This window comes from Aethalodelphis obliquidens, unplaced genomic scaffold (assembly GCF_003676395.1).
Source record: "Aethalodelphis obliquidens isolate GAN/ISIS:26980383/991018 unplaced genomic scaffold, ASM367639v1 scaffold30, whole genome shotgun sequence".
Classification (NCBI taxonomy): Eukaryota; Metazoa; Chordata; class Mammalia; order Artiodactyla; family Delphinidae; genus Aethalodelphis; species Aethalodelphis obliquidens.
The window spans coordinates 14,960,330-15,031,678 of NW_020837974.1; the positions used below are offsets into that span (position 1 = coordinate 14,960,330).

At 39.7% G+C, this 71,349-nt stretch overlaps 4 protein-coding genes across 20 annotated transcripts in view; 2 read left to right on the plus strand and 2 right to left on the minus strand.

The window, feature by feature from the left end:
• The window catches only part of ZNF713 (zinc finger protein 713), a 31,331-nt gene extending 30,625 nt beyond the window's left edge, over nt 1-706 (minus strand). Inside the window, exon 1 of one of the 2 annotated variants that reach the window (XM_027126270.1) lies at nt 251-706. In XM_027126270.1, the coding sequence (XP_026982071.1) occupies nt 251-656 (406 nt within the window). In that variant the 5' untranslated portion in view covers nt 657-706. The remainder of the gene's footprint in view (nt 1-250) is intronic. The other variant, XM_027126271.1, reaches the window with a different exon arrangement.
• Nucleotides 707-2,844: 2,138 nt separating this feature from the next.
• SEPTIN14 (septin 14) lies at nt 2,845-49,550 on the plus strand. Of its 2 annotated transcripts, none has more exons than XM_027126272.1 (11): nt 2,845-3,111; nt 6,250-6,318; nt 15,262-15,382; nt 15,758-15,953; nt 20,742-20,928; nt 24,409-24,570; nt 30,697-30,793; nt 32,076-32,244; nt 34,865-34,997; nt 40,836-41,004; nt 48,289-49,550. In XM_027126272.1, exons 1-11 carry the CDS (start codon nt 3,109-3,111, stop codon nt 48,315-48,317), a joined length of 1,335 nt encoding a protein of 444 aa, XP_026982073.1. In that variant the 5' UTR covers nt 2,845-3,108; the 3' UTR covers nt 48,318-49,550. The 2 variants fall into 2 exon arrangements, with proteins under 2 accessions (XP_026982073.1, XP_026982074.1); XM_027126273.1 differs by lacking the exon at nt 48,289-49,550 and adding an exon at nt 5,260-5,354 and having other exon boundaries at nt 40,836-41,906.
• Nucleotides 49,551-57,666: 8,116 nt separating this feature from the next.
• AHSP (alpha hemoglobin stabilizing protein) lies at nt 57,667-64,738 on the minus strand. 4 transcript variants are annotated; one of them, XM_027126293.1, is made up of 3 exons: nt 64,618-64,738; nt 58,286-58,363; nt 57,667-58,038 (listed from the first exon to the last, which is right to left on the minus strand). In XM_027126293.1, the coding sequence occupies exons 2-3, from the start codon at nt 58,357-58,359 to the stop codon at nt 57,834-57,836; spliced, it is 279 nt and encodes a 92-aa protein (XP_026982094.1). In that variant the 5' UTR covers nt 58,360-58,363; nt 64,618-64,738; the 3' UTR covers nt 57,667-57,833. The 4 variants fall into 4 exon arrangements, with proteins under 4 accessions (XP_026982094.1, XP_026982092.1, XP_026982093.1 ...); XM_027126291.1 differs by lacking the exon at nt 64,618-64,738 and adding an exon at nt 58,568-58,633; XM_027126292.1 differs by lacking the exon at nt 64,618-64,738 and adding an exon at nt 58,572-58,628.
• A 10-nt stretch (nt 64,739-64,748) lies between these two features.
• Nucleotides 64,749-71,349, plus strand: part of RUSF1 (RUS family member 1) — a 15,465-nt gene continuing 8,864 nt past the window's right edge. For 9 of the 12 annotated variants that reach the window (XR_003437053.1, XR_003437051.1, XR_003437052.1 and 6 more), the window contains exons 1-4: nt 64,749-65,181; nt 65,392-65,506; nt 69,665-69,710; nt 71,343-71,349. The exon at nt 71,343-71,349 is cut by the window's right edge and continues 26 nt beyond it. Coding sequence is in view for 9 of the 12 variants with exons in the window: in XM_027126285.1 (XP_026982086.1) it covers nt 64,882-65,181; nt 65,392-65,506; nt 69,665-69,710; nt 71,343-71,349 (468 nt within the window). In the remaining 3 variants the exon portion in view is untranslated. The remainder of the gene's footprint in view (nt 65,182-65,391; nt 65,507-69,664; nt 69,711-71,342) is intronic. The other 3 variants (XM_027126279.1, XM_027126276.1, XM_027126278.1) reach the window with 3 other exon arrangements.

Below are 71,349 nucleotides of genomic sequence, written 5' to 3' on the forward strand. Positions count from 1 at the left end.
GGAAAACTTTCCAAAAATGATACCCACCCACGCCTATTCCAAAATAAATTGCATAAGATATTAGAGGAAAATAGGTTTGTAATCTTGGAACGCGGAGGCCTTCCTATCAAAGGGGCACAGGGTATCCAAGAAGTCTAAGGGCGCCGCTGGGGGGCTCCGAGTCGACCGGAGGGGCGGCGTCCGCGACCCGTGACCCCGGGGCTGCCGCCCGCCCTGCCCCCTCGCCTGCCGCCCGCGGGGCCGCACTCACCCGCCTCCACAGACAAAGGGCGCCCAGGCCGGCTCCGCCCCCTGACGACGACACCGCCGCCGCCGCTGCCCGTCCGGACCCAGGCGGGAGAGGGTGATGAGGGCCCTGATGCCTGAGCCAATGACGCCCAGTGACGGGCCCCTGGGGTTGGACCAGCGGCCGGCGCCAGCCGGGCTCTGACGAAAGCCTCCAAGCAATGGCGGGCGCGCCGCGCTGGCTTCGGCTCTGCGATACGCATGCGCCGGCGGCCCCCAGGGCCGACCGCTTCCCATATGCAGGGCTCGGAACTCCCACCCGCTTCCCCGGGCCTGCCTCTCACCAGGGCCGCGCTGACCCCGGGGGCCCGGACCTCCCGCTCCCGGCACTCGCAGAACTGCGCCTTCCGAGAGGGCCGAGGACCCCTCATAGCCCCTGCCAATCAGAAGCTCCCGCGTGAGTCGCTGCTCGGTCCCCTAGGTGACCACACAAGCCGTCGCTCTCCTCAGTCCTGAAATACCGGCTCCCTCCCGAATTTTATATTGACGAAACTAAAAATACAATAATAATGATTGAATATATCAGGTCTACTGATGAGACTAATGGAATTCTTTTTTGTTTGTTTGTTTGTTTGTTTTTGTGTTTTTTGCGGTACGCGGGCCTCTCACTGATGTGGCCTCTCCCGTTGCGGAGCACAGGCTCCGGACGCGCAGGCTCAGCGGCCACGGCTCACGGGCCCAGCCGCTCCGCTGCATGTGGGATCTTCCCGGACCGGGGCACGAACCTGTATCCCCTGCATCGGCAGGCGGACTCTCAACCACTGTGCCACCAGGGAAGCCCGAGACTAATGGAATTCTTTTAAGGGGGTAACATTTTGCTTAATTGGGCTTCACCAAAATCGGTTGCAAATGTTCATCTGTTAATGCTAGCATTCAATGGGGGAAAGGAGAGACTTCAACAAATAGTGTTGGAACAACTGGATATGCACGTGCAAAAGAATAAAATTGGACCCTAGCCTTACACACCACATACAAAAAGTAATTCAGGGGCTTCCCTGGTGGCGCAGTGGTTGAGAGTCCGCCTGCCGATGCAGGGGACACGGGTTCTGCCCGGTCCGGGAAGATCCCACATGCTGCGGAGCGGCTGGGCCCGTGAGCCATGGCCGCTGAGCCTGCACGACCGGAGCCTGTGCTCCGCAACGGGAGAGGCCACAACAGTGAGAGGCCCGCGTACAGCAAAAAAAAAAAAAAAAAAAAAAAAAAGTAATTCAAAATGGATCAAAAAACCTAAACGTGAGAAGTAAAATTATAAAACTCTTAGAAGAAAACATAGGAGAGAAGCTTCATGATGTTGTTCTTGGCAACTATTTCTTGTATATGACATCAAAAGCACAGGCAACAAAAGAAAAAAATGGATAAATTGGACTTCAATATTTAACACTTTTGTACATCAAAGAACAGTAGTAATTGACTGAAATGACAATCCACAAAATGGGAGAAAATATTTGCAAATCATGTATCTGATAAGGGATTAATATCCAGAATGTATAAAAAACTACTCTAAGTCAACAACAAATAAACAGGTAACCAGATTTTAAAATGAGCAAAGGACTTGAATAGGCAATTCTTCAAACAAGGCATGCAAATGACCAAAAAGCACATGAAAAGATGTTCAGCATCACTAATCATTAGGGAAATACAAGTCAAAACCATGGGATACCAAGTCACACCCACTAGGACAGCTACTACAAAAAACAGTTAAGTACAAGTGTTGGCAATGATGTGGAGTAATTGGAACTCTTGTGCGTTACTGGTGGGAATGTAAAATGGTACAGCTGCTGTGGAAAAGAGTTTGGCAATTTTTCAAAAAATTAAACATAGAATTACAATATGATCCAGCAATTCCATTTCTGGGTAGATAACACCAAAGGACTTGAAAGCAGGATCTCAAAGAGATATTTGCATCCCCATGTGTGTTACAGCATTATTCACAATAGCCAAAAAGTGGAAGAAACCCAGTGTTTGTTGACAGATGAATGAATAAGCAAAATGTAGTATATGTATACATACTATAGAGTATCATTCAGCCTTAAAAAGGAAGGAAATTCTGAAACATGCTACAACATGAATGAACGTTGAAGACATTATGCGAAGTGTAATATAATTCAGTCACAAAAGGTCAAATGCTACTCAGCCATTAAAAAGAATGAAATAATGCCATTTACAGCAACATGGATGGACCTAGAGATTTTCATACTGAGTGAAGTAAATCATACAGAGAAAGAGAAATATCGTATGATATCCCTTATATGTGGAATCTAAAAAGAAATGACACAAATGAACATATTTACAAAACAGAAACAGACTCACAGACTTAGAGAACGAACTTATGGTTACCAGAGGGGACGGATGGGGGGAAGGGATAGTCAGGGAGTTTGGGATCAACATGTACACACTGCTATATTTAAGATGGATAACCAACGAGGACCTACTGTACAGCACAGGGAACACTGCTCAATGTTATGTGGCGGCCTGGATGGGAGGGGGGTTGGGGGGAGAATGGATACATACATATGTATGGTTGAGTCCCTTTGCTGTGCACCTGAAACTATTACAACATTGTTAACCAGCTATACTCCAACATAAAATAAAAAGTTAAAAAATAAAGGTCAAATACTGTATGATTCCACTTATATGAGGTACCTAGAATAGTTAAATTTGGACATTGACAGACATTACAATTGTTGCCAGGGGCTGAAGGTGGAATGGAGATGTCTAGTTACTGTTTAATGAGTACAAAATGTCAATTTGAGAAGATGAAAAGACTTCTGGAGATGATGGCTGCACAACAAAGTGAATATACTGAATGCCACTGAACTTCAAATGGTAAGTTTTATGTTATGTATTTTTTAATACCATAAAAAGAGAAAAAAGACAGCTGGATCCTTATATCTGTTTCTACATTTAATCTTTTGAAATATGTTGTTTTGGTTGATGTTTCTGAAGAAAATCTGGCTTCATATAGATACATAGTTGGAAAAAAGAATCCTTTAATAAGTCTTCTCTTGTAATTGTGAATATTCTTCTTTGATACCCCACCAAAACTTGATGAGATTAGTTGCAATGTAGAATCTGAAACCATATTCATATACTTTTGGTTTTTACACCACAATCTGTTAGTCTGTCTCACTCTCCAAATGGATCTTGAACTCATGTATGACTTTGTAATGTCACACACTGGCCATTTGGAAAATATCTGTTTACTGAGTTACCTAACTCAGTGGGTCCTAAATGGGTATGATTTTACCCTCTAGGAAATATTTGGCAATGTCTAGAAATATTTGGCAATATGTGGCAATGGTTGTCACACGCTGGGGTTGCTACTGACATCTACTGGGTAGAAGCCAGAGATACTGCTAAACATTTTAACAATGCATAACAAAGGATTATATAGCTCCAAATGTCAATAGTGCTGAGGTTGGAAAACCCTAGTTTATTTAATGCTGACGTATTTCATTATGCAATATAAAAATTTGTGTTTGTTAATATCATCACTAATCTTTTTGGGAAAGTTTGTAAGTATTAGGAAGTTGTCAAGATAGTGGATACAAGTTCTCCAAAAACTTTAAAGTTCAATTTTTATCATTTACAACATATATTTTCAGTTATTTTCCTTCATGCTGTAAAGCACACTTCATTCATTTTCAAGAAACTGTCTTAGAAATAACCAAGTCTAAAAAACTAGTATTTGTCAGTTGTTTTTGCAGTTGAAATTGGTGTTCCATAAAATGAGTTACTATCTCTCACAATCACATAACTTATTTTCGCACTTGTATACGGTATAAATGCTTTATGGTACTCACTACCTTGATTAAAGTAGCAGCAGTTTTAGCCACCATTGCTTTTGACCCATCAGTGCAAATGTCAACACAGTGGAAAAAGCAAATTACCTTAGTATTATTAGAAAAAAAAGTTGACCGTACGGGCCCCCTGAAAGAGAGTCAGGGATCCCCAGGGGCCCAGGGACCATACTTTGTAAACTTCTTCTCTAGATTTATGTGAAAGAAGTAAACCCCTATTTGTTTAAGCCACCATTAATTAGGTTTTAAAAAATAAGATAACTTGTATCTTTAGTTTTCAAACCATCTTCTGCAGACTTGCCAAAAAGTCAACAGTTACGCAGAGATACTTATTTTTTTTAATTCCTCTCTTTTTTTCAAGAGTTACTGAGATATAATTGACAAATAAAAGTTGTATATATTTAAGGTGCATAATGTGATGTTTTGATATACATATACACTGTGAAATGATTACCACAATCAAGCTAACATATCCATCACCTCACATAGTTACCACTGTGTGCATGTGTGTTTGTGTGTTGGGGGGAGGAGAATGCTTAAGATCTACTCTTAGCAAATTTCAAGTATAAAATACAGTATTGTTACTTATAGTCACCATGTTGTACATTAGATCTCTAGAATTTTTTCATCTGCATAACTGAAACACAAGACTCTTAAATTTATAGTAATTTACTTCAAATTCTGAAGTAGGATAAGTATAAGAAGTTAAGAAATAACCCTTTTTCAGTGGTTTCAGTGTTTACTGTTGGATTGCAATTAAAGCTCGGAAATCACTGCAATACCCACCATTATTGTTCTACTAAATAGTATAGAACCTTCATATATACTAGACTAGAGTAAACCATACCATAGAACAAAACACTACCTGTAGTAGAAAACACTATTTACCATTAGGGAAAAAATGAGGTAAATCTATATACTAAAGTGGAATAATCCTCAAGATAGATCAAGTGAAAAGACCATGGTACAGAGCCGTTCTTTAATTCTGTTTGCTTTTCTCTTTGCTATGCTTATATATAATATTTCCCTTTAAAACATGCCTCATAGTCTCAGTATCTTTGTGTTATACTCAAAAGTAGGATAGCATGTCCTTCTCAGGCAGTGTTGCTTAGAAATCAGCACAGCTTGCTCTCTTGTACCTCTCCTCCCTTGTTCCAAACTGTTGCAAACACAGTGAATATTTGGTCCAGAACTGGGGACAGTAGAAAGAACACCAGCGTTGGAATCAGTTCAGACCTGTGTCTGCCACATAGCTGAAATCTCGAGCAAGTAAGTTACTTAATTTTTTCGATTCTGAATTTTCTCTTTTAGCATATGGCAATGAAAATATATGTATCTCATATCTATTATGAGAACTAAAGGAGATAGAGCACATCAGCACTCAGCACAATGCTTCATAAATGACAACTATCATTAATTTAGTTCCTTGTCTAAGGGAGTCGTTTAGAGTTTTAGAAGCTCTGCTTTCTCAATTCTCCTTCAATAAGTACACTCTAACACCTCAGCCTCCCCTGATAAGCTACTCTGGAAAGTTAAGTAATTATAAGTGTCTTCCTGGTTCTTTTAGCACTTTTTAAGAAGGAAGGGGGGTGATATAGGAGTACAGGATTAAGAGCCACAAACAACTACCTATAAAATAAATAAGCAGCAGAGATATATTGTACAGCACAGGGAAATATAGACATTATTTTGTAATAACTTTAAATGGAGTATAATTTATAAAAATATTGAATCACTGAAAGCAATATACTATTAGCTGTACACCTAAAATTAATATACTATTGTAAATCAACTATACTTCACTAAAGAAAAAGTGAAAAAGAAAAGCAAAATTCCCTGTTTCCGTTTCTCAAGCCCAGAGAGTTCTTTAAAGAAGAACAATACTCTTTGTCCTTTTGATTTCAAAAGGGAGTTTACCTTTCTTTAGATGCTTTTTATATGTTTATGATTAAATGTATTACTGTACATTATAAGTTGAGTATTATTTATTATATAGAAGCCTGTCTAGCAAAGCAGCCACAATTGAAGACAGGTTAACAGTGTGGACTGAAAGCCAAAACCAGGGATAATGTCTATACTAGGCTCCCTTATTGATCTAAATTATATTGTAGGAATGTAGCCTTTTAAAGTAATCTTTTAAAGGTTTTTGTTTCTTTATTTTCAGCTCCTTCAGTCTGACATGGCAGAAAAACCAATGCGTATGTCCACACAAATACCCGATGATGAAGATATAGTTGAGTATATCTTTCAAAGAGAATTCTCCTTTTTGTCCTTAACAAAATTGTGTAGCTTCAAAATATTGACTCAGTAAACTGATATAGACCTAGATGGTAAAGGCTTATGTTTGTTATGTTTGGACATGAATTAACTTTTATACTGATTGGAGTTAAATATCAATGATCGTTTAAATAGCTGATGCATGTTTCTTGCATCTGCAGACATTTTTAGTAGTACAAAAGACTATTCCTATTTAACACCAAAGAATAACAAATGAAAATTCCAGAACCTCCCAGTAGGTGAGGAGAATAATGCTACTTTGATGTATATGTTTGTGGACCTTTAGATACTGATAATAAAAAACTTTTAAATGAAGTTATTTTAGGAAGTGGCTGGGTGGCTGCTTTTTTATTACTTTACTGAGTGGGAGATTGAACCAAGTTCCATGTTAAGACGCGTCTCTGTACTAGGGAAAACATAGTAATTCACATAAAATTTTACCCTAAAAGAGAGAGTAGCATATCTGAATGGGTGAAAACTGAGTTTTAGAACTATTTTTGACCAAAATAGATACATGAACAGATACATGAATATTGAGCTATGTTAAGTAGTGTTTGTTTATGACTTAATAACTAATGGCTCTCTTTTTGGTGTTTTCCTCCAATCATGCATGGTTTTCTGTATCTTTGTTTGAACCATCAAACGATCATATTTTTTCTCTTCTCTTTCTCAGTTACTTTTCTGAAGTGAATGGTTTATTCCACCTTTATTTTTCTATCAGCCACACTTTAAAAATCACATTTGATCCAACTTTCATCTTCGTTGCTTTTCTGAAACTATTACTGACCCTTTCAAGTCGGGTCCCCACAAGGGTCTTCCTGCCTGGGGTCACTCGTGCCAGTGGAGTGAGACTGGGTGCGGCTCAGAAGCAAAGGAAAGTTTAGTCTTTGATTAAAGAATGGAGAGGTGTGAGCTCAAGCTCTAAAGTACACACTCTGCGGACAGGCTGTGGGCAGGCTGCTTCGTAGGGTTCCAGTCTGCGGAGGGAGGGGCGGAATTCTCGTGGGTGCTCACGGCACCCCACCTCTATCTTGAGTTGAAGTGTTGGTCGCAGGGCTTCTCCACACGATATGCCAAGTTGGGGTGTTGGGCCCATCGGTTCTGTGCTGGGAACTTTAATCCGAGGTGTTAGGTGCAGGCCTCTGCACACGGCCCCCTGTAGGCAAGTGAAACTAGACTTAGCGCGAAAGAAAAGTTGACAACTTATCTTATTGTTACCGACCCTTTTGAGTCGGGGTCCAACAAGAGTCCTCCTGCCTGGTGTTATTGGAGCCAATAGAATGAGAGCCAGTTTGGTTCAGAAGCAAAGGAAAGGTTTATTCTTTGATCAAAGAATGGAGAGGTGTGAGCTCTCGCTCTAGAGTCCTCGCTCTCCTGAACAAGCTGTTTACGGGCTCGCTTTATAGGGTTCTTGTCAGCGGAGTGGGGCGGCGTTCTTGGAGGGCGACTGCAGTGCCGGGTGCAGCAGCATCTCTGCACACGGTTCACTGTCATCATCTTAATTGAGGCGTCATGCACAGCGCTTCTCCATATGGAGCGCCAAGTGGGGGTGTCGAGTGCAGCGGTTCTTTTTGTTGTTGTTAATTAATTAATTTATTTTTGGCTGCGTTGGGTCTTGATTGCTGCGCACAGGCTTTCTCTAAGTTGCATCGAGCGGGGGCTACTCTTGGCACATCGGCCCAGTAGTTGTGGCTTGTGGGCTCTAGAGCGCAGGCTCAGTAGTTATGGCACATGGCCTTAGTTGCTCCATGGCATGTGGGATCTTCCCAGACCAGGGCTTGAACCCATGTCCCCTGAATTGGTAAGTGGATTCTTAACCACTGTGCCACCAGGGAAGTCCTGAGTGCAGTGGTTCTGAGCTGGGAACTCTAATCCCACACGTTAGGTGTAGGGGCTCTGCGCTTGGCCCCCTTAAGGCAAGTGAGATTAGACTAAGCACAAAAGAAGAGGTTAGGCCTTATCCGATCACCTAGATTCCATCATATTTTTCCCAGGGACCCCAGTGGGCTTTGCTGGTGACAAAACTACTGTCAGAGTCCTATCTCAGTGACTAAACCACTGACTTATGCCCATCCCATATTACCTTTGGGCCCTCTGATGCATTAAATCACGGTGAATGCTCCTCTGTTTACATGACATTAAAATCATAAAATTTTAGAATAGGTGGATCCCAAAGGCCAATTAGTCGAACTTTAATCTGATATATAAATGCTTGCTACAAACCATTTAGCAAGTAGTCTTCCAAACTTTTTTTGAACCCTTTACAACTGGCAACTTAATTTATTCTCCTTTTTGAAATTAAAAATAACATTATTAAAAGAAAATTTCAAACAATAAGAAAGAGATAACAGGCCTTTCAACCTAGCTCTTTACAGGAAATAACTAATCTAATCTTTGAACAACTTTTCATATCAGCCCATACTGATCAACCTAATTCTTTTTAATAGCTCTGTTCTTTTTTTTTTTACATCTTTATTGGAGTATAATTGCTTTACAATGTTGTGTTAGTTTCTGCTGTATGACAAAGTGAATCAGTTATACATGTACATATATCCCCATATCCCCTCCTGCTTGCACCTTCCTCTCACACCCCTCTAGGTGGTCACAAAGCACCAAGCTGATCTCCCTGTGCTATGTGGCTGCTTCCCACTAGCTATCTATTTTACGTTTGGTAGTGTATATATGTCCATGCCACTCTCTCACTTCATCCCAGTTTACCCTTCCCCCTCCCCGTGTCCTCAAGTCCATTCTCTACGTCTGCGTCTTTATTCCTGTCCTGTCCCTAGGTTCATCAGAACCTTTTTTTTTAGATTCCATATATATGTATTAGCATACGGTATTTATTTTTCTCTTTCTGACTTACTTCACTCTGTATGACATACTCTAGGTCCATCCACCTCACTGCAAATAACTCAATTTCATTTCTTTTTATGGCTGAGTAATATTCCATTGTATACATGTGTCACATCTTCTTTATCCATTCATCTGTTGATGGACACTTAGGTTGCTTCCATGTCCTGGCTATTGTAAATAGAGCTGCAATGAACATTGTGGTACATGACTCTTTTTGAATTATGGTTTTCTCAGGGTATATGCCCAGTAGTGGGATTGCTGGGTCATATGGTAGTTCTATTTTTAGTTTTTATTTTTGAATTTTATTTTATTAATTCTTTTATACAGCAGGTTCTTATTAGTTGTCTATTTTATACATCTTAGTGTATACATGTCAATCCCAATCTCCCAATTCATCACACCACCACCCCCACCCCGCCACTTTCCCTCCTTAGTATCCATACGTTTATTCTCTATATCTGTTTCTCAATTTCTGCCCTGCAAACCAGTTCATCTGTACCATTTTTCTAGGTTCCACATATATGCGTTAATATACGATATTTGTTTTTCTCTTTCTGGCTTACTTCACTCTGTATGACAGTCTCTAGATCCATCCACATCTCTACAAATGACCCAATTTCGTTCCTTTTTATGCCTGAGTAATATTCCATTGTATATATGTACCACATCTTCTTTATCCATTCGTCTGTCGATGGGCATGTGTCTTTTTGAATTATGCATGTGTCTTTTTGAATTATGGTTTTCTCTGGGTATATGCCCAGTAGTGGGATTGCTGGATCATATGGTCATTCTATTTTTAGTTTTTTTAAGGAACCTCCATACTGTTCTCCATAGTGGCTGTATCAATTTACATTCCCACCAACAGAACACTCACTTTTATAAGGGAAGGGGCTTCACAACTCATCTTCTGGCTCTAGTTTCCTCTCCAGGCCACTGTCATGCTAGTGCCTTATTCATCTTTTTGAAATGCTTCTTCCTTCTACTATTCTCTGGCTCAAACCTCTAGCCACTGCCCATTACCATTTAGATAAAATCCATATTCCTTAGCCTCATATTTAAAACTCTCTATTGTTGGGTCCTTTTTTTACCTCTTGTTCATAATACCTCCCTCCTTCATACAAGTCTTATCCTGTCTTCAAGAGACAATCTGCCATCTTTTAAAATTATTTTTAACTACTCTATGCCACAGTCATCTATCCTTCTTCCAAATTCCTATATTATTTTTTGACTTTTCTGTAATTTTGGTACTTAGTATGATATTAATAGATATTTTAACTTTTTCTTCATGGCTTTTATTCTATTGAAATTGTAGGCTCTTCATAAATAAGACTCTTTGACTTATAGAACATCAGAGTGTGAAAGAATTTTAAGCTCTCCTGATCAAATGTTCTCATTTTACAGAAGAGAAAACAGGCACCAGTGACTGTCCCAAAGGCTCACAATGACTAGTGACTTTTCTTATTCAGCTACCTTTCCCCATACCACTGGGAAAAAAAGTTCAGTGAATACAGGGTAAACATCAGGGCTTGTCAGAGCTTGTAGAGTCCTTTTATAAATTTACAGACTATAACTTTATGTACAGTATCCCATTTGCTAGATGTAGTCTGTGTGTCCTTGCTATCATGAGGGATTAAAATAATGTATGATTTGCATTTCAGTTTCATGTGAATGCATGTGAAATAATCCTTTTAATAGTAGGTTCATATATTTTTATATATCTACCTTGTTTATTTCTTAATTTGCTTTATTTGTGCTTTGTTTGTGGATGATGCAAAGTTGAATTCAAGAACGAGACTTGAAAGATCACAAATTCCAAATTAGTAGAATCTGAAATATTTAAGTTCTCTCCATAGATTATTTTGGAATTTTATAAAAGTAAATATTATTTGGAATTTTATAAAAGTAAATATTATAAGAAAGAACTTTTGGCCCATCAGAAGACATTTGTTAAGTAATAGTGATGATTCTATGGAAACCCCTGCTTGTTCTATCGATATTTGCTCTGTGGGTGAAAACTCAGTGTTCATGAGGCCAAGGTTTCTGGTCTGTTCCTGATAAGAAAATGGGCTATATTTTGTTCTATGGACACACAAAGCACTTTGATCTGGTACCTCCCTAAGCTACAGTTTTTAAAATGAGAGAAGCCTGCCACAAGGGAGTGTAGGACAGAGAGGACAGTAGAGTGTCCAAATCTTTTATTGTTACATATAATCTTCAGATTATATGGGTCAGAATGTTCTCTTTTGAGTAGAGAAGTCAAAATTTACCACCATATATAAACGCTGTCTTCTAAGAGCACAAGTAGTTACAAATTGAAAATTTTTATTATTTCTTATTTGATTGTATTTTCAGTTTAGGATTGGTAAATACACTCTCTTTAAATATAAAATTCCCATGGAATTTTTACTAATTAATTCTTGGTTGATTCCTGGATTCTTGGTTGAGACCAGATAGGACCCGGGTAGGCTCCTATCTCTACCATTCACTCTTCATTTAGCATGCACTAATTCAACCAAAAGCTATTGAAAGCCTACTGTGAGCTGGGAGTTAATGATATAAAGTGAATAAAATTCTATCTCAAAGAGCTCAAAGTGTATTGAACTCTGTCTTTGGGTAAATCATGTAAACTGTTTGGATCTTAATCCCTTATTTTAACATAAGAGGATTAAATGAATTCTAATACTAATCATAGTGAAACTACTAATACAAATGTTTCCTTATATCATTGTGTCTATAATATTATAATGCTTATGGAAAAAGAAATAGCATAATTTAATTTCTATGCAAAGAGTGTTTTTAAAAAAATCTTTGAAGCATATTCTTATTTAGGACTACCAACTGTATGTTTTCTTTGTTAAAAATTTTTTTAAAATAATTTCATATTTTTGACCACACTATTCAAAATAGTTATGCTAAAAACATGATATAGTAAACCTATTTTACTCTTACTACTGAACTCAATTAAGAGTCCCATAGCAGGGTGATTCAGGAAGGGGTAGGCATGTAGAAAGGAACATGAAATTGAAATATGAAGAACAGCAGTCTCATAGTTAATAATTTTGATGCTCAATTATGCAACATTTGGCCAGTAGGTGCCATTTAAACAGATTCTCCTGTGCTTTTAAAATTGCATTTGAATATATATGGGGTGAAAGAGCATCTTAATATTAATGGTTTTTCCAATGTGTAAACACGATATATATTTCCATTTATTTAGTTCAATCTTAATCGCTCTTATCATTCTTTTGTAGTTTTCAGTGTAAATGTCTTACATATCATTACGATACTTGATATTATTTCTATCATTTTGAATTAATCAAGACTTGTCTTGTGGCTTAATATATGATCTACCTTAGAAAATATTTTGTGTGCACCTGAGAAAAATGTGTAGTAGGCAGCTGTTAGATGGAACTTTCTGTATATGCCTATTAGGTCCATTCAGTCTATTGCATTGTTCAAATCTGCTGTTTCCTTATTGGTTCTCCATCTGGATGATGTATCCATTGTTGAGAGTGGGGTATTCAAATCCCCAGCTACTATTGCATTGCTATTTCTTTCTCCTTTTAGTTCTGCTAGTATTTGCTTTACATATTTAGGTACTGAGTGCATATTTATAATAAATACATCTTCTTGATAGGTTGTCCTCTTTATAATTATAACTTAGTCTATCTTGTCTGAAATAGGTATAGCTGCCTTTGCTTTATTTTGGTAACCATTTGCTTGAAATATCTTTCTCCATCCCTTTACTCTCAGTCTGTTGTGTTCTTAAAGTTATTCTCATGTAGGCAGCATATCATTTGGTTTTTTAAAATCCATTCAACCTTCTATGACCTTTTATTGGAGAATTAATTCACTTACCTTTAAAACAATTATCAATAGGTAAGGACTTACTATTGCCATTTTGTTAATTATTTCTGATTGTTCTGTAATTGCTTTGTTCTTTACTTGTTATCTTGCTGTCTTCCTTTGTGATTTGATGACTTTTTTTGGTGGTATGCTTTGACTCCTATATCATCATCTTTCATGTATCTAAAATTACCTATCACTTCATCCATTAAACTCATTTTTTCTGTAGATTCTTATACATGTTCATAACAGTTATAGTATTTGTCTGCCAATTCCAGTATCCTCATTATGTGGTTATTTCTATTGATTGTGTTTTTCCTTGGCTATGAGACAGATTTTTTTCTGCTTCTTCAAACCTAGTAATTTTGATTATGCATTGAGCATTGTGGATGGTATTGTAGAAAGTCTGAATTCTATTATTATATTTCTCTAAAGAGTATTGAATTTTGTTTTAGCAGGCAGTTAGATTACTGGCAAGTCATTTGGACACTGTTGAGTCATGATACTCTTTGTAAAGATGGGTTTATCTTAGTTATACCCTTTGACTTGGGAGTAACCCTTTGACTTAGAACATAATCCTAAATCCTATAGCAAGTCCTTTTACAAATTTAAATAAAAAGTCCAAAGTGTTTATCTAAAGTGTTGACCAATCTTGTCTAACTTGGAAGAAATGTAAACTCCAAACTCTGTCTCCTCGGGCCTTCCCAGGACCACTGCTGAAATACCAGCTTAGCACTTTTGGAATGCCAACTCTTCTCTCCATTGCCACTGAGCTCTTTGTAGCCATGCCTGCACGTGCAGGGTTAGACTCAGCCAAGTGTTCTAAAGTTTGCAGATTTGGATCTCCCCACTCTGTGGCTTGCTCTTCCAGCATTTCTTTCTCAATATCCCAGTATTTTGGCAGCCCAACTTATGACCTTAGACTTCCCAGCTCAAGATTGTCATTCTGCTTGAGCTCTGCTTCCCAAGTTTCTCATTTAATGGGGAGTCACTTCAAGGGAATATATGGATAAACCTAGTTTCACCTCTTATGCTAACCTTATTTCCAGCGTGATTTATTCTTGTTTCTGCCTCCTTTTCTTTCCCTCCCAGTGCCTTCAAACAGTCCTTTTTTTTTTTTTTTTTGGCCGCACCATGCGGCTTGAGGGACCTTAGTTTCCCGACCAGGGATTGAACCCGGGCCACGGCCATGAAAGCCCAGAATCCTAACCACTAGGCCACCAGGGAACTCCCCAAACAGTTGTTTCTAATTGTTGATGTAAGGAAAGGTAAAATGCTATAATTACTCTATCACCAAAAGCTAGGAGTGTACACACAATTTCACACCTTACTTTTTTAACTTAATATTTTCATGTATTTTTCAATTTATTAAAGCATTCTTCATAAACATCTTTAAAAATGACTTAAGAATGCCCCAGTGTGTGCGTGAAAAAATATATTATCATTTACTTGCATATTCTATTTCAGGGAGTCATACATTTGGATGTTAGATGGCTACAGTGAACACTTTTATGCATAAAGCATTTGTGAAATTTTCTAGTTGTTTGGGAGAGATTTCTAGGGATGAGATTAGTGTAGATTGTTAAGCATTCTTTGAATTATTTTTCCACCTTTTAAAAATAATCAGTTGGTAAATTTATGTATAATATTGTTGGATTTCTAGTTTTCTAGGTTGGTATTATTAGCAGTGGATTCCTTTAACAATTTAAAGGAAATTAACACAAGTTCTCAGAGGGCATATAAGAAATCTGAAGTCAAAGTTTTTAGTTGCTTCTTAAAAAATTCAAATTAACTTTGATTTCCTTACATATATTAACATATATTGGATTTCCTGAATATATTACCACACTGAAACGGAGTGAAAGAATGTTGTTTCCTTTTTTTCTATAAAAATAATTTATTATTGTATAGTAACATACTAGGCTTTCTTGTGGTACTTCTGTAATTTCCTATTTTTAAATTTAAAAACATAGTCTGAGTGTGATCAGAGATAGAGTCACTATTTATAAAAACGATGACAAAAATCTGTGTGTCTGGATAAAGATTTCTCTTCTCACAAATTTACTTCATTTGCATCTTATCTGAGGTATGATGATCAAATGATAATCAATTCCATTTCTTTGACATATTATTATAGTCATATTTTCAAATGACATTCTCTATTCTAATTAATATATTTTTATTTGTTTTTTTCTCTAAGCAAAAAGAAGATAATATCCGTTGTTTAACTACGCTTGGTCATTTTGGTTTTGATTGTTTGCCTCAACAACTGGTGAACAAATCTGTTCAACAAGGGTTCTTTTTTAATATTCTCTGTGTGGGTAAGTGCCAAACCCCTCACATGAATTATTTCCTGATTTTCCTAAATGCTCATTTCAACTTACCTTAAGCAGCATAACACTGGTGCTGTTAATTTAAGACTATGTCTTCATGTTTGTATTGGTTTGTATCTTTAGTCATGTTACTTAGACATTTTTTTCTTTAAGTGTTTCAGTGCCTTTCAAAATCTGATATAGCTTTGTGTATATTATCTTTCTATATTATGTAATGATGGAGGGAGTCAAGAGTAGCATGTATACTTTCAAGGATATTCCAGTCTTTAAAGTGTTTGGGACCCTTTAAACCATCCTAGAGGGTCAGGGTGTTACTTCTTCTCAGACATCTTATTCCCCTATGATGTATCTATGTTTATACAGGGGAAACTGGGATTGGAAAATCAACATTGATCGACACACTGTTCAATACTAACTTGAAAGACAAAAAATCCTCACATTTTTGCCCAAATGTTGGACTTAAAATTCAGACATATGAACTTCAGGAAAGCAATATTCAGTTGAACTTAACTGTTGTGGAAACAGTGGGGTATGGTGATCAAATAAACAAGGAAGGCAGGTGAGTGGTTTTTTATTTTAATTTAAAAATTATTCTTATTTCAAGGAACTTACTTTCTTTCTCCATGTATTAAAAAGTAATAGTCTTCTACGGGCTTCCCTGGTGGCGCGGTGGTTGAGAGTCTGCCTGCCGATGCAGGGGACACAGGTTCGTGCCCCGGTCCGGGAAGATCCCACATGCCGCGGAGCAGCTGGGCCCGTGAGCCATGGCCGCTGAGCCTGCGCGACCGGAGCCTGTGCTCCGCAACGGGAGAGGCCACAACAGCTAGAGGCCCGCGTACCGCAAAAAAAAAAAAAAAAAAGTAATAGTCTTCTAGAATATATATATATATATGTATATATACATGTACATATATATATAACTGAGTCACTTTGCTGTACAGCAGAAATTAACACAACATTGTAAATCAACTATATTTCAATTAAAAAATAATAAAATGGCTCTATTGTAATAGATGGCATGCAGTTGGATCTTTTTTACAGCCACCCCTGCTTTATTTTCATTTCCACTTTCATGGTATATCTTTTTCTATTTCTTTACTTTGGGCCTATGTGTGTCCTTAATGCTGAATGAGTCTCTTGTCAGCAGCAGATGGTTGGGTTTTATTTATTTATTTATTTTGTTTGTTTGTTTGTTTTGCGGTATGTGGGCCTCTCACTGTTATGGCCTCTTCCATTGCGGAGCACAGGCTCCGGACGCGCAGGCTCAGCGGCCATGGATCACGGGCCCAGCCGCTCCACGACATGTGGGATCTTCCCAGACCGGGGCACGAACCCGTGTCCCCTACATCGGCAGGAGGACTCTCAACCACTGCGCCACCAGGGAAGCCCCGGGTTTTATTTTTTTAATCCATCTAGCCAACTGTGCCTTTTGATTACTGAGTTCAACTCATTTATATTTAGAATAATTACTGAGATGTAAGGACTTACTACTGCCATCTTATTAATTGTGTTCTGGTTGTTTCGTAGTTCCATTATTTAGTTTTTTTCTCTGTTTCTTTCTGTCTTTGTAAATTGGTGATTTTTTGTGCTGGTATGTTCTGATTTCCCTTTATCTTTTGTGAATCTACTCTAGGTTTTTGCTTTGTGGTTGTCATGAAACTTACATAAAACATCTTACAGATAAAACTGATACGTGGTTTACTTTGATCGCATAAGAAAATTTCACCCTTTTGCTCCCCATTTTATATTTTGAGGTCACAAATTTACCTCTTTTTATATTATATATTCTTTAACAAATTACAGTACTATAGTTATTTTTAATACTTTTGTCCTTAACCATTATATTCTAGTTAAGTTGTTAACATGCTATCTTATCACAGATTAGATTTTTCTAAATCTGTATATTTGCCTTTATCAGTGTGTTATATACTTTTGTACATCTTCATGTTCTAATTAGTGTCTTTTTGCTTCTGTCTGAAGAATTTCTTAAAGATTTTCTTGCAAGGCAGATCTAGTACCAATGAACTTTCTCAGCTTTTTTGTTGTTGTTTGGGAAAGTCTTATTTCTCCTTCATTTCTGAAGAATAACTTTGCCAAACAGAGTATTCTTGGCTGGCAATTTTTATATTTTGTTATTTTTCTCTCTCCTGGCCTGTAGGTCTTTGCTGAGAAATCTGCTGATAGCCTAATGGGGGTTTCTTTATAGGTTACACTTCTTTTTTCTCTTGCTGCTGTTAGGATTCTGTATTTGTCTTTGATTTTTTTTTTTTTTTTTTTTTTTTTTTTGCGGTACGCGGGCCTCTCACTGTTGTGGCCTCTCCCGTTGCTCAGCACAGGCTCCGGACGCGCAGGCTCAGCGGCCATGGCTCACGAGCCCAGCCTCTCCGCGGCATGTGGGATCTTCCCAGACCGGGTCACGAACCCGTGTCCCCTGCATTGGCAGGCAGACTCTCAACCACTGCGCCACCAGGGAAGCCCCTGTCTTTGATTTTTGATAGCCTCATTATATGGTGTCTTGAGAAGGTCTTTATGCATTGAGATATATGGTGATCTATTAGGTTTGTAAACTTAGATGGCTAAGTGTCTCCCAAAATTTGTGAAGTTCTCAGCTATTCTTTCTTTTTTTTAAGTTAATTTTTCCTGGAGTATAGTTGCTTTATAATGTTGTGTTAGTTTCTTGCTGTACAGCAAAATGAATCAGTCATATGTATACATATATCCCCTCTTTTTTAGATTTCCTTCCCGTTTAGGTCACCACTCAGATATTCTTTCTATTTATTTATTTGTTTGTTTTTTTGTTTGTTTGTTTATGGCTGTCTTTGGGTCTTTGTTGCTGTGTGCGGGCTTTCTCTAGTTGTGCGGCGAGCGGGGGCTGCTCTTCATTGCAGTTCTCGAGCTTCTTCTCATCGTTGTGGCTTCTCTTGTTGCGCAGCACGGGCTCTAGGCGCGTGGGCTTCAGTAGTTGTGGCTCGCGGGCTGAGTAGTTGTGGCTCACAGGCTCTAGGGTGCAGGCTCAGTAGTTGTGGCACACGGACTTAGTTGCTCTGTGGCATGTGGGATCTTCCCGAACCAAGGCTCAAACCCGTGTCCCCTGCATTGGCAGGCGGGTTCTTAACCACTGCGCCACCAGGGATGTCCCTATTCTTTCTTTAAATAAACTTTCTGCCCTTTTCTTCCTTTCCTCTCAGTATGGAAATCCAACTATTCTAATATTTATATATTTTTGAAGTCCCTTAGATCATATAAGCTTTCTTCATTCATTTTCATTCTTTGCGTCTTTATTTTCCTCTGCTTGAGTTATTTCAAAGTTCCTATTCTCTAGCACACTGATTCTGTTTTCCATTTGGTCTCTTCTGCTGTAGATGCTCTCTATTGCATTTTCTATTTCATTCATTGAATTTTTCAGTCCCAGAATTTCTGTTTGGATTTTTTTTTTTTTTTTAAGATTTCTATCCCTTTCTTAAGTTTCTAATTTTGCTCATACATTGTTTTTCTGATTTTGTTGAATTGTCTTTATGTGTTTTCTTGTATCTCATTGAGTTTCATTATTTTGAAATCTTTTTCAGATAGATTGCAAAATTCTGTGCCTGTGATTCAGTTATTAGAGGATTATTATTATCTTTTGCAGGTGACATGTTTTCTTGATTCTTCACATTCCTTGGAGTTTTGCATTGCTGCTTTTGCACTTGAAGTAGCAGACAGCTCCTCAAATCCTTTACTAGTTGCATTTAGGTGGATATACTGTTTATTAGTCCTGTTATATCTGGGAGCTTTCTCTGATCTTGTATGGACAGCCCAGCTCCACAGTTCTTACTCCCTCTTGTGGCAAAATTCTTAAGCTTTTATGCCTTCTCTGATTCTTACAACTCTCCTGGCTGGCTTCTAGGAACTTCTTTTTTTCCTTTCAGAAAGTGGTGCTATAGCTCAGAATTTCCAGAAAGTGGTTTCTCTTGCTCACAGATTCTGGTCTGATTTTTCTGAGCACACTCCATTTACCAGATCTCACTCTTGCCATCACATGCAGGAGTGTGCACACAGCCTGCTGCAGAGTGTGGGGAGGTGTGGGTTTATATGGGGCACTGGGAGTATGCATGGGTCCAATGGGGGAGATCATCAAGTGAGGTTCTCCCAGAGGCTAATGGCTGAGTTTCCTGCTGAAGTCCTGAGCTTGGTCAGCATGTCCCTTTAATGCCCTTTGATATTCTTATCTACCTCTTTCCTGGTGTCCTTTTGTCCCTAGTCATGGAGTTCCGGCTTCAGTATTCTAGGTGCTGCTGGAGAGAAATGGTTTTCTCCAACAATGTCCTGCACAGCCAGGCACTGGGTGCTGGGCACTCACTCACAGCCTCCCATTCTCTTGTGGGAGAGGTTACTGATGACTATTTCAGCCCTGTGCTGTGTTGTTTTGGGGGAGCATTGACACTGGCGAAATTCCTCTTACCCTCTCCAGCGCATCCAAATTCTTTTTTATTCTCCACGAAGTGCTGGAATCTGCCATATGGATTGCTGAACTTCTACAGGTCTCTCCCATCTGTGGGTATGTGTCCAAGTCAGCACACTTCAATTTTTCCACGACTGTATGCAAGAGGGTGTGGCAGGTTCACTGGCTCCTGCTGGTTCCACAGCCTGTATGGACATCTGTCTCCCTATTGCCATACAGTTGGGCAAGATTCCTCCTGGTTCCCTGGCATGTGGTGCTGTGTCCCATCTCCCACAGAGGTACTTTTGTTTGTGGGTGGATCCAATTATTAGCTGTTAAAAAGGGGGGCAAAAGGAGAGATGTATTCACTGTCTTGATACTGGTGGCACTCTTAAAATTTACATAAAGACTCAATTTTTGTGGTGTATACTTCTGTAGGTTTTAAAAAATGCATAGAGTTTATACCCACCATCTTAGTTGTGACATAGAACAGTCCTGTCACATCCAAAAATTCTCTTGTGCTTTAGTCTCTTTATCCTTGTGCTGATACCATCCTGTATTAATTATTTTACTTCATATATAGTAAGACGTGATATATGAAGAATATATCTTCTTCATTTTTTTTTCAGTATGTCTTGAGCATTCTTGGTTCTTTGCACTTATACATATGTATACATATAAAAAATTTGTTTTCTGATTTGAACTTCATTGAACTGATAGATCATTTTTCCTTTTCTATAAACAAGAGGACTTTTTGTTGCTTTGTAACAGCTTGTAGCTGTTATCTTTGTAAGGACATATTATGCACATTTTATCACTGTGGCAAACTAGTGAGTACACATATTAACTAGATATTAAATGGTAAAAATGCAGACATCAGATGATATTAATCTGTTATGCTAAATGTTTAAATAATCATTTTTTCAGCTACCAGCTAATAGGTGACTACATAGATGCTCAGTTTGAGTCCTATCTTCAAGAAGAATTGAAAATTAAGCGTTCCTTTGTTGACTACCATGATTCCCGTATCCACGTGTGCCTTTACTTCATTTCACCTACAGGACATTCTCTGAAACCCCTTGATCTATTAACCATGAAGAACATTGACAGTAAGGTGCGTTCGGTAAATCTATCAACCTATCAAGATTTGATACTTATTGTGAAATAATACAAATCTTGAAGGCATTTGCACACAGAGAACTTGTTATTTTGTAATATGTATATATATATATATATATATCTTTTTTTGTTGTTGTTAATCTTTTTTTAAAAAAAAATAATTAATTAATTAATTAATTTTTGGCTGTGTTGGGTCTTCGTTGCTGTGCACGGGCTTTCTTCATTGTGGTGCGCAGGCTCCTCGTTGTGGTGGCTTCTCTTGTTGCAGAACACAGGCTCTAGGCACATGGGCTTCAGTAGTTGCAGCACGCAGGCTCAGTAGTTGTGTCTCATGGGCTCTAGAGCGCAGGCTCCGTAGTTGTGGCACGCGGGCTTAGTTGCTCCACAGCATATGGGATCTTCCCGGACCAGGGCTTGAACCCGTGTCTCCTGCATTGGCAGGCGGATTCTTAACCACTGCGCCACGAGGGAAGTCCTTTTTTGTTAATCTTTAAAGCATTTATGTTTGTTTCCTAGGGATGCCATTGCAAAATACCACAGACTTAGTGGTTTAAACAACAGAAATTAATTTTCTCACAATTCTGGAGGCTATAAGTTCAAGACCAAGGTGTCGCCAAGTTTCATTTTTTCTGAAACCTCTTTTTAGGTGGCAGATTGCCACTTTCTCACTGCGTCCTCACATGATATTTCCTTTGTACACACAGCTGATGTCTCTGTCCAAGTTTCCCCTTTTTATGAGGACACCAGTGGGATTGGATTAGGGCCTATCTTCATGGCCTTATTTTGACTTAATCACCTCTTTAAAGGCTCTATCTCCAAATACTTTGTGAGATACTGGGGTTTAGGGCTTTAAGATATGTGTGAGAGAGAAGGGGGAGACATATTCAGCCCATAATAGCATTTGATACATTTCAACCTTTCTTCCTTTCCAGAGAAATTTAATTACAATGTGTATCAGTTAGGAAAATGAGACACAGGTTTTAAAAAATTTAATAAAATTTAAAATTTATCATGCTAAGTGAAGTAAGTCAGACAGAGAAAGGCAAATATCATATGATATCACTTCTATGCAGAATCTAAAAAAAAATTCATACAAATGAACTTACAAAATAGAAACAAACAGACTTAGAGAACAGAATTTATGGTTGCCAGAGGGGAAGGGTGGGGGTGTGGGATAGATTGGGAGTCTGGGATTGACATGTACACACTGCTATATTTAAAATAGACAACCAACAAGGACCAACTGTATAGCACAGGGAACTCTGCTCAATATTCTGTAATTACCTAAATGGGAAAAGAATTTGGAAAAGAATAGATACATGTATGTGTATAACTGAATCACTTTTCTGTACACCAGAAATGAACACAACATTGTTAATCAACTATGCTCCAATCTAAAATAAAAATTTTAAAAACTTAAAAAAATTTTTTTTAAATTTAGGGGTTTGTGATTAAATCATAATTCAGATCATGGTCATTTACCTGTAGTTTTGAAATAGAATTTACTCTATAGTACTATAAAATAATGCCATTAACGTTTACCCGGTACCACTGATGGTGTGACACATGAAGATTTCATGATCCTGGCTACTGGTTCTGTCAGAGAAAATTCAGAATATATATAATTTTTTTTTCCAACAGAGAGCAAATGTACATATGAAAGAACTTGTTATGTCATGAGATTCTTTTCTGCACTCAGCCCTGGTAAAACATGCTGTCTTCAACTTTATTCAGTTGAAGGGAGGAAGAGTTCTAAAATTGCGTTCCCTTTATCAAAGAAGGCCTGACCTTTGCTATGTATTGTTCAAACTGGAAAGAAACGTTGTACTTAATCTAAGTCACCAAGTAGTTGAAAGAAGTTAGATTTCTAGCTAAAATTAAGAGCTGTCTCAATTTCTCGGTTAGTACTATATTCAATACTCAAGGACACACAGTTTTATTTTTAATTTTATGGGCAGCTATAATCATCAAGCCATTTCCAGATACAAGAAGTTACTAATTTTTGCAAAGACCATTGCATAAAGGGTTGGGCAAGGCTGTGTCTGTCTGTTGTCTTCTCTTACAGGTTTCTCAGCTCTCCTTGCAATAAGTGACTTTTGTTCCTTAAATATGAACACCTGAGGAATTATTGACATGAAGCGTTTTCATTTCTCATGTGGTAATGATTTACTATCACTGGAGGATATCTTTTCCCAGCTTTCTCACTAATACAACCCAAGACATTTATGTTAGTCTTGAATCTACCATAGCAGTTGTCTGCTTTTTACTATGCAAGGTATTATTCAAGATTTTAAAATTAGACAAAGTTTTGGGGCTTCCCTGGTGGCGCAGTGGTTGGGAGTCCGCCTGCCGATGTAGGGGACACGGGTTTGTGCCCCAGTCCAGGAAGATCCCACATGCCGCGGAGCGGCTGGGCCCATGAGCCATGGCCGCTGAGCCTGCGCGTCCGGAGCCTGTGCTCCGCAGCGGGAGAGGCCACGACAGTGAGAGGCCCGCGTACCGCAAAAAAAAAAAAAAAAAATTAGACAAAATTTTGAACATCTACGTTATAATATTGAAGCCCTAGATTTTCATAAGGATTTTTTTAAAATGTACTTTGAGGAACCTAAAACAAAAGCAATAGACCTAAAACTGACTTTTATGCATTTCTACTAGATCACAGAACTTAACGTTGTGTAGCTATGATTTAACAGTAACAATTTATTTTAACAGTAATAAAACATATTTTGGAATTTTATATTGTTATTTTCTACAAAGTTTAATTATTAAGATGTAAATTCATTGAGAAGCAATGATCATATTGTAGAGCTAGGAAGAAAATTTTATGTATAAAATTACAAGTTCAAATATGCAATGTGAAATCATTTCTTTTTACAAATTACAAATGGACTTTTTTGTTAGCACGGTGCTATACACACATATATACACACTCAGCTTTTAAAGTATAGTGAAAAAAAGCCTACTATTTTTAGGTGGTCTTTGGAAAACACAAGCAGATCTACCTGCAAGGTCATCTAGGTAGAACAAGATTCTACCTAGAAAATGGGACAGTGATTAAGGTGGATTTATGGAGAAGATGATGCAAATGAATGACAGGTAGAAGGACAAAGTTGATCTGTTCTATAATTTTGATGAAAGGTCTCTTCTGACTGTTTAATACTCAGTTTAATAAGAAATCAAATTGATAATGAAATCAAATTGATCATACTTCATTTTGCTACTTACATTTTACTAATTCTAGATGTGTAAGAAAGTTTGAGAAAGAAAATTGAGGTTTCTAAACCTGAATTCTGATTAAAGATTAATCTTCAAAAGTACTGATGATTTTGGAAAGTAATTCTGTGAGGAAGTCATGATAGCCAGTGATAATCTAGTTATGAAAATTTATTGTCAGAAATTGAGGTTTTGACTGTAAATATAACAAATTAATAACAAATTCTCAATGGTGAGATTTTGTTTGCTTCTTTCTTAATAGGTGAACATTATACCACTGATTGCCAAAGCAGATACAATTTCTAAAAATGATTTACAGAAATTTAAGTGTAAGATAATGAGTGAATTGATTAGTAATGGCATCCAGATATACCAGTTCCCAACAGATGATGAAGCTACCATGGACGTGGACACCTCAATGAATGTAAGCTTCTAACTACTGAATATCAGTTCTATATGACAGGTGGGAATGAAAGTATAATTTATAAGTAACAATATTAGTAATATAGTGTCACTTGTATCTGACAAAGATACTATAAATAAGATATTCTTTTCCCAAAAGCCAGTGTGGGAAAATGTTTCACTTTCTTGATTTTGAAAAATGTTTGCTGATAATCAATTCTTTTAAAAAGCGTTTTATTGAGATATAGTTCACATACCATGTGACTCACCTGTTAGAATATACAATTTAGTGAGTTTTAGTTTATTCACAGTGTGTGCAACCATCACCACAACGAAATTTAGGACATTTTTATTTCTCAAAAAGAAATCCCATACTCTTCAGCTTTCTCACCTACTACCTGTCAGCCCTCCTCTCCACCAACCCTAGGAAACCACTAATCAACTTCTTTCTCTTCAGATTTCTCTGTTCTGGACATGTCATATGAATGGAATTATATAATATTTGGTCTTTTCATGATTTTATCGGCTATTAATATGTCTTCCCAAGAGAAAAATGTACTCAGACCCTTTGTCTATTTTTAATTGAGCTTTTGTCTTTTTATTATTGGGTTGTAAGAGTTCTTTATATATTCTGGATACAAGTTGCTTATGAGATACATGATTTGCAAATATTTCTCCCAATCTGTTGGTCTTTCCATTTTATTTTTGGTGTGCTTTGAAACACAAACTTTTTAATATTGATGAAGTCCAGTTTATTTATTTTTATTGTTAGTTGTGCTTTTGATGTCATATCTAAGAATGTTTTGTCAAATCCAAGGTAATAAAGATTTACTTATAAGTTTTCTTCTAAGAGGTTTTAAAATTGTGGTAAAATACACATAACCTGAAATTTACCACCTTAAACTTTTTTAAAGCTTACAGCTGAGTGGCATTATACTTTTACAGTGTTGTGCTACTATCATTGCCACCATCTATATCCATAGAACTCTTTTCATCTTCAAAAACTGAAGCTCTGTAATAAACAATAATTCCCCATTACTCTTTCCCTCAGCCCTATGAATTTGGCTACTCAAGGTACTTCTAGTAGATGGAAATATATAATATTTGCCCTTTTATACCTGTACAAATATTTATTTGAGTCCCTGCTTTCAATTCCCTTGGGTAGTGCCAAGAAGTGGAATTGCTGGATTGTATGGTAATTCTACGTTTAATTTCTTGAGGAACCGCCATACTGTTTTCCATAGTGGCTGCACTATTTTACATTCCCACCAAAAGTGTACAAGGATTCCAATTTATCCACATTCATACCAACACTTGTTACTTTCTGGGTTTTTTTTTTAAGTAATAGTTTATATTAATGGATGTGAGGTGGTATCTCATTGTGGTTTTGATTTGCATTTCCCTGATGATTAGTAATGTTAAGCATCTTTTCATGTGCCTGTTGGCCATCTGCATGTCTTCTTTGAAAAAATGTCTATTGAGGTCTTCTGCCCTTTTTAAAAATTGGGTTGTTTGCTTTTTTTTGATGTTGAATTGTATGAGCTGTTTATATATTTTAGGTATTAACCCCTTATTAGATACATCATTTGCAAATTTTTTTAATTCAGTAGGTTGTCTTTTCATTTTGTTGATGGTTTCCTCTGATGTGCAAAAGGTTTTAAATTAAATTAGATCCCATTTGTTTATTTTTTTTGCTTTTGTATCCTCTGCCTGAGGGGAAAGATCCAAAAAAATATTGTGACCACTTATGTCAAAGAGTGTTCTATGTTCTCTTTTAGGAGTTTTATGGTTTCTGGTCTTACATTTAGGTCTTTAATCAATTTTCTGTTTATTTTTGTATATCTTATGACAAAAGGTTCTAATTTCATTCCTTTACATGTAGCTGTGTAGTTATCATGTAGTTATCCCAGCACCATTTATTGAAGAGACTGTCTTTTCCGCATTGTATATTTTTCTCTCCTTTGTCATAGATTAATTGGCCATATTTGTGTAGTTTTATAACTGGGCTCTTTGTTTTGTTCCATTGATCTACATGTCTGTCTTTGTGTCAGTACCATACTATTTTGACACTGTAGTTTTATAGTATAGTCTGAAGTCAGGGAGTGTGATACCTCCAGTTTTGTTCTTTTTTCTCAAGATCGCTTTGGCTATTCAAGGACTTTTGTGGAACCATACAATTTTATTATTATTTATTCTGGTTCTGTGGAAAATGTCATGTGTATTTTGATAGGGGTTGAATTAAACCTACAGGTTATTTTGGGTAGTATGGACATTTTAACATTATTAATTCTTCCAACCCATGATTGTGGTATATTTTTTTCACTAATTGGTGTCATCTTCATATTCCTTCACCAACGTCTTATATTTTTCAGAGTATAGATCTTTCACCTCCTCTTTTAAGCCAATTCTAGGTATTTTATTCATTTTGATGTGATTTTAAACAGGATTGTTTTCTTGCTTTCTCTTTTTGATAGTTCATTATTAGTGTATAGAAAAGGAACAGAAATCTGTATATTAACCTTTTTATGCAACTTTATTGAATTCATTTATTAGTTCCGGTAGTTTTTTGGTAGAGGCTTAAAAGTTTTCTGTATATAGTATCATGTCATCTGCAAATACTGACAGTTTTACTTCTTCCCTTCCAATTTGGATGCCATTTATTTATTTATTTATTTATTTATTTATTTACATCTTTATTGGAGTATAATTGCTTTACAATGGTGTGTTAGTTTCTGCTTTATAACAAAGTGAATCAGTTATACATATACATATGTTCCCATATCTCTTCCCTCTTGCGTCTCCCTCCCTCCCACCCTCCCTATCCCACCCCTCCAGGCGGTCACAAAGCACCGAGCTGATATCCCTGTGCTATGCGGCTGCTTCCCACTAGCTATCTACCTTACGTTTGGTAGCGTATATATCTCCATGCCTCTCTCTCGCTTTGTCGCAGCTTACCCTTCCCCCTCCCCATATCCTCAAGTCCATTCTCTAGTAGGTCTGTGTCTTTATTCCTGTCTTACCCCTAGGTTCTTCATGACATTTTTTTCTCTGACTGCTGTGGCTAGGACTTCCAATATTATGTTAAATAAAAGTGGTGATAATGGGCATCCTTGTCTTGTTATTGATTTTAGAGGAAAAGCTTTCAGTTTTCAACATTAAGTATGATTTTACCTGTGGGTTTGTCATAAATGGCATCTATTATGTTGAGATATGTTCCCTCTACACCAACATCGATGAGAGCTTTTATCATGAATGAATGTTGAATTTTGTCAAATGCTTTTTCTACAGTTATTGAGATGATCATGAGATTTTATCCCTTGATTTGTTAATATGGTGTGTCACACTGATTGATTTGCAGATATTGAGCCACCCTTGCATCCCTGGAATAAATCAGACTTGATCATGGTTTATGATTCTTCTTATATATTGTTGAATTTGGTTACCTAATATTTTGTTGAGGATTTTTGTACCTATATACACCTAAGATGTTGGCCTGTCATTTTCTTTCTTTTTTTTTTTTTTTTTTGCTGTGTCTTTGGTTTTAGTATCAGGGTAATGGTAGAGTCGTAAATGAATTTGGGAGTGTTCCCTCTTCTTCAGTTTTTTGGAGTAGCTTGAGAAAGATAGGTATTAGCTCTTCTTTATATGTTTAGTAGAATTCCCATATGAGGCTGTCTGGTCCTGGATTTTTGTTTGCTAGGAGTTTTCTGATTACTGATTCAATTTCACTACTAAATATTGGTCTGTTCAGATTATATATTTCTTCCTGGTTCAGTTTTGGGAGATTATATTTTTCTAGGAATTTATCCATTTTTTCTAGGTTGTCCAATTTATTGGCTTATAATTATTCATAGTATTCTCTTATGATTTTTTAATTTCTGTAATATTCATTGTAATTTCTCCTCTTTCACTTATTATTTTGTTTATTTGGGCCCTCTCTCTCTCTCTCTTTTTTTTTTTTTCTTATTTTGTGGTACGCGGGCCTCTCACTGTTGTGGCCTCTCCCGTTGCAGAGCACAGGCTCCGGATGCACAGGCTCAGCGGCCATGGCTCACGGGCCCAGCCGCTCCACAGCATGTGGGATCTTCCCGGACCGGGGCATGAACCCGTTTCCCCTGCATCGGCAGGCGGACTCTCAACCACTGCGCCACCAGGGAAGCCCTCTCTCTCTTTTTTATAATCAGCCTGGCTAAAGGCTTGTCAATTTTGTTTACCTTTTTAAAAAACAAGCTTTCCATGACCAGGGTCACAAAGATGGTTCAACATAAGCATATCAATCAATGTGATACACCATGTACACCATGCAAAACCATATGATCATCTCAATAGATGCAGAAAAAAGCATTTGATAAAATTCAACATCCATTCATGATAAAAACCCTTACGAAAGTGGGTATAGAGGGAACATATCTCAACATAATAAAAACTATTTGGGCTTCCCTGGTGGCACAGTGGTTGAGAGTCCGCCTGCCAATGCAGGGAACACGGGTTCGTGCCCCGGTCCGGGAAGATCCCACATGCCGCAGAGCGGCTGGGCCCGTGAGCCATGGCCGCTGAGCCTGCGTGTCCGGAGCCTGTGCTCCGCAAAGGGAGAGGCCACAACAGTGAGAGGCCCATGTACCACATAAAAAAAAAGCTATTTATGACAGACCCACAGCCAATATACTACTCAACAGTGAGAAGCTAAAGCCTTCCTGCTAAAATCTGGAATGAGACAAGGATGCGCACTCTTACCACTTCTATTCAACATAGTATTGGATGTCCTAGCCACAGCAATCAGACAGGAAAAAGAAATAAAAGGTATTCAAATCAGTAAGGAATAGGTAAAATTGTCATTATATGCAGGTGACATGATACTATATATAGAAAACCCTAAAGACTCCACACAAAAACTACTAGAACTGATAAATGAATTCAGCAAGGTAGAAGGATACAAGATTAACATACAGAAATCAGTTGCCTTTCTTTTTTTTTTAACCCCAAATAGTTTATTTTACTTTGTTTTATACTTTATTGAAGCATAGTTGATCTACAATGTTGTGTTAATTTCTGCTGCACAGCAAAGTGATTCAGTTGTATATATATATATATATATATATATATATATATATATATATATATATTCTTTTTCATGTTCTTTTCCATTATGGTTTATCACAGGATATTGAATATAGTTCCCTGTGCTATACAGTAAGATCTTGTTGTTTATCCATCCTATATATACTAGTTTGTATCTGCTAATCCCGAACTCCCATTCCTTCTCTCCCCCAATCCCCACCTCCCAGCAACCACAAGTCTGTTCTCTATGTCTGTGAGTCTGTTTCTGTCTCATAGATATGTACCTTTGTGTCGTATAGCTTTCAGTTATAAAATAAATAAGTCCTGGGGATGTGGTGTACAACATAGTGACTGTAGTTAATAGTACTGTATTGTATATTTGAAAGTTGCTAAGAGAGTAGATTCAAAACGATCTCATCACAAGAAAAAAAATTGTAACTGTGTGGTGATGGATGTTAACTAGACTTACTGTGGTGGTCATTTTATGATATATACAAATACCAAATCATTATGTTGTACATCAGAAACTAATATAATATGTCAGTTATATCCCAATTAAAAAATACTTTTAAAAATATCATCTGAGAACAGATAGTTTTACTAATTCCTTTCTGATTTGCATTCCTTTTAAAATTTTCTTCTCCATTTTCTATATAGTATTATTTATTAATATGCTTTATGTTATATTTCAATTAACTAATTATTAGAGTTTTCTTAATTTTGTCTTTTAGCTTTTATACTGGAGTTAAAAGTGATTTGCTTATTGTGTTTCAGGGTAAAGATAATGTGAGAAAAATTATATGTCTACCAAAAACTGTTTTCTTTGTATTCCCCACAGCCGAATGCCTTGCTTTAGGCTGTACTCAGTAGGTAGTTTTCAATTGTGTGCATGATCTCGCACAAATGCTTACAGCAATTAATTTGCACATATTTAATGTGAAGTCATAAAATCTGAGGCAAGATAAATCACTTGTTTGAATAAACTTATGATGATATTATTGTCTCTGTTGTTTCCATAACAGAAATAAGATTAACAGAGTAAGTTATATTGGTATAAGGAAACATGATTAAAATTGTACTTACTTTCTAGGAACATTTACCTTTTGCTGTAATAGGAAGTACAGATGAAGTGAAAGTTGGAAAAAGAATGGTCAGAGGCCGTCAGTACCCTTGGGGAGTTTTACAAGGTAAATGTAACAAAGATGCGCAGGCTTGCTCTGGAATGATTATGCTTAAATATATATATAATTATAAAAATTATATAAAATATAACTATAAATATGTAAAACAAAATATTTTAACTTGAGTCAATATTGGTAACTCTTGCTAAACAGCAAATTAATAGTTACTGATAAGGAGCACAGATTCTGTTTCATTTAAGATAATGCTTATTTTGATTGTAACCTATTTTCACGGGAGTTTTCTGGATGGTGCTTTAGGCAAAAATTCAGAAACTGGGCAGAACCTCCTCATTTCCCCCATCTGCTATATGCAGATTATCTCTCTATGCATAAACCATCACATTCAGAATGTTGGAAAGTTCTTTGAACAAAAGAACTCTGAACAACACAGAAGCATAAATATTGGTACTTGAAACATGTTATATAAGTTAATTGCTACCTAATTTTTAAAGCATTTTAAAGTGGTCCCTATAAAAAGGGATGGAAAACCATTTTAAAAATAAAGTAATACAATTCATTTTTGGCTAAATTATACCTAGACATTTATATTAGTTATCTAGCATCATGATGAGTTAGAATAGTGTAATAGCAGTCATTTATTGTCTGATTCGTATACTTGTGATACTAATTATTGGGGACTAGTTTCCAAATGTTATTTTCAGTTAATATATTACAAATTTTTAAATTTATGAAATGTACTTAAACACAACATATTTTAATGAATATTACATTTGGTTATAATATCATACACAATGCACAAAGTATTGTGCTCAGTCTTTTGGATATGACAAACACAGTAGAGAGCCATGTGAATTTATTGAGTGATTTTGAAAACTGACTAATTCATTCTCATAAATATGGTGTATAAATATAGTTTAATAACTAAATCATGCATAGTTGTTAAGACCTTTATGTTAGCAGGATTTACTTTAATAAAATTATTTACTTTAGTGAAATTATATTATATTCTTTTTTAGTGCTCTGTAAAATACCTTGAGCATATTCATTTGAAAAATACTAACATAATTATTATGAAAGTTTATGCCATCTACTAATATTACATGTTATTTCAGTGTTTCCTATTTATTCTTTGGCTAATAAATTTCAAGCAAATTTCCTGGTCTATAAATAAACTCTACCTATAATTTGTATGTACCATATAACCATAGTTACATGGTTAAAAGAATTATAGCTATTAATCTGAACGATCTCTTAGCTCACTCAAGAATACTTAGAAAGTGATAGGGATTGATAATAAGCATTGTGGCTTTATTATTTTTCTGCCTAGTGGAAAATGAAAATCACTGTGACTTTGTTAAGCTCCGGGATGTGCTTTTTTGTACAAACATGGAAGACTTGAAAGAACAAACCCACACTTGGCACTATGAACGTTATAGGTGCAGCAAACTTCAGAAAATGGGATTTACTGATGTGGATCCAGACAACCAGCCAGTAAGGTGAGTGGAGATCTTGCTCAAACAAGATGATGGGTGACTTAGAAATCCCCTACAACGATGAGATATGATTATTTCGGAATGAGAATAGCTGTACTTCTCACATCCTAAATTGTGTGGTTTTTTATCATCTTCAGACTTAGATGGAGAGTTAGTAGGAGCAACATAATGCAAGGGCTCGTTTATATGCATCCAATATGTGTATGTGCTGAAATGTGTATCCAAAAGAAAAAGTAGATTTTATATGGAACAGAAGCTCAGGAAAGAGATTTGCAAATATTAGTAAAAATTGGTATAAGATGGCAAAGGATATTGAGGATTGGATGGAGGAAAGAGGAAAAGCAGCAGTGTAATGGCATGGTGTTGTCGAATCCAAGTTCACGTGCACGACACACAGTGAGGCCAAACAAACTGAAACATTGGAGTTTGGAGCAGAGAAAGGTTTATCGCAAGGACCTTGCAAGGAGAATGGGTGGCTCATGCTCAAAAGACCTGAACTCTCTGATGGGTTTCAGGGAAGAAGTTTTTATAGGCAAAATTTGTGGGGGAGGGCTGTAGGGTGTGTAACCCTCCTCTGATTGGTTGATGGTGAGGTAACAGGGTGATGTTCAGTCATCAGCCTTCTGGTTCCTACCAGTCTGGGTCTACATGCTTGTGCTCAGCGTGAAATTATCATCCTCCACCTGGGTAGGCACGTTAGTTCCTGTAGAAGAACTCAAGAGATCTGTATCAGATTGTCATACACACACTCCCACCCCTGCCCCAGGAGGAACCAGGTCCAGGACCCCATGCTGCACTATTGTTTCTTTCTGCATTCCCTCACTTTCCTCCCAGTAACTGTTTGAATCTGCCCTTTGGAACTCAGGGAAGGTCTAGGAGGCAGAAAGCCTTTTTCCCACAAACAAGAAAGGGGGTACACGGAAAGGCTTTTATGCCTGGGAGGGTCCCACAACATCCCGCTCGGTTTCAATCTTCCCTTTTCTTTGATATTCCTCCATCTTGAGGGGAACAGGTGTTGGACAAGAAAGGGAATAACATTTTGGATTGGAGAGCTCAATCATAAACTTGGCAGAGAATCTAGGTTTTCGGGGGACTCAGTTTCAACGGAAGTCAAGTGAAAATAGTTTGAGAGCAGGTGTACTTAGCTATATTGAGGAGGAATAGGATTTGTGCTGCAGAAGGATGACAGTGTAGAACAATCCAGTTATATTAGTTACAGTACTTTGAAGGCAACCAGAATTGAACTGGCTATCTTAAATGCATCATATTTTGAAAGACGCCTGGCCTTATTTTAATTATTTTGAGAACCTCATAAATTAGATGTTCCCCCAAATTTTGTTGTCAAAAGATGTGAAGAAGTGTGATAATAAAAAGTGGTAGGAGAAACAAAACATATTTTAAGTGTTTCAAAATGTGAGTACTTACTATATATACACTCTCTATACTTATATTCAATATGGCCCCTCACTTTTTTACATCTCGTGACATAGAAATTTTCATTTCTATACATGAGAGAATATTGGTAAATGTCCTTATATGTGACATAACAATATATATATATATGTATTTTATTGAAGTATAGTTGATTTACAATGTTGTGTTAGTTTCTGCTGTATAGCAAAGTGATTCAGGTATATAGAGAGATATAGATATATTCTTTTCCATATTCTTTTCCATTATGGTTTATCACAGGTTATTGAATATAGTTCCCTGTACTATAGAGTAGGACCTTGTTGTTTATCCATTCTATATATAATAGTTTGCATCTGTTAATCCCAAACTCCCAGTCCATCCCTCCCCTCCCCCCTCCCCCTTGACAACCACAAGTCTGTTCTCTATGTCTGGGAGTCTTTCTATTTCATAGATAAGTTCATTTGTGTCATATTTTAGATTCCACATATAAGTGATACCATATGGTATTTGTCTTTCTCTTTTTGACTTACTTCACTTAGTATGATAATTTCTAGGTCCATCCATGTTGCTGCAAATACCATTATTTCATTCTTTTTTATGGCTGAGTAGTATTCCATTGTATATATGTACTACCTCTTCTTTATCCATTCTTCTGTTGATGAACATTTAGGTTGTTTCCATGTCTTGGCTCTTGTGAATAGTGCTGCTATGAATGCACGGGTGCATGTATCTTTTTGAATTATAGTTTTGTCTGGATATATGCTCAGAAGTGGGATTGCTGGATCATATAGCAATGCTATTTTCAGTTTTTTGAGGCATGTCCATACTGTTTTCCATAGTACCAATTTACTTTCCCACCAACAGTGTAGGAGGGTTCCTTTTTCCCCATACCCTCCCCAGCCTTTGTTATTTGTAGATTTTTTTAATGATAGCTATTCTGACCAGTGTGAGGTGGTACCTCATTGCAGTTTTGATTTGCATTTCTCTAATAATTAGGGATGCTGAGCATCTTTTCATGTGCCTGTTGGCCATCTGTAGGTCTTCTTTTGGAGAAATGACTATTTAGGTCTTCTGCCTATTTTTCGATTGGGTTGTTTGGTTTTTTTGTTGTTGAGTTGTATGAGCTACTTATATTAATAAACAATATATATGTAAACATGTTTATTTATATTAACATTTTAATATAAAAGTAACACAAATTTCTTTTCAGTTTTCAAGAGATCTATGAAGCCAAAAGGCAGGATTTCTTGGATCAATGTCAGAGGGAAGAAGAAAAGTTGAAACAGAAGTTTGTGCAGAGAGTAAAGCAGAAAGAAACAGCATTTAAAGAAGCTGAAAAAGAGGCAAGTCCTGCTAGTTTGATATAATTTGTATTCAAGTTTAGGTGTCCTATTAAGTTGGAGGTTTTCATCTCGAGAGTTTAGATGATTTTGTTGGAGGATACTTTGCTATTCTTCAAAAAGTAGCTATTTACCATATAGGTTTTGGATACAGCCTTTAAAATTTTGCCATCTGTAATCTTATTTTTTTCTAGAGCATTTGGAGAATTTACTTTTTTTATTTTTTAAACTGAAGTATAATTTGACTTACAATATTGTATCAGTTTTGGGTATACAACAGTGATTGATTTTTTAAAATTTATTTATTTTATTTTATTATTTTTATTTTTGGCTGTGTTGGGTCTTCGTTGCTGCACACAGGCTTTCTCTAGTTGCGGCGAGCGGGGGCTACTCTTCGTTGCGGTGCGTGGGGTTCCCATTGTGGTGGCTTCTCGTTGCGGAGCACGGGCTCTAGGTGTATGAGCTTCAGTAGTTGCGGCACGCAGGCTCAGTAGTTGTGGTGTACGGGCTTAGCTGCTCCGCGGCATGTGGGATCTTCCTGGACCAGGGCTCGAACCCGTGTCCCCTGCATTGGCAGGCGGATTCTTAACCACTGCGCCACCAGGGAAGCCCCTGAATATTTTTATACATTACAAAATGATCACCATGATGTCCCAGTTACCATCTGTCACCATACAAGGTTTTACAATATTATTCACTATATTCCTTATGCTGTACATTACATGCCCATTACATTATTTTATAACTAGAAGTTTGTATCCCTTAATCTCCTTCACCTATTTCACTCATCCTCTAATGCCACTCTTCTCTGGCAACCACCTGTTTGTTCTCTGTATCTCTGAGTCTGTTTCTGTTTTATTATGTTTGTTCATTTGAATTGTTTTTTAGATTCCGTGTATAAGTGAAATCGTATGGCATTTATCTTTCTCTATCTGACTTATTTCACTTAGCATAATACCCTCCAGGTCCATCCATGTTGTCACAAAAGGCAAAATTTCATTCTTTTTTATGGCTAATGTTCCATTGTATATATATACCACATCTTATTTATCCATTCATCTATTGATGGACACTTACGTTGCTTCCATATCTTGGCTATTGTAAATAATGCTGCAATGAACATAGAGGTGCATATATTTTTTCACCTTAGTGTTTTTGTTTTCTTCAGAAAAATACCCAGAAGTGGAATTACTGGATCGTACTGTTGTTCTATTTTTAATTTTTTGAGGAAGCTCCGTCCTATTTTCCATAGTGACCGTATCAATTTACATTCCCACTAATTCTGCACAAGTGTTGCCTTTTCTCCACATCCTTGCCAAAGTGTTATCTTTTGGATAATAGCCATTTTGAAGGGTGTGAAGAGATATCTAATTGTGAACTTGAATTGCATTCCCCTGATGATCAGTTATGTTGAGCATTTTCTCATGTACCTGTTGGTCATCTCCATATCTTCTTTGGAAAAATGTCTGTGTAGTTCCTCTGCTCATTTTGTAATTGGGTTGTTTGGGGTTTTTTTTATGTTGAGTTGTATGCATTCTTTATATATTTTGATTATTAACCCCTTATTAGATATATTGTTTAAAAATGTCTTCTCCCGTTCAATAGGCTGCCTTTTCATTTTGTTAATAACTTCCTTCACTGTGCAAAAGCTTTTCAGTTTGATGGAGTCCTATTTGTTTATTTTTGCATTTGTTTCCCGTCCCTGAGGAGACATATCCAAAAAAATTAAGACCGATGTCAAAGAGCTTACTGCCTATGTTTTTTCTAGAGTTTTGTGGTTTCAGATCTTACAGTTATATCTTTAATCCAATTTGAGTTTATTTTTGTATATGGCATCAGAAAGTAGTCCAGTTTGATTCCTTTGCATGTAGCTGTCCAGTTTTCCCAACATCATTTATTGAAGAGGCTGTCTTTCCCTCATGTACATTCTTGCCTCCTTTGTTGTAGATTAGTTGACCGTATTAAATGTGGGTTTATTTCTGGTCTCTCTTTTCTGTTCCATGAGTTTGTGTGTCTGTTTTGATGCCAGTACCATATGTTGTGATTGCTGCAGCTACGTAGTATATAGTTTGAAATCAGGGATGGAGAGACCTCCAGCTTTGTTCTTCTTTCTCAAGATTGTTTTGGCTATTTGTGGTCTTTTGTGTTTCCATACAAACTTTAGAATTATTTGTTCTAGTTCAGTGAAAAATGCCATTGGTACTTTGATAGGGATAACATTGGATCTGTAGATTGTCTTTTGTATTGTAGTTATTATACCAATAATTTTTTCAATCCACGATGACAGTATATCTTTCCATTTATTTGTGTCATTTCAATTTCTTTCATCGCTTTCCAAGTACAAGTCTTTTACGTCCTTGGTTAGATTTATTTCTAGGTATTTTATTGTTTTTTTGCAATTGTAATGGATTTGTTTTCTTAATTTCTCTTTCTGATAGTTCCTTGTTAGTGTATAGAATTGCAGCATATTTCTGTATATTAATTTTGTATTCTGCAACTTTACTGAATTCGTTTACTAGTTCTAACAGTTTTTTGGTGACATCTTTAGGATTTTCTATATATAGTGTCATGTCCTCTGCAAACAGTGACAGTTTTACTTCTTCCTTGCTAATTTAGATGCCTTTTATTTCTTTTTCTTGTCTGATTGTTCTGGCTAGGACTTCCAATACTATGTTGAATAGATGTGGTGAGAGTGGACATCCTTGTTTTGTTCTTGATCTTAGAGGAAATACTTTCAGCTTTTCACAACTGAGTACCATGTTGGTTGTAGGTTTGTCATATATGGCCTTTATTATGTTGAGGTTATTATGTTCCATCTATACCCACTTTGTTGAGAGTTTTTATCATAAATTGATGTGGAATTTTGTCAAAAGCTTTTCCTGCATCTATTGATATGATCATATGATTTTATTCTTCAATTTTGTTAATATAGTGTATATCACATTGTTTGATTTGTGAGTATTGTATTATCCTTGCATCCCTGGGATAAATCCTGCTTGATCATGGTATATGATCCTTTTGATGTATTGTTGAATTTGATTTGCCAATATGTTGTTGAGGATTTTTGCATCTATGTTCATCAGTGATATTGGCCTGTAATTTTTTGTGTGTGTGGTTTCTTTGTCTGGTTTTGTTATCAGTGTAATGCTGGCCTTGTAGAATGAGTTCAGAAGTATTCCTTCCTCTTCAGCTTTTTGGAATAGTTTGAGAAGGATAGGCATTATCTCTTCTTTAAATGTTTAGTAGAATTCACCTGTCAAATTATCTGGTCCTGGACTTTTGTTTGTTGGGAGTTTTAAAATTACTGATTCAAATTTACTACTGGTAATTTGTTCATATTTTGAATTTCTTCCTGATTCAGTCTTGGGAAACTGTACATTTCTAGAAATTTATTCATTTCCTCTAGGTTGCCCATTTTATTGGCATATAATTTTTCATATTAATCTCTTATGATCCTTTGTATTTCTGTGGTATCATTTGTAACTTCTTTTTTTTCATTTCTGATTTTACTTGGGCCCTCTTTTTTTCTTATGAGTCTAGCTAAAGGTTTATCAATTTTGTTTATCTTTTGAAAGAACCAGCTCTTAGTTTCATTGATCTTTTCTATTTTTTAAGCCTCTATTTCATTTATTTCTGCTTAAACCTTTATGATTTATTTTCTTCTGCTAACTTTGGGTTTTGTTAGTTCTTCTTTCCTAATTTGTTTATGTGTAATGTTAAGTTGTTTATACTAGATATTTTTCTTGTTTCCTGAGGTAGGCTTGTATTGCTATAAACTTCCCTCACAGCACTGCTTTCGCTGTATCCCATAGAATTTGGAAAAATGTGTTTCTGCTTTCATTTATCTCCAGGTATTTTTAAATTTCCCCTTTGTTTCTTCCATGACCCATTGGTTGTTTAGCAGCATATTGTTTGGCCTCCACATGTTTGTGTTTTTTGCAGTATTTTTCTTATAGTCGATTTCTAGTTCATAGTACTGTGGTTAGAAAAGAGGCTTGATATGATTTCACTCTTCTAAATTTATTGAGACTTCTTTTGTGGTCTGTGAAAGTTCCTAGAGAAAGTTCCATGTGTACTTGAAAAGAATACATATTTCTGCTGCTCTTGGACAGAGTATTCTATATATGTGTGTGTGTGTGTGTGTGTGTGTGTGTGTGTGTGTGTGTGTGATTTGAGACCAACGTTTCCTTATTGGTTTTCTGTCTGGATAATCTGTCCATTGATGTGAGTGCATTGTTAAAGTCCTTTAGTATGATTATGCTACTGTCAATTTCTTCCTTTAAGTTTGTTAATAGTTGCTTTATGTATTTGGGTGCTCCTATGTTGGGTGCATCTATATTTACAATTGTTATATCTTCTTGATGAACTGATCCCTTTATCATTATGTAATGTCCCTCTTTGTCTTTTGTTACCGTCTTTGCTTTAAAGCCTATTTTGGCTGATATAAGTATTGCTACACCAGCTGTCTTTTCATTTCCATAGAATATTTTTTCTGTCCCCTCATTTAGATTTATGATCCATTTGAGTTTAATTTTTGTGAAGGTTTGTGTCTAGATTCTTTGGGGTTTTTTTTTCATGTGAATGTTCAGTTGTTTCAGCACAAGTTGTTGAAAAGAGTATCTTTCCTCGTACTACATATGCTCCTTTGTCAAAGATCAATTTGCTAAATATATTTGCATCCATTTCTAGGTTCTCTATTTTGTTGCATTGATCTATTTTTTTCACCAATATCACACTATCGTGATTACTGTAGTTTTAGTCAGATTACTATAGTCAGTGAAGTCAGGTAGCATCAGTTCTTCAAGTTTATTCTTCTCCTTCAATATTGTTTTGGTTATTCTCGGTCTTTTGTTTTGCCATAAAACCTTTAGAATCAGTTTGTCAATATCTATAAAATAATTTGCTGGGATTTTGATTAGGATTGCAATGAATCTGTAGGTCAAGTTGGGAAGACCTGACAACTTGACAATATTGAGTCTTCCTGTCCACAAACATGAAATAGTTATTTATTTTGTTCTTCTCTAATTTTTTTCATCAGGGTTTTGTTGTTTTCTTCATATGGATCTTATATGTATTTTGTTAGATTTATACCTAAGTATTTCATTGGGGGGGGTTAATGCAATTGTTATTGCGTTTCTTACTTCAAATTCCACTTGCTCACTGCTGGTATATAGGAAAGCAATTAACCTTTATATAATAACCTTATATCTTGCAACCTTGCTATAATCGCTAATTAGTTCCAGGAGTTTTTTGGTCAGTTCTTTGGGATTTGCTACATAGATGATTATGTTATCTGCAAACAATGACAGTTTTATGTCTTTCTTCCCAATCTGTGTACATTTTATTTTTCTTCTCTTACTTTATTGCATTAGCAAGGACTTCCAGTACAATGTTGAAAAGGAGTAGTGAGGGGGGACATCCTGACCTTGAACCTGATTTGCAGGAAAAGTTCGAGTTTCTCACCAGAGTAGTTAACATTTGAAATGTTTATGTATTAAGATAAAGTTTAGCTTTCTCTGATTTCTACCTTCAACCTCCCATCTTTAAGTAAAAAGTTTTCTCAATGATTTTGCCATCATTTATAAATACCACACTCCCACATCCCCAGCCTTTGCAATCATTCTTCTCGCCATTGTATCTAGAAGCTCATTTACTTCTCAGGTCTGAAAATGTAATTACGAGCAATATGACTCCAGCAGAGATAATTTTTGAAACTGTTATTAAGAACAAGTGCTACTCTGATGATTAGGGTGTGTTTGATAACCAGAAAAAGAGAAATGTGTACTTGGGGATGTGCCACCATAGCGTGCTTTGAGTCACAACTGCAGATTTGTTTCACAGCTACAGGACAAGTTTGAGCATCTTAAGAGGGTCCAACAAGAGGAGACAATGAAACTTGAGGAGGAGAGAAGACAATTGGAAGAAGAAATAATAGATTTTTATAAAATGAAGGCTGCCTCTGGAACATTGCAGACTCAGGAGTGTACCAGTATAAGGAAGGACAAAGATCGTAAGAAATAATCCTCTCTTACCATCTGTGTGTCATGGAGCCCTATCACTCTCAATCCCATCCTCCTGTGAGATTTTTCTCATAGCACTAATTCTGATTGAAATTATACTAAGTTTTAAAATCTGTTTGCTTATTGTATGTTTTCTCCAACTAGAATGTGAACTCCTTGGGAGTAGGTACCTTGACCATCTTGTTAAATGTTCTGTCCTCAGTGTTTAGAACAAGAGTAGCACAGAATTAGCAGTCAATAAATATTTGCTAAAATGAAAGAAAATCAAAGAATTATATAGCACAGTGTGAAAAGTGATTAGCTGTTGAAATTCTTTTACCATAGCCCTACTTGTGGCTCCAGGGACGAAGTGTATATATACTATTTCATATCTAAATAGAAGTAGGGGATTTGTTGGCATAAAATCTTATGTTATAAAAGGCTAATTCTTATGCTGATATTCCTTAACAAATTCTACTGATAATTTCTTGATAGTTTTTATTAAATAAAATATTGTTTCTGATTGGAACTCTTAGGCTTTTATGTTAGACCTTGTAAAACTAATATTGGAATAAATCTTGAAAAGTTAGGGAGAGCCAGAAAACAGTGGGAAACCATGAGTAACATTTGGATGATGATATTACACCTCACATATTTGGGGTATATGTTAAAACTAAAGTTATCAAATAAAGTGGACTTTTTTTTGCCATTTCAAAATTTTCCTTCTGACTATATATCCTGATTTTCCACATTTACAATGTCAGTTCACCTGTGTGTGTGGCTGACTCACCGTGACTCATTCTATGAAAGTACTACCGTTGAGGGTCTGTATATATTTACTCCAGCTACATCTGGCATAGTTCATGGAATTTTTCTTATGTCCCTAAAAGAATAAATTTTTCTTCTGTTGTAATTTTATTACTGCATTCATTTCAAAGGCAGCATTTTTTTCAGGGTATCAGGGTATTGTGATTTTTGCCTCAAAATATTTGAGAAAATATAATCTGATTTACAATACCTTTACTTCTTGAAATTTTCTTTTTTTGAAAAATACAGGGAAAGGGAGGTATATCCACAATGATTTTTATATATGTTATTAAGTCACCTTATGATTTTATCATTTGGGGGAAGAATGAAGTCTACTATGTGAACTTTTAATGGAAACTCTACAAGAACCAGGATCTTTGTTTTGTTCACTTATGAATTCATCCCTAGGCCTAGAACAGTGCCTGGCGGTAATTGTTCATTGAATAAATGAAAACAATAATAGTACATTAGCTATATTATATGCATGGATAGTTTAATTTAGATCATTGACTTTTAGAAGATAAACAATTAGTATAACATTATTGCTTTTCCACATGCTGGTGAATTATACAGCTAAGGGATTTTCATCTTCTCATTCTCTCAACATAATCCAATGTTATTAAAATTTGAGTCACCAATGTTGTTACACATATAAAAAACTGTAATGTTAGCCTTGTAAAAGTGCATTTATAAAATGCACTTGGTTGCATTTGAGAATGGACCCTTTAGGTAATAATGTGATAGTCCATAGTTTCTTTTAGAGAAAGGAAAGATTCACCCTAAATAAACGGTATGGTTTTTCTTTCCACTTCTTTTCCAAAGGTATAAAACAAGTTATGATTTAGTAGTTTATAAAGCATACATTTGCTCATTAAATAATGGTTTTATAAAATAGTATTTGTTTCCTATATAGCTTTTAAATATATGAATAAAATTATTTTTCTCTTTCAGATCCACTTTCATGTTAAACAGAGGTTCCAGATTTATGGAGCACAGAAAGTTTTAATAAGTCAGCATTACTAAAAACTTATAAGTATACTTTACTTTTCCTCAGAGTTTTTATTTGCTAGATTATTTATTTGATATTAATGTAAATTGTTTTTTTTTTTTTTTTTTTTTTTTTGCGGTACGCGGGCCTCTCATTGTTGTGGCCTCTCCCGTTGCAGAGCACAGGCTCCGGACGCACAGGCTCAGCGGCCATGGCTCATGGGCCCAGCCGCAACAAGGCATGTGGGATCTTCCCGGACCGGAGCACGAACCCGTGTCCCCTGCATCGGCAGGCGGATTCTCAACCACTGCGCCACCAGGGAAGCCCTAAATTGTATTTTTTAAATTTCAGTTTCTACTTGATCATGGCTAGTAATACATATTCCAATGATTTTTATACATTTATCTTGTATTCTGTAACCCTTCTAAAACTTGTTAAATTCACTAATAAGTTGTAATATCTTTTTTTGTAGATTTATTTCAATTTCCTAGCTACATGATTATTTGGTATCTGAGTGAAAGCCATTTACTTTTCCAAATTTTATGTCTTTTATTTTCTTGCCTTACTTAATTGACTATGACTTTTAGTACAATGTTGAGTAGAAGTGGTGACAGGGGGCTTCATTATCTCATTCTCAATGTTAGAAATAGATACAGTTCAATCTGTCATTTGTTTCCAGTTTTATTGAGATATAATTGACATAGAACATTGTATAAGTTTAAGATGTACAATATGTTGATTTGATACATTTATATATTGCAAAATTATTACCAACATAGCATTAGCTAACACACCTTCTTACTGTCAGGTAGTTACCATTTCTTTGTGATGAGAACATTTAAGACCTATTTTCTTAGCAACATTCAAGTATATAATATGGTATTATCAACTATAATCACCATGCTGTACATTAGATTACTGTACAAAACTTGTTAACTTTATAGTTAAAAGTTTGTACCCTTTGACTGATAATTCCCCATTTTCTCCAACCCTGGCTTCTGGTAACCACCATTCTCTGTTTCTTGAATTTGGCATTTTTAGATTCCACATATAAGTGATGTCATAAAGTATTTACCTTTCTGTCTGACTTATTTCACTTAGCATAATGTCCTCAAGTTTCATCCAAATTGTTGCAAATGGCAGGATTTCCTTCTTTCTTGTGGTTGAATAGTATTCCACACTTCTTTATTCATTCATCAATTGACATACCCTGAAGTTGTATTTATATCTTGCTATCGTGAATAATGCTGCAACTAACATGGGAATATATACCCAGAAGTATGGTTGCTGGGTCACATGGTCATTCTAATTTTAATTTTTTGAGAAACATCCATATTTTTTTCTCCATAGTAGCTATACAAACCTCCATTCCCAGCAACAATACACAAGAGTTCCATCTTCACTAACACTTGTTATCTCTTCTCTTTGGGATGACAGACATTTTCACAGGCATGAAGTGATATCTCATTGTGATTTTGATTTGCATTTCCCTTATGATTAGTGATATTGAGCACTTTTTCATGTGCTTGTTGGCCATTTGTATGTTTTCTTTGGAAAACTGTCAATTCAGTTTCTCTGTCCATTTCTTAATAGGATTGGTTTTTTGTTTTCTTTTGTTTTTAATATGGAGTTGTATGAGTTCTTTATGTATTTTGGATATTAGCCCTTTATCAGATACACAATTTGCAAATATTTTCATCCATTCAGTAGGATGTCTTTCATTTTGTTGATGGTTTCCTTTGCTGTGCAGAAACCTTTTAGTTTGATGTTGGCCCACTTGTTTATTTTTGCTTTTGTTACGTTTCTTTTGGTGTCAAATCCAAAAAATCACCACCACGACTGATGTCAAAGAGCTTACTGCCTTTGTTTCCTCCTAGGAGTTCTTTGGTTTCAGGTCTTACATTCAAGTCTTTATCCATTTTGAGTGGGATTGGTGTATTGTGTAAGGTAGGTGTCCAGGTTCATTCTTTTGCATATGGCTGTCCAATTTTTTAAATTAATTAATTAATTAATATATTTTGGGCTGCGTTGGGTCTTCGTTGCTGTGCGTGGTCTTTCTCTAGTTGTGGCTAGCGGGGGCTGCTCTTTGTTGCGGTGTGTGGGCTTCTCATTGCGGTGGCTTCTCTTGTTGTGGAGCACAGGCTCTAGTCATGTGCTTCAGTAGTTGTGGCACATGGGCTCAGTAGTTGTGGCTCACAGGCTCTAGAGCACAGGCTCAGTAGTTGTGGCACACGGGCTTAGTTGTTCCCCAGCATGTGGGATCTTCCCGGACCAGGGATAGAACCCGTGTCCCCTGCATTGGCAGGCAGATTCTTAACCACTGTACTACGGGGGAAGTCCTGGCTGTCCAATTTTCCCAACATGATTTATTGAAGAAACTGCCCTTTCCCCATTGTATATTCTTGGCTCCTTTGTCATAAGTTAATTGACATATATGCATGGGTTTATTTCAGGGATTTCTATTCCATTTCATTGATCTATGTGCCTGTTTTTATGCCCGTACCATACTGTTTTGTAATATAGTTTGTAATATAGTGTGAAATCAGGGAGTGTGATGTCTCCAGCTTTCTTTATCTTACTTCAGATCGCTTTGACTATTTGGGATCTTTTGTGTTTCCATACAAATTTTAGGATTCTTAGCTCAATTTCTGTGAAAAATACCATTGGAATTTTGATAGAGATTGCATTAAATCTGTAGATTGCTTTTGCTAGTATGGATATTTAAACAATGCTAAGTCTTCCAATCCATGAGGACGGAATTTCTTTCCATTTATTTGTATCTTTTTCAATTTCTATATCAATGTCTTAAAGTTTTTAGTGTAAAGGCCTTTTACCTCCTTGAATAAATTTATTTCTGGGTATGTTACCTTTTTGATGAAATGTAAATAGAATTGTTTTCTGAATTTCTCTTTCTCATATGTTATTAGTGTATAGAAAAGCAACAGATTTCTGTATATTGATTTTGTATCCCACAACTTTACTGAATTCATTTATTAGTTTTAACAGGTTTTGGTGGAGTCTTTAGGGTTTTTTTATATATAATACCATTTCATATGCAAATAGTGACAGTTTTACTTCTTCCTTTTCAATTTGGATGCCTTTTATTACTTTTTGTTGCCTGACTGCTCTGGCTAGGACTTCCAATACTATGTTGAATAGATGTGGCAAGAGTGGAATATTTGAACACGTAAATAATTAATGGTGGGCTTCCCTGGTGGCGCAGTGGTTGAGAGTCCGCCTGCCGATGCAGGGGACGCGGGTTCATGCCCCGGTCTGGGAGGATGCCGCGTGCTGCGGAGCGGCTGGGCCCGTGAGCCATGGCCGCTGAGCCTGCGCGTCCGGAGCCTGTGCTCCACAACCGGAGAGGCCACAGCAGTGAGAGGCCCGCGTACCGCAAAAAAAAAAAAAAAAAAAGAATTTCTACCACCTGTCCCCACCGAGAAACATCAAATTGATAATGATATAATTATGATAATGATATCCATCATTATAACTATAAGCTGTTATATATATATATTTAGTTATGTAATTTTAGTACATGACAGAAAATGGCCATACTAATATGGAGGCCCAGATTTATTTGTCATAAGATGCTTTTAAATTGGGAATTCTGGGTACCATTTCTACATTCTTTAGAGACAAGATAATATCTGTGGCTGATGTGAGTTGTATTTACTCCTAGCCTAATCAGTGAGGCTGGGAATGGGAAAGGTATGGTAGCAACAGCCTAGGAGACCATGGTCCAATCTGTGTGTGTGTGTGTGTGTGTATGTGTGTGTTTGGGTGTTTGTGTACCTTGTGAAGTGAGAACATTCCTAAAGGCAGGGTACGTGGCCTCATAATTTCAAGGTGACTTTTACATTACAGAGACCAGAAATAAACTAACAGATGGTACTAAGGAGGCAATCAATTTAGAGGATGTCCTTGCAACAAAATTAATAATGTGGAAGAGGAACATGGAGTGGATGAGGGACCTTGTCTAGCTTAGCTTCAGCAGCAGCAGGGAAACCACCTGGTTCCTCAAATTTTTCTGACACTGTTTCTATCATGCTCCTTCTTGCTCATACCTCTCTGACATACCTGGTTCCTTTGGAGCCTTGATTTTTCTGAAACAAGCACGTTTCTTGGAGCAATTGCACTGGCCATTCCTGCACTTAGGCACACACTTCAGATAACTTCCTGGGTCCAACCCTGTCTTCCTTGCAATCTGTGTTCAAATGTCACCTTGTTTGCCGGTGTTACCTAAACACTCAGTAAAAAAAATCACACTCCCTGCCTACTGTCTCCTTTATGACTGATTATTTTTCATCACAGCGCTGCTCACCATTTGACATGTTACATGATTTTTTATTTTCTTATATTCTTTCTCTATCATTGGATTGTAGAGAGTTTTGTTTTTCAGTGCCCTATATTCATGGCTTAGATAGTTATTGGAAAATTGAGTTATCACTCAATTAATATTCCTCAAATGCATGAAATGCATGAAAGAATTTCACATAAAAATTGTAAGACACCTAACATCTTGGGAAAAAGCTGAAAGTAGGACAAAAATTCATAAACAGAGATGGTACAAGGAATCCTAGAGAGGGGACAAGATCCGTAGACAATTTGTTGAAATTAATCAATTTCTTGACTGCAAAATATAAATGTAGGTGAAAATTAAACATGTTACTGATGTTTTTCTCACTTCTCATAGTCACTTACACTACATGGAACCAGGGAACCTTACAGGAATTGTAGAATTTCTTCTATGATTTTTAGAGTAACCAGAATTCCAGCCCCTCACATTTTGGCTTTTCCTCTCCATGTACATGATCACTGTGTCTGAAAACCTGCTCATCATCCTGGCCATCAGCTTAGACTTCCACCTCCACACACCCAACCAACCTGTCCTTCTTCAACGTGTCCTTTGCACATTTCTGTTTCACCTCCACCAGGATCCCAAAGATGATGCAGAACATCCAGACACGCAGCAAAGTTATAACCCTTGAAATCTGCAGCAGGAAGATATATTGTTTCCCACTGTTTGCAGGATTGGACAACTTTCTCCTGGTTGTGGTGGCCTATGAGCACTTTGTAACCATCTCTCACCCGCTACGCTACACCATCACCATGAACCTCCAGCTCTGGGGACTGATGGTTCTTGTGTCCTGGGTCATGAGTGCCATGAATTCCTTGCTACAGAGCTTGGTAATGTTGGGGCTGTCCTTCTATGCAGACTTGGATATCCCCACTTTTTCTGTAGCTCAGTCAAGTGGTCAACTTGCTTGTTCTGTCAACTTTCTTAATAACGTGATGATACATTTTGCAGCTGCACTGCTGGGCGGTGTTCCCGTGGCTGATGTTCTTTACTTATATTCTAAAAGAGTTTCCTCCATACACGGAATCTCATCATTTCAGGGAAAGCATAAAGCCTTGTCCATCTGTTCATCTTACCTCTCAGTTGTCTCCTTTTGTTACTGTGTCTATGAATGTACTTAAGCTCTGCTTCTCCACACAGCTCACATTCAAGTGCAACAGCCTTGGTGATGTAAACTGTGGTCATGTCCATGCTGAACCCCTTCATCTACAGTTTGAAGAACAAAGACATATACAAACAGCTTTGAAAAGACTCTTTGGGAAGGAAACTATAAAAGACCAGTTGTCCTAGGGCTGAAGAAGTACGCATGATTGCAAGGATCAAAGCCTGTGAGCCAGAATTTCCAATTATTTTATCAGAGTGTGGAAGTAGGACTTGCTACTTTTTTATTGCTAGAGTTTCTATTTCTTTGATTTCAACTTCTCTCTACAATTTATACAGCTCACTTTATTAAGCTTCCTGCCCTGACAATGAACAGGGTTATTTCCCCTTTGTCATTCTCATATTCTCTCAAATTTATTCCCAACCTTGGACTTAAAATATTTGGCAATTCTCATTTATTTCATGGGACTACTTAGATTTCTTAAAAATAATTTATTCTCAAGTGATGTAGATCACACTAATTTTTGTTTGATTTTACTAAAAGAATAGCCATGAGTTACACAACTCCTATGGAGAAACTAAACTTGGCAACCAAGACAATTTATATAATTTTATAACACAGAAAAATCTGAGACTACACTTTTTCACTTTTATGCCCAATATTCATTGTATATCACTGACTTATTTGTTCTCCCTGAAAACATAGACTTTGAAATGCTAGTGTCTCATGGTCATAGGGTTTGATTTTCCTCGTTAAGATTCTATTCTCAAAAAAAAAAAAAAAAAAAAAAAAAAGATTCTATTCTCTTATTCAAGCCCATGTCCACACTGTCTACCAGATTCACTGGCATAATGATTATCAAATACATTTATCCAAGTTTTTAATAATTTCAATTTCTTTTGTAAAGAACTCTTTCTGTTCATTAATTTTATTCCTGTGTTCATTGAATTGTCCTTCTGAGTTTTCTTGTCGCTCACTGAATGTCTTCGTAACAGAGATTTTGGATTCTTGATCAGTTAGATTGCAATATTCCATGCCTTTGTGTTCAGCTGCTGGAAAATTATCATTTTCTTTTTATGATGGCCTATTTCCTTGATTTTTTGTTAGTTTCAGGTATATAGCAAATTGATTCGGTTATACATATGTAGATATCTATATTCTTTTAAAATTCTTTTCCATTATAGGTTGTTACAAGATATTGAATATAGTTCAGTATACTGTATGTGCTATGCAGTAAAACTTTGTTGTTTATCTTTTTTTTTTTTTTTTTTTGCGGTACGCGGGCCTCTCACTGCTGTGGCCTCACCCCTTGCAGAGCACAGGTTCCGGACGCGCAGGCTCAGCGGCCATGGCTCACGGGCCCAGCCGCTCCGCGGCATGTGGGATCTTCCCGGGCCGGGGCACGAACCCATGTCCCCCGCACTGACAGGCGGACTCTCAACCACTGCACCACCAGGGAAGCCCTGTTGTTTATCTATTTTATATATGGTAGTGTGCATCTGTTAATCCCATACTCCCAATTTATCCCTCCCCCTGCATCCCCTTGGGTAACCGTAAGTTTGTTTTCTATGTCTGTGAGCCTGTTTCTGTTTTGTAAATAAGTTCACTTGTACTATTTTTTAGATTCCACATATAAGTGATATCATAATACTTGTCTTTCTCTGTCTGACTTACTTCACTTAGTATGATAATCTCTAGGTCCATCATATTTCTTTGATTTTTTTTTTTTTTTTTTTTCAGGACGCGGGCCTCTCACTGTTGTGGCCTCTCCCACTGCGGAGCACAGGCTCCGGACGCGCAGGCCCAGCGGCCATGGCTCATGGGCCCAGCCACTCCGCGGCATGTGGGATCTTCCCAGACCAGGGCACGAACCCATGTCCCCTGCATCGGCAGGCGGACTCTCAACCACTGCGCCACCAGAGAAGCCCTTTTTTGATTTTAAAATAGTGTTTATAGGTACACACTTCTGCTTTCACATTAGAAGTAGCAGAAACCTTAACTAAGTAAGCTTTTATGTCTTCTTTGGCTCTTACAATTCACCAGGCCGGCTATTAGAATCCTTTCTTTTGTACTCCAGAAGGTGGTGCTATAGCTCAAGTTTGTATTTTCTCCCTTGCACTCCCCCCCCCCCCCCCAACCTTGGCCTGTTATCTGAGCACCCTCTGTGTCAACTAGGGCTCACTCTGGCAGATGCACTTGGGAGGCGATAGCAGAGTAGAAGGAGGTATGGGTTTAGCACTTGGGGTTCTTGGAGTGCCCACAGTTGGTGGGTGTCTCCTCGAGTGAGGTTCTCCAGCAGGTTTGTGGGCAGACTTCCTGCTGAAGTCCTGAAGCAGATAGCAGGAAACGAACCTTTAATGCCCCTTGATATTCTTATCTCTTTCCTTCCCTTCTTCCTCTCTCCCCTCAGTCACGGAGGTCCCTCCTCAGGAATCCGGTTGCTGCTGGAGAGAAATGGGTTTCTCCAGTTGCAATTCGCATAACTGGGATAGTAGGCCAGTCACTCATCACTTCCGCTTTCCACCAGCTCCATGGGAGGGGTCATGGCTTTCCACCTCCTCTGTTGGAGGAGTCACCACCACTGCTGCCAAAAGCTCAGTCCCTTGTTAGTGTCACCCTGGGGAGATGGGCCACCTTGGCGAGTTTCTCCCTCTCCCCTCCAAACTCATCCTCACCTTGTTCCAATGGCATGCTAAAATCCCCCTCAGGCAGGCTGGACTTCCACAAATTCTCTCTCTCTAGAGGGTCTCTTGGTCTCTTCCCAGTTTGGCAATCTCCAGGCTCTCCTCCCCTCCATCCCCTGCCCCGCTGTGACTAGTGGGGGTGGAGCAGGTTTGCTGACTCCCTTGGACCTACAGCCCTTACTGAGGTCCTGTTTGTTTATTTTCAGGTACACAGGTGGGCTAGAAACCTCCTGGCTTCCTTGATGTAATGTGCAGAGGCGCTTTTGTTCAGTTATGGATGTCTAATTAGTTGTTTAAAAAGTGGGAGGGAAAAGAGGAGCAACTTACCCCACTGGCCATGTGCTGATATCACTCCTACAAGTCTATCCCTGCTGATATTTCTAACTCTAAGCAACTACATAGATTATTCTAACTTTCCCCCTTGCTTATCCCTAAATTCCCACTCCAACATTGAGAAACCCAGCTCCCATCATCCACAGTCTATTTACTTCATTGTTCAATTCTAACGTGTATGTACAGCAGTATCAGAATTATTAACTAGTACATCTGTGAGAAATAACTTTATCAGCTAGAGCACAGTGTTTGTGTGCAGTTACTTCTGGCTCAGCCTTATCAATTCCATCATTTCCAAAGTCACTTACGTTAGTACAATTCATTCCCCCATCCCTACAGTGAGGTTGTCTTGTACATTTGTAATAGTTTGACTCTCATGTCACATTCTGCATTCCCTCCTGGGATCCTTCAAACATAGCCAAATTATTTTTCTTTAAATTTGCATACTTAAGTTTCACTCTTCATGTTGTAAAGTTCTATGAATTTTCAAAAAATGCATAATGTCTTCATCATAACAGTAGCATACAGAATAGGTTTATCACCCTAAAAAAATATCCCCTGTGCTTCATCTAGTTAACCCTCTTTGACTCTCATTTCCTTCCTGACAACCACGGACCTTTCTACTGTCTCTATAGTTTTACCTTTCCCAGAACGTCACATAATTAGACTCATGCAGTATGTAGCCTTTTCAGATTGGCTTCTTTCACTTAGCAATATATATTTAAGGTTCTGCCATGTATTTTCATGGTTTGACAGCTCATTTTCTTTAAACCACCAAACAATATTCCATTGTATGGATATAATAGTTTATTTATCCATTCACCTGCTGAGGGATATCTTGGTCTTGATGATTATCAGGGTCTGGGTAGTGTTAGAACAGAGCTAAGGGTAAGGGTCATGGTCAAGATTAGGGTGGCTGTGAGTCTCAGGGTCAGGGTAAGCATTAAGTGAAGGTCAAGATAACGATGAGATTCACTGTAGAGTGAGGGTTTGGTTCAGGATCAGGGTCAGGGTCACAGTCAGGGTCAGGTTGATTGTCAACATCATAAGGGTCCGGGTCAGTGTGATGGTCATGATCAGGGTCAGAGACAGTGTGTGGGACCAGTTCAGAGTCATTTTGAGGGTGAAAATCAGAATCCGTATTTGTGTGAGCACCAGGGCCAGAGTCAGGCTGAGCACCAGGATCCCAGTCATCGTCAATGTTAGGTTCAGAGTCATAGTCTGTGCAAGGGTCAGGGTCAGCTTGAAGGTCAGAGTCAGGATGGGAGTTAAGGTGAGAGTCACAGGGACAGGGTGCGGTAAGGTCAAAGTCAGGGTGATGGTCAGAGTTAGATTAAGGTTGAGAGTCATGATCAGGATCATGGTAAGCTGAGTGTGAGGATCAAGTAAAGGTCAGAATGAGGATGAGGTTCAGCATCAGTTATAGTGTCAGGGTGAGAGTCAAGGTGAGAATTAGGGTCAAGATGGGTGTGAGAATGAGGTTCAGGGTCAGGGTCATGGTTCAGGAGAACTTTGGGATGAGGTCAGAGTCAGGTTAAATGTCAGTGTGAAGGTTAGCAATGAAGTGAGGGCAAGGGTCAGAGTGAGGGATTAGCATTAGGATAGGTTGTAGGTCAAGGTGAGGTTGATATCAGAGTCAGGTTGAGTGATGATCAAGGTCAGCATGAGGGACAGGTTCCAGGTTAGGGTGATGATGATAAGCAAAATTGGTGACCACATTGCATCAGTGTCAGAGTTAGGGTAAGCTTCAGGGTGAAGGTCATGCTCGGTGTCAGGGACAGAATTAGCTCTGTATCACGTTTGGTGTCAGGGTGAGAATCTAAGTCAAAAGTCACCCTAGGTTCAGATTCAGCATGAGGGTAAGTAAATCAAATTTATGGTCAGGGTGAGGGTCAAGATGAGGGTTATGGCAAGGGTCAATGTCAGGGTCAACGGCAAGATAAGTGTTAAGTTCAGGGTCAGCCTCAGAGTGAGGGTCATATCAAGGAATAGACAAGGCTGAGGGCAGGGTGAGGACCAGGGTCCGGATAAGTATGGAGTGAGCATCAGGCTTATGGTAAAAGTAAAGGCTAGGTTCAGGGTCAGGGTCAGAGTGAGGGTCAGTAAAAGTTCAGAGTTAATACGACAATAGTGTCTGGGGCAGGGTCAGCTTCAGAATCAGGATTAAGGTGTGGGAAGATCACCAGGGTCAGGCTCAGGGTAAGGTCAAAGTCAGCTTGAGGGTCAATTTCAGGTAAGGCTCAGGGGAACAAGGACATCAGAATCTATTTGGGGAGATGGTCATGTAGAGGGTGAGGATGAGCATGTTTTTAAATGTAGGTTTTATTATTATTTAAATATGGGGAGGCCAACAGATCAGTAGACAGTTATCATTGAAAAGATAGTTTGTGACAGCTCCCAAGAGGAGGGGCATGTCATGCCACATAGGCCACATGGAGAAGCACCACAGTTGGTCAGGAGGCAAAGGGAGAGAGGTCAGAATCAGGTAAATTTAAAGGTAAAGATCAGTGTCAGGTTCAGGGTGAGGCCAATGCTAATTTCTGGGTCTCGATGAAGGTAAGGGTCACGCTCAAGGTCAGATTGAGCATCATTGTGAGGGTCAGAAGGGGGGTTAGTGTCAGAGTCAGGAAGAACAGTCAGGGGTGTGAAGCAAATGTTCAGAGTCATGATCAGGAAGAGGTCAAGGTCAGTTTCAGCACCGGGATCAGGGTCAGGATGAGGGTGTGGTGCCAACCCGGGCCAGGGTGAGGGAAGGGTAGTGTCAGGGTGATAGTCTGGTTCAGGTTAAGCATAAGTTTCAGATTCAAGGCAGTGTCAAGGGCATAGTGAAGGTATGTGTAAGGGCCATTGAAGAGTCAGAGTGAGGTCAGGCTCAGGGAGAAGGTAATGGTCAAGTCAGGGTAAATGGAGAGTGAGTACAAGAGTCAGGGTCAGGGTCAGGTAAGGGTCAAGTTTATGGTCATGATGAGAGTCGTGGTGAGGCTGAGATTCAGGGCCAGGGTGAGGGTCAAGTTCAGTGCTGGTGTAGGATTAGCATCAATGTTAGGGGCAGGGGCAGGGTAAAGATGAAATTGAAGGTAAAGGTGAGAGTGAGAGTCAGGGTCAGGTACAGAATCAGAGTCAGGGTGAGAATGAGACAGAGTGTTTAAATGAGTATCAGGATCAAAGTCAGGGTGAGTGTCACAGTCAGACACAAGGTAAGAGTGAGTAACAAAGGTGAGATTCAGGTATTGAATAAAGGTGGTGTCAGAATGAGAGAGTCAGAGTCAAGGTGAGAGTGAGTATACACTTCAGGGTCAGAGTGATGGTTATAATCAGTGTTTAGGTCAAACTGAGGGTCAAGGTCAGGGTCAGGTGAGGATGAGTGTGACAGTCAAGTTCAGTGTGAATGTCAAGTAAGGGTCAGGGTGACAGAGATTCAATGGCAATGTGAAAATCGGGGATGTGGTGAGGGTCAGGGTAGGATCAACGTCAGAGTAGGGCAGGGCCATAATGAAGTCACAATTGGAGTCAGTGTCAGGTTGAGGGTCATGCCAGTGTAATAGTCAGGATCTGTGTGAATAAGCAGTTCAGGGTCAGGGCGAGGTTAAGAATCAGTCAGGATTAGCGCATCAAGGGCAGACTCAGGGTGAGGGTCAGGGTGAGAGTCCTTATAACTTTCAGGGTCAGGGTGAGGCTCAGAGTTATGTACTATGTGAGGTTAAGGGTCAGAATATAAGTCAGACATGAGGGTCAGAGTCAGGTTTAGGAGCAGGGTACTTATGTGTATCAGGGTCAAAGTCAACTTCAGAGTCAGTGTCTAGGACAGGATATGTCTGTCAGTCAGGGTCAGAGTAGAAGTCAGAATCGGGGTCAGGGTGAAAAGTAGGGTCAGATAAAGTTCAGGGTCTAGTTCAGCATCAGGATCAGTGTGAGAGAATGAGAGATAATGTCAGTGTGAAGGTCAGGGACAGTGGGAGGGTAAGGGTGTTTGTCATGGTCAGAATCAAGGTCAAGTGAGAGCGGATAAGCGTCAGAGTCAGGGTGAGATTAAAGGTGAGGTTCAAGTTCACAACTCTAGGGGCAGAGTCAATGTCAGGGTGAGGATAAGGGCAGGGTTATGGCTGTAATATTTCACCTTTTGTTTACAATCTTATTTCTAGTATTAATTCAAGTACTGCTGTCAAAGTAAAAGGAGCATTATTCTTCCTGCTGATTCTGGTTAATTTTTCTGTGGGAACAGTAATGGATTTGGGGTACTCACTGGCCCAGTAATTTTAATTGTATTATTATGGACCATCAGATCCAGATAATTCATGCCACTAACTCTGAAAAATCAAAATATTCCACATTTTACTTCTTTGTAGATTTACTGCCAGATGCTTGGATGGTAGGAATTCAAGAACATGCAGTGCAATTTAACAGATTTCTGGCCTAAAAAATGTTTTGCAACTTCTCAATTTCATACAGTTAATGAAATAGTCGGAATGGAATTTAGACGTTGAGAAACGGTTGGCTTACAGCTTCAAGGCTAGATAGTTCCAAATTTATAGAAAGTTTACCTTCATTAATGGAGCCAAAATGGCTTCTTCTTCTTCTCTTCTTTTTTTTTTTTTTTAAGAGAAAAGATACTAAATTATTTCTCGGTCTAATCTCTTTAAGCACTCAGTGTGTTTTCACAGTGCAAGGGGAGGAACTGTTCTCAGCCAACAATTTACCAGTGATTCCGACACACACAAAGCAACTCCAAATCACCATGCTTTATACTTACTTTTAATTGCTGCATTGCAAAAGAAAAGGAAGGTGTAAATGAGGACAAGTGAGTTTACAGGGACTCCATCTTTGCCTTTAAATTAATCTTTGCTTTTGGGGGCAGCAGGGGATAAAAAAGACAGGAGAGGGAGACGCAAGAGGGAAGAGATATGGGAACATATGTATATGTATAACTGATTCACTTTGTTATAAAGCAGAAACTAACACACACACACACACACACACAAAAATCATTGAAAAAAAAAAGACCGGAAAGAAGTGGCTTCTGACCATACTTTTCAGCTATGCTTCCAACAGCAATGGGGTTAATCTAATATTTTTTTCATGTGGTACCTCTGTCTCTCTCTCTACCCACGCGCAGCAGTACGGGTCTTTTTGCACAGGTGACGCTGTTGACTACTATCCCCCGCCTGAGCAGGCCCTGGGTCCCCGTTAACTGAGGGCTGAGACTTTCTGATGGGCGCAGTGGGAAAGCCTTGGCCTCAGCCTGGGCCACCAGTCACACCGTAGAGGTGCTCGCTACCTAGTTACCTGGAGGCCGCTACTCTCTTGCAAGGTCTGGGGCCTCCACATACCCCAAGTTTGAAAGGATGGCTGGGGTTACCTAGCTCATTCCCTTTGGACCTTGAACTGGACTACAGAGGCCCCAAAACCCAGAAGTTGGAGGTGGGAGTGCACAGATCCGAAATGAAGCCTCGCTGTAGGTTGGAATGAGAAAACACCCCTTCTCTATCCTCTCTCCAACGCGGTAGACAGAGTCACCAGGAGAACTCCCCATTCCCTCCCCCGGCGCACGCCGAGCACAGCATCTGATTGGTGCGCCCTGTCCCCGAGCCCCGCCCCTCCTGCCCCGCGTCCCTCCCTCCGCGCCCCAAGGTTTTAGGTAAGGGTCTTCTAGACAGCGGACCCTTCCTCATTCCCCCTAATACTTTCACTTCACTTTTTAAAAGCTCGAGAGCCTGGACCGGCCCTTGTTCCACCCTAAAGCCCTAAAATAAGGAGGCCTAGGGTCTGGAGGTCGTAGTGAAAGGGGGTCTAGTCCGGGGAGTGACAGGAGAAAGTTGGGGCGGCAGGGACGGCTGGCAGGAATCTTCGTTTCCCAAGCCTGGGATCTGGGGCTGAGGGGTGATAGAGCCCAGGGTTTTCCCGTCTGAAAAATAAGGGGTGTGCTGACGAGTTCCCAAGACCCCTTCCAACTCTAAATGAAGCGGTACTCCCAGGAGGTGTTCTGTGGTCGTCTTTAGAGTTAGAAGAGCCTATAACGTTGTTCAAGCTGCGGCCGAGGGCAGGGGATTGGAAAATTGAGGCGAGAGGACTCTTGATTCCACCTAGTGAAGGATAAACAAGACTGGGAGATTTCAACAACTGTCTTCTAGACAGCATGTCACAGGGCCACAGTTTCTGGAGAGCCTCTATCTCCACCGTTTTGTCTACGAGCCCTTCCCCCGTCCCTCAGCACTTATTCTTTAGGCTCTGCCGGCTGGCCCCTCCTTCAGGCTATTTTAGTGCTGCCCAGGGGTTACTTAAGGCTGCAAACCTCTACTCTAAGGAATTAGATCTCCGAGATCATATCTAGGAAGCAGGGTGAGGGAAAAGGGACCAACTGTCTCCACGAGGCAGCGATGGAAACCAAAGAAGAGCCACAGAGCCAGGAAAACCACCAAAACCAGTACTGGTCTTTATTGAGGTGTCCGGGTGCAGTAACACCATGAAGGGGCAGAGCCTGAGGCCTTGAAGACACAGAGGCAGCATTTAAGGGTCTCAGACAAGCCTGGGTCTCCCGGCTAGGAGGAAGGCAGCCTGCGATCGGGCGCTCACAAGGACTTCAGGAAGTTCCTGTATTTGTCCAGGAAAGAGGCAGACAGAGTATTCAGCTCTTGCCGAAGCTCCTGCACAGCATTGTCCTGCTCTTGCTGCTCCCCCACCATCTGCTTCCTATAATAGCTGATGTAGAAGTTCACCCAGTCATTCACCACAGTCACCATGTCTTCTTCAGGGACAACAGGAGCAGAGAAGACCGGGGGGGGGGGGGGGGATTGGGATAGGGGAGGTCAGGATTTGGCAAGGGAGACCACGCTCGGCCATGTGATTCAGGGATAACCACAAACTCTGACATCCTCTTTTCTCTGATTTGTATTACCTGTCTCTAGTTGTTTCCATCAACTCAACCATTACCCTCCCAGCTCCAAATTATTCTCCCTTCTCTGTCCTCGCCCACCTCCCAACGCTCCAGGCCTGTCCTCTGAAACAGAGCATCAGACTTACCTGCTGATTTAGCAGAATGTTAAATTCCTTCATTCCTGTAGCAATGAGATCCTTATTGGTTTGAAGAAGGGCCATCTGCCTGGTTAGAGAAAGAGATGGAATTTAAGTATCTTTTTCTCCCAGGGTATTTCCCCCAATCTCCTCACTCCCCTTAAGCATCCCTGGGGCCCTGCAGGGTCACCTCCCCTCCACCACATTTCAAACCCTGCCCTGCTCTGAGATCACATTTCCCCCCAGGTTGGCTCACTGTCAGGTCCAACAGTGCTATGTATAGACGTCTCACCCACACTTTTCAGGGTCTGGATGTCCCTCTGTACCAAGCTAGATGTAGACAAGGAGTCCAGTGTCAGCCAAAGAGGGAAACGCCCTGCATTTAGGTCCTGAGGGAGGGTGATAGGTCAACCAGGGGAGGGGAAGGAGGGAGAGGCTTCCCTGAAATTAGAAAGATAGCAAAGCCAAGAGAACAGATAAGCGGGGAGACCCAGAAAACCAAACCAGGGATAGAGCCATGCCCTCTCCCCCACATCCCAGGATCCAGGCTCAAAACGCTAACGAAACTAACAGTAACTGTTAGATGCCCTGTTACGAGAAAGGCACTTTTAAAATCATCCTAACAAGTGGTGGCAATTATTCTCCCAATTCATAGGTGATATATTAATAGCAGCTAACATTACAGTCATCATTTGTGCCAGGCACTGTTTCAAGCAAGTATTAAGGTATTTATTCTTGGGAGTTCCCTGGTGGCCTAGTGGTTAGGATTCAGGGCTTTCACTGCCATGACCTGGGTTCAATCCCTGGTCAGGAAACTGAGATCCTACAAGCCACATGGCGTGGCCAAAAAATAATAATAATAATAAGTATTTATTCTTATGAAAACTCTTGTTAGGCAAATTCCAATAACTGTCATATTTTGCAGATGAGCCTTCTGTAAGATGGGGAGGACTGGACTCTACTAGGCTGAGTTCCACAGGAATGGAGACACACGTGTCTTATTCTCTAACATATCATCGGGTACTTCACAAAGCAAAACTACTTCTTTTCTTTTTTTAAAATATTTTCCTAATGTTTCCCATTTTTAATAGATTTTTTCAAATTTCAAAATCACCATATAATCACTGAAATAAGTGAAACATTATAAAAATTCACACTGATAAGTGGATCATTTTTGCTCCCTCCCCCGACAAAGTAACCAGCATTCAAGATGTGTGTATTTCCTGTCCCATCTTCCTCCATTCAAAAACCAGTTTTCATGGGCACCTATACACTCATGGCTTGTTGCTCTGCTTTTTTGTTTATAGCATTATCTTAATTAATACACAGCAAATGAACGTTCTTTTGGTGTACGACGTTTGGATTTTAATCCGTAGATTCATGTAACTACTACCACAATCAGGATACAGAACATTTCCATTGCCCCAAAACTCCTTTGTGCTACCCCTTTGTAGTCTCATCCCTAAATCCTGCCGACCACTGATCTGTTCCCCATCACTACAGTTCAGTGTTTTTGAGGATGTCTTATGATGGAGTCATACAACATCTAACCTTTGAGACTGGCTTCTTTCACTCAGAATAATGCCCTTAAGCTCCATCCAAGTCGTTCCAAGTAGCAGTGGGTTGTTCCTTTCCATTGCTAAGCATGCATCGTGTGGACGCACTACAGTTTGTTTATTCATTGACCCACTGGAGGACATCTGGATTGTTTGCAGTTATTGGCAAGTATGACTAGAGCTGCTATAAATATTTGTGCACAGATTTTTGTGTAAACGTGTTTTCATTTATTTACGGTAGAAAGTATGTGTTACCACTAGGAGAAATAATTGCAATACGACCTGACCATAAAAAAAATGTATACAGGGCTTCCCTGGTGGCACAGTGGTTGAGAATCTGCCTGCTAATGCAGGGGACACGGGTTCGAGCCCTGGTCTGGGAAGATCCTACATGCCGCGGAGCAACTAGGCCCGTGAGCCGCAGCTACTGAGCCTGCGTGTCTGGAGCCTGTGCTCCGCAACAAGAGAGGCCGCGCACCGCGATGAAGAGTGCCCCCCCCCCCGCCTGCCACAACTAGAGAAAAGCCCTCGCACAGAAATGAAGACCCAACACAGCCAAAAATAAAATAAATAAATAAATAATAATTTAAAAAGCCAAGCATTTGAAGCCCTTAAAAAAAAATGTATACAGAATTTAACATAAACTCTTGATAGTTCAATAATAAGACAGCCCAGTTTTTTTAAATGGCCAAAAGATTGGAACTGGCACTTCACAAAGAAGATATACGAATAGCCAATAAGCACATGAAGAGATGTTCAACATTATTATTCATCAGGAAAATGCAGATGAAAGCTATAATGTGATACCACTACATACCCACTACAGCTCCTGCAAGTTAAAAAGACTGATTAAGTGTTGGTAAGGATATAGGACAACTAGAAATCTCATACATTGCCAGTGGGAGGGTAAAATGAAATGTCTGAAAAAACAATTTGGCAAGTTCTCATAAAGTTCAACATACACTTACCACATGACCTGGCAATTCCACTCCTAGATGGAGTCCATACACGTCTACAAAAATACTTACATGCAAATGCAAATGTTCATAGCAGCTTTATTCATAATAACCCAAAACTGGAAACAACCCAAATGTCCAATAACCAGTGAGTGCATATACAAACTGTGGTATATTCATACAATGGAATACTACTCAGCAATAAAAAGAAACAGACTGGGCTTCCCTGATGGCGCAGTGGTTGAGAGTCCGCCTGCCGATGCAGGGGACACAGGTTCGTGCCCCAGTCCGGGAAGATCCCACATGCCGCGGAGCGGCTGGGCCCGTGAGCCATGGCCACGGAGCCTGCGCGTCCGGAGCCTGTGCTCCGCAATGGGAGAGGCCACAACGGTGAGAGGCCCGCGTACCACAAAAAAAAAAAAAAGAAAAAAGAAAAAAAAAGAAACAGACTAATGGTACTCATGACAACATGGAAGAATCTCAAAATCATTATGCTGAGCAAAAGAAGCTAAGCATGAAAGATCATATACAGTATAATTCCATTTCTATGACATTCTAGAAGAAGCAAAAATAATCTATAGTGACCAGAAAGCACATTAGGGGTCATCTGCGATCAGAATACAAGAGTGGACATTAAAATGCACAGGTGCCCAAGAGAACTTTTTTAGATAATGGCAATACATATCTTGACTATGACAAGCATTCTTATATACTGTTAGTAGGAGTGTAAATTGGTAAAGCTGTTTAGAGAGATAGTTTGACAATACTTGTTCAAATTAAAATACACATACCCTTCAGCCCAACAATTCTGCTTTGGACTCATTTTAAAGAAATATTCATATTCAGTGTACAGAAAGGCCTGTACAAGGAATTTATCATACCTATTTGTAATAATGAAAAAAGCAATGTGGGGAATCTTTATAGAAACGATGGCACATTCACACCATGGCATGACATGCAACTATTAAAATAAATGAGGTAGCTACACATGTGCCGATAGGAAAAGATCTCAAAGACGACGTTAAGTGAACTATAATTAGAGCAGGCTACCTCAGGCGGCGAGTATGGGAGAGGGAATTAAATGTAAAATGATATTTCTCTCTCTGTCTCTCTGTCTCTGTCTCTCTCTCTCTCTCTCATGGTAAATAATGTTTACTTCTGGGCATTGACTGGTATTTGTTGAAAAATGGAAAGAGGGATAAATGTCAAGGGAGAATTTGACCTTCTCCATCTATATTATTGTTTGAATTATTTTACAGTGAGAATGTATCCTTCCATTATTTTTATAATACTTAACAAGAATACAAAATAAAAAAGAAAGAAACAAGATGGTATAGTTCTGAAACGATTAGCCTCAAATTGGACACCTGCCTCAGGGCCTAGAAGAGTAGCAGCTTCTCACTAAATATCTGTTGAATGAATAGGAGAATGAATGCTTTTGCCATTTTTCATCTCTGTCACCTTGTTGAAGTCACTTCACACATGCAAACCCCAGTTTCTCTGTTTAAAGGAGGAATGAAATAATACCTATGAGGGTTATTGAGAAAATAAATTCATTCATTCCACAAATAGGTATTTGGTACCTGCCTTGTGCCAGGCCCTGGGAATGCATCAGTGCCAAAGACGAAGTTTCTCTTCTCTGGGAGCTTATGTTCTAGTTGGGGGAGTGAGAGGATGAACCGTAAGGGGTGAAGTCTGAAAGATGGAGCAGGGCCCAATCTACAGAGCTTCATGGGCCATGACAAGAAGTTCATGTTTTATTTTCAAATATGAAGGAAAGTCATTGAAGGGTTTGGAGGAGAATATTGCAATCCTCTTCCATAAAAGTAACAGGAAGCTGCTGAAAGGTTTTGAGCCGGGGAGTTTTAAGCTGTGTAGGGAGTAGACCATAAGCGGGTAGTTGTGGAAGTGGGGAGATCAGTGAGGATAAAGTCCAGGAGATGAGCAGCTTGGAGTGTTCTGCCCGGTGCTTACTATACTGCTGAATGCAGGCTGCCAAGAGGTCTCAGGGGGTAGGGGAAGAGGAAGCATCCCTCATCTCTTTGTCAAGCCACTGATCTGGACACTGGGGTTGCAAAGAATTGTATGAGTCCTTGTCAGGCACTTACAGTCCACTTGGGAAGACAGGACTTAGATACCTAATAAAAGCAAGTACAAACTGGCTCCAGAAAGCATATGCTAAGCATTAAATAAGTTCTACAGTGAACAAGGGTTGCCATGGTCTCTGAGCAGGGAGAGGTCAATGTGGACAAAGATGGTCAGTAAAGCCTAGAGGGTTGCTAAATAGTGTGACTCTATTTCTCAGTTTGCCCAGGATGGCTCCAGTCTGTTAGTCCAATGTGATTATTAACGGTGCCTCCTTTAAAAACACTCTCAAAAATCCTGATTTGGGGAATTCCCTGGCGGTCCAGTGGTTAGGACTTGGTGCTTTCACTGCCATGGCGCCGGGTTCAATTAATCCCCGGTCTGGGAACTAAGATCCCGCAAGTCGCGCCACGCAGCCAAAAAAAAAAAATCCTGGTTTGGACAATATGTCATAGAGTAGTGCTGGTCATGAGGGCCCTGTGGAGCAAAGGGCCTCACATTTGAATACTTGACATTAACTCCAAATAATGGTCAACACTTAAATAGCATGCACTAGGTACCAAACATAGTTTAAGAGCTTTACACATACGACTCATTTAATCCTCATCCCAACCCTATATGGTAGGTACTAGTATTATTCCCCTTGTACAGGTGAGGAAACTGAAGGACAGAGGGGTGAGAAACGTGCCCAAGGTCTCACAGATACTAAGTGACAGAACCTGCCCCCAAACTAAAGCCCTCTGGTGGAATTCATTCCTGGAGGTTAGTGTCAGTTCAATACACCCAGAGAAGCTAACATTTAAAATATTACACGTTTGTATCCCTTCAATTTTTCACTCTCACAGGAACCACACAAACAAGCAAAAAATCAAATGCCCTGGGTCTACCTCAGCCTCAGAGACTCTGTCTAGCTTTTAGGTAAGGTGAGGTGAGGTGGAAGAGCATTCCAGGCTGAGGTCCAAGAGAAAGATGATAGTTAGGGAGAATCAGAAGTTTCAAGCAGGGAATCAAACTGTGAGGGTCCAAGAATGCTGGGCTAAGGAACCAGGATATTTTATTTTGTGAAGAAAAGAGAATGCTTTTAGCAAATTTCTATTTTGAAGGCAGTACATCGCACTAGATGGGAAGGAGGAAGGGAGAGAAGAGAGGGAAAGAGAAAAAGAGGTGAGTTTGGAGGGAAACACTGTCTTTAGACTTCCCCCCAATTTCATAGACCCTCTCCCCCAATAAACACAGAAGAACTTCTTGCCTATTTCTCCTATTTGCTGACACTATTCACTACAATCCCTTGATTTCCTTGCTCCTCAAAAGTTCTTAGGATCCTTTCAGAAATAATACTCTCCCAGTCAGGAAAGGCTGAAGGGCTGAAAATTTCTAGTGGAGGGCCAGAGACGCCCAGAAGGAAAACAAAACCCCCCAAAAAACACAAACAAACAAAAAGGGAAGCTTTACAGGGCCTCAGGGATCATCTGGTCCAACTTCTCATCATGCATGCATTCATTCATAAATATTATCTCTTTTACGCACCTACTATGTGTTGGGTACCCGGGAAAGAATACGAGTAAAATACAGGCCCTGGCTTCACAGCAAGGAAGCCACCTGAGAACCAGAGAGGGACACTGAGCTGCCCAAAGCCACACAGCGAAAAATTCTGTGGCCGCACCGGGTCTCAACACGATTCCCTAGGGACGCCCTCTTCCCTTCTCCCCATAACTGTAAGTCGGGGGTCACAGCAAAACAGGTACCTTCAGGGCTTGGCGGGCCAAAAGGCTCCCGCGGCCCCAGACAAGATGCTACAAAGAACCAGGACCGGGACCAGCCCCGAGGGGTCGAGGCGGGGCCGGGAGGTTGGAAAGGAACCATCTGGTTCCTGGGCTGGCTGGAAGAGTACGCGGAGGCAGGAGGCCCTTTCGCGAAGGAATAATGCCCCTCTGCAGCTGCCGTAGCCGAGCAGGACGCGTCTTCCGGCCACGTTTCTCTGCCCGCGGAACTAAAGGGAGGAATTCAGGATGGCATATGTCGCCAGGAGTGAGGCCCCACTGTGCTCCGAGCAGTTCGGCTCCGGGACGGCCCGGGGCTGCCGCGCCGCCGCCGACGGGAGCCTGCAGTGGGAGGCCTGGGGGCGGCGCTGGTGGGGGTTCTCTGGGGCCTTCACAACGAAACCCGGAGGACGAGATGGGGGCGAAAGGGTGGCTCCCGGGACGGCCGTCCCACCTCTTTCGCGGCTCCTGGCTGTCTTCCTGCCTCAGGGCTTCCCCGATAGCGTCAGCCCGGACTATCTGCCCTACCAGCTGTGGGATTCCGTGCAGGTCAGCCCGGCCGACTGGGGAAGGGAGCGACATGTAGCCGGGGCAGGGGAGACGGCGCGCCGCCTCTCCCTCCCCGCTTACAGACTGGACACTGAGGCCCAGAGCCAAGCTGTGACACGTCCCAGGCCACACACCCAGGAGAGCTGATAACAGGTCTTAGACCTCCATGCTCCTGCGCCCACTCCTCACCCCACTTCTTTTCTTCTCCAGGCCTTTGCTTCCAGCCTCTCGGGTTCCCTGGCCACCCACGCAGTCTTGCTGGGCATAGGGGTAGGGAACGCAAAAGCCTCTGTTTCAGCTGCCACGGCCACCTGGCTCGTGAAAGGTGAGCTGGACCCCTGGAGTCTCACCGATCGCTCCTCTCAGCTCTGCCATTTCTCTGTCCACTTTTTCCTTCGGCTGGGAAGCCCAGCCCCTATTTTCCCCTTCTCCCGGTGTTTTGGCACCTAGCTCTGGGCTCTGATGAGTATGTTTACTTATGCATTCCTGTCTGATTAGATCCGGGAGCCAAGCCTCCCCACTTCCTAGAAGAGTGCCTTGTACCTCGTTAAAAAACAAAATTCAACTGAGTAAATTTTTCTATTGGCTTTATTGACGACTGACTAGTAACCCATGGCGGGAACACCCTCATCCCGCCCACTAGCCTCGGTAGCTGCACTCCGTTCCCCATACGGACTGTGCAGTGTCCCTTAATCATCTGGAGCCCAGATCCCTAAGTAAACCGTCCCCTCCCCTTTACTCCTAATCTGTGGAGGACTGCCTAAGAGTTTGGTTATTGAATAAAACTGCCAACTGCCTTGGGTGTGGGAAATTAGTTAATTCTAGACAGAAACAGTTTTGTAATAGGTCCTGAGTGGCAGAGAGGAGGTTTGGGGAAGGATGAAAGGCGTTTCATATCCTCTGGGATACTAGATGATACCATGAATAATAACTATAGTAACTGTCTGTTGAATGTGTACCGCTTTTTGAAAAACCACTAAAGGGGGGGGGGGAAGATACAGTTTGGTACCGTGCTACTTAGAGAGTGAAGTATAGAAGAAAAGGGAAACTGCCCACATCAGGAGGGCCAGTGGCTCTCTCCACCATCCTTTGTCTTTCACTGTTGTTCCCAGTGGAGGTTTAAATCAGACCCAAGGTAAGGCTCATTCTGCACCTGGCATCAGCCTGGCCACAGCTCTGGTGAGCCTCCGTGGACCTTTTGGAGAATCTGGAGGCTCCTGCTTATACCCTTACCATGAAGACGAGCATACTGTCCAAATGTGAGTCACTGCTGGAAAGAAGCCCTTTCTCTGAGACTGCATATCAGTGGAGAAGTGGTGGTGATCTGTGCCTGTTGTCCTAGTTGTCTCTTCTTTTAATAATAATAGTTCCTGAATAGTACTTACTGTGTACTGGTCTTTAAATGTCCTGACTCAGTCTTCACAATAGTTCTGAGATGGGTATTGTCATTATCTCCATTTTATAGATGGGAAAACTGAGGCACAGAACGGTAACTTGCCCAGGGTCACGGATGTGAACCCAGGAGGTTTAGTTCCAGAGTACATTTTCATACCACCGCACTGTGCTTAATTTGGATCTTTTCCATTCCTCTCCTGTTGGTTAATTGTTTGGAATGCAGTGGGAGCTTGGGTCAGTAGTTCCATGTCATTTCTAAGCACCCTAGTCTTATCACCAACATGTTGCTTATGTATGTCTTCAGCTCAGGCAAGTTATTAAGAAAAAAAAAAGACCATTTTAAGATGTGGAAAAATATCCTCTTACTTTAAAGCCTGTTGTTGATATTAAAGGAAACCCCCTTAACTAGAAAGGATATTACAAACTTGTTTCCATCAGACATGGGAAATTTGTATGCGGAGCTTTATATAAGAAACTCCCTTGGAATTTTTTGATGTGGTCACTTTTAGTTACAGATCTCTTAATAGAACATGATGTTAATTGTCATAACTAGCAATAGTAATACTACTAGCAGCCAATATTTTGCCAGCTGAGTGTATGCCAGGCGTTTTGACGTGTAATGTGTAACTTAATCTCTGCGGCAGCCATATTAGGTAGATGCCTTTATGAGTACCTTTTTCAGAGGGGGAAGCTGAGGCACAGAGAGGTTTAGTAACTTGCCTAAGGTCACATAGGGCCAGGATTTGGACCCAGGCCCACTGACTCCTGGGTCCCACTCTTAACCACCCACTCTTTGGCCAGTTAGGATTTCAGAGTGGAGCCGAGTACAATTTATGGACAGTTGATCCCTTACTAGGACTCAAAATTTTGAGATCTTACAGCATGGCCAGTTGTAAGTGAGGCAGAGAGGAGCAGGTGGGAATTAAGTTTCCTGGTCTAGTGGACAGTGTTGACTTTCAGCTAATAGGGAGGATGTATGTCACTGCGTCCTATTGCCAACCTCCAGATTCTGACAAGGGCCCTGCAGACTGCCTCCATTGAAAGATAGAGTAGGCCCCTTTCTTGTGTGAAGAAAATACATACCTGATTGGCAAAGACTGTGCAGTCGGAGGGAAGAAAAATAGTCTGGCCCTGTGAGCTCTCACCCCATAAAAGTAACCTTGCCATGTTCAGAGTCACTAAAATGATCCAATACAAAAATCTTGAACAATGAAAATCTTGTGTAGAATTAAAAGTACTTGAAAGGAGGAGTGTGGGTGAGTGACAGCGGGAGGAGGCTTCTCAACCCACCCTGGGAAGTATAACTTCCATGGACAGAGGGGACAGAAATAGAGAAGCCGAGCAGGCCAGACGGGAAATGTGTTGTACACACGCCTCTGAATGAGGCAGCTGCTACTCAGCCCCAGCCAACTGGAGCAGTAAGGGGAAGCAGGCCTGATGCTGCCGTGTCTTCGGGTTCTTCTCGGAAAGCTGTAAATCCAGATTTTCTTGAAAATGCCCCATTTTCGTTTATCAATCTTCGAGCTTCAGTTGCTTCATCTAAAGGGGATGATCCCTTAAGCTCGTAGAATTGTTGTGACGGTTGAAAGACTTGGGTATTTCAGGTTTCTGCCAGAGTGCTTAGCGGTCTCCTTCAAGTCCAAGGCTGGGTAAAGATGTCTAGCTAGAAGGGGTCAATGCCCAAGGATGGCCGCCATGGCAAGAGGAGAATGAGGAAGGCTGGCCCATGTCACCACCTTTATATGTCGTGGGACGTTCTCATCCCTCCTACCCACAACCTAGTTCTCCTTCTTGCAGTCCCCCACTTAAGGGTCCCTTCCCTCAAGCTCAAACAAGCTAAGGGTCCTCTGCCCGCTCTGCCTGTCCTTCCCAGTGCCCGCAGTGTGAGGCCTTCTCACACTCTAGAACAGTCCTTCTTTGTGATCCCCCTGCTGGGCTTAATGAGTACTACTCTCAGTATAAGGTAGGGTCTAAATCAGTGGTCGGCAAACTTTCTGTAAAGGACCAGACTGTAAACATTTTACACTTTGCAGGCTGTACAGTTTCACCTGCAGCAACTTGATTTTGCCATCGTGTTATGAAAAAAGCCATAGACAGTCTGGAAACAAATGGCACAGCTGTGTTCCAGTAAAACTATTTACAAAAACGGCGAAGAAGCCCACAGACCACCGTAAACTGACCCTTGGTCTAAATCAGTGTTTTTCGTAGTGGCTGCTGTCTGCTTTTACTCTGGCTTTTGAGCCTGGAACCATGACTCTGGCTCACTGTGGTGCTCCCCAGGCCTCACGGCAGTGGGTAGCCAAGAAGCACTTGTTGTGCAAGTGAAGGTCTAGTGGATTCCAGAGACCTCTCTGACTCTCCCTAGTCTGAGGAGGCCTCTCCCTCTGCCCCACACTCCCAGCTCGCTTGTCACCAACCTGCAGTTCAGATCCTTTTTACTTATTTATACTCTGATGACCACCTGTGGACCCACTGTGCAACCTAAGAGCTAGAATATCAACAATAACCTCTGAACTTTCCACACAGAATTTCCTGCTTTTTATAAAAATAGTTTTACCATATAGATATATATACCCAAACACTATATTGTTTAGTCTCAGTCGTTTTCGAGTTTTATGAAGAGTGTACTGTGCTGTATGTAGTCATCATGACTTACTTTTTCATGCAGGATGATAATACTAGGATTCATCCATGCCGATGTGGGTAGTTGTGGTCCATTAGATTTTCACTGCTGTCTAGTATGCCCCTGAGTAAATGTACCAGAATTTGTTTATGCATTCTCCTGTTGATGAGCATTTGCATTATTCCCAGTTTTTTGCTGTTATAAACAATGCTGCAAAGAATATTTCTGGTCCGTGTCTCTTGGTGTGCATGGGTACCTAGTTCTCTGGGGTACATGCTGAGGGACTGCTAAGTCTAGGCACTTCTGACCCCATAATGCAGCTATGTCTGTCTAGAACTTATCGTACCAGACTGAGCTCCCAAGGGCAGCGATCCAAGGTGGAAAGCCATCTCAGTGCCAGGCTCTGCCAGGCCCTACAGCCCCCAAGGCTCTTGTTTGTTCCTTACCGATGCCTCTCTCCCCCAGATTCAACTGGCATGCTGGGCCGCATCATCTTTGCCTGGTGGATGGGGTGAGTTTTTCTTCCCGATCTGCAGACTTCTAGCCACTCTCCCTAGACAGGAGTCATGTCTTTCTCAGCCCTGGCTGTATTTTCAGCTCCCCCTCTTTCCTACCGGTCTCCAGGGGCGGAGAGATTTAGCAGGTATATCAAAGCTAAGGAGTCTTTAGTGAGTACCCAGTACAGGTGACTTGCCCGGGGTCACCAAGCAGTGAAGCCACAGAGCCATTGCCAGGATGAGATCTGCCTTCAAGAGCACCGATTTGCCCCTCTGCTGCCCATCATGGAAAAACACAGGGAGCCACAGGCTCTGAGCATCCTCTGCTGGCTTGTTAAGAGAGAAGCTTGGATGGGACAGTGCTTAGCCCAGAAGGAATACCTTTACTCCAGAGGCTACTGTGGCGGCTTAGATACTTGGTTGGACTTTGCTAAGCTGAGTGGGGAGTGGGCTTGGGTAGGTTATCAGGATCCCTGTCCGACGTGGGATCCACATCACCATTTATCTAGAAGGGATTGAGGGTGTCGTGCTGCCTGCTTCCTCCTTGAGTCACTACTGGGTGACCTCAGGAGTGAGTTAGTATCTGCCATCAGTCGTGGTTGTGAGGTGCAGTGAGCTATGTAAAGTGCTTAGCACATAATAAGTGTTCAGTAAACACCAGCTGCAATTACTAACCCTAACTGGGCCTTACCAGCTCTCTGTGTATCCTCTCCAATCCTTATAATAACTGTGTAGACTAGGATTGAGTGTACCTTTTCCAGATGTGAAGCAGACCAAGTCGCACAGCTTGTAACCGGTGAGATGGGATTTGAACCTAAAGCCTGTGGTCTTTCTGTGGCATCAGGCAGAGCCCAAGACCAGGCCCACGTGTTCTAGTCCTGCCTTTGCCATATATTCTCTCCATCAGGAGTTCCCCATGTGTGTCCCATGCCCCGTCCAGGAATGCTCCCTTTCCCTCTAGGAGATTTCAAATGAAGGGTCAGGGCTAATGCTGCAAATTCTGAGCTGGGCAGGGGGCTGCAGCATCTCCTGCCACTGGGATCTTGGAGAAGTAGTCCCTGGGGGTTTGTGCAAGGGCCAGGGTGTCACTCGGCCTGCAGAGGAGGGAACCATCTGCGGCATCGTGTAATAGAGAGATCCTAGGCTGCATGTCAGAGCCTGGCTCTTTCGGCCTTTTCCCCCCACTCCCATCTGATCCGAGGGAAGTCATATCCCTCTCTGGGCTAGTTGTCTATAACATGCAGCGTAGTGTTTACACTAAATGTATTGTTTATAGAATATGTGGACTTCTTGCTGGGTACCTTCTATGAAGCAGAAGGAAGAGGAGGGGAGTTGGCAGAGGACCCCAAGGATGGCCTCTCTCCCAGGAGGACCCGAGGGTGGGGAGCAGCCACAAGGCAGTCAGCTTTTTCCTTTGGTGCCTCATGGGTTAGTAACAGGGAAATATGAGTGACCACTGAAGGTCCTCCCAGCTACTGGTGGCATTTCCGGCAGCAGTGACAGGGTTTGGAGACAGATGTCTGGCTGGGGTGTGGGTTTTCCTGAGCCCTTCGGACCTTTCCAAGGCATAGGAATGGCCTGCACTGCCCACAGGCTGTGTTTTCTCCTTAAATCCAAATTGCAAACCAACCTCTCCTCCCCCACAGGAGCAAA

What these genes read in the sequence shown, in the direction of transcription:
- SEPTIN14 (XM_027126272.1), top strand. An exon ending in TTTTAATATTCTCTGTGTGG is followed by an intron (nt 15,383 to 15,757) that starts GTAAGTGCCAAA and finishes ATGTTTATACAG; the next exon opens with GGGAAACTGGGATTGGAAAA. An exon ending in CCAGACAACCAGCCAGTAAG is followed by an intron (nt 32,245 to 34,864) that starts GTGAGTGGAGAT and finishes ATTTCTTTTCAG; the next exon opens with TTTTCAAGAGATCTATGAAG.
- AHSP (XM_027126293.1), bottom strand. Translation starts at nt 58,359, where the DNA reads ATGGCCCTTCTTCAAACCAATAAGGATCTCATTGCTACAGGAATGAAG. An exon ending in AACATTCTGCTAAATCAGCA is followed by an intron (nt 58,039 to 58,285) that starts GGTAAGTCTGAT and finishes CCCCCCCCCCCC; the next exon opens with GGTCTTCTCTGCTCCTGTTG.